At 33.8% G+C, this 54,876-nt stretch overlaps 2 protein-coding genes across 3 annotated transcripts; one reads left to right on the top strand and one right to left on the bottom strand.

Moving 5' to 3' along the window:
- Window positions 1–11,273: 11,273 nt before the first annotated feature.
- On the top strand, window positions 11,274–12,304 carry LOC129942815 (uncharacterized). Its single transcript, XM_056051896.1, has 2 exons — window positions 11,274–11,287; window positions 11,800–12,304. Exon 2 carries the CDS (start codon window positions 11,824–11,826, stop codon window positions 12,196–12,198), a length of 375 nt encoding a protein of 124 aa, XP_055907871.1. The 5' UTR covers window positions 11,274–11,287; window positions 11,800–11,823; the 3' UTR covers window positions 12,199–12,304.
- A 5,809-nt stretch (window positions 12,305–18,113) lies between these two features.
- On the bottom strand, window positions 18,114–34,405 carry LOC129938623 (E3 UFM1-protein ligase 1 homolog). 2 transcript variants are annotated; one of them, XM_056046289.1, is made up of 11 exons: window positions 34,232–34,405; window positions 33,978–34,176; window positions 33,439–33,903; window positions 33,047–33,374; window positions 32,805–32,989; window positions 29,424–29,609; window positions 23,477–23,583; window positions 23,278–23,422; window positions 18,811–18,979; window positions 18,408–18,755; window positions 18,114–18,349 (listed from the first exon to the last, which is right to left on the bottom strand). In XM_056046289.1, the coding sequence occupies exons 1-11, from the start codon at window positions 34,306–34,308 to the stop codon at window positions 18,210–18,212; spliced, it is 2,349 nt and encodes a 782-aa protein (XP_055902264.1). In that variant the 5' UTR covers window positions 34,309–34,405; the 3' UTR covers window positions 18,114–18,209. The 2 variants fall into 2 exon arrangements, with proteins under 2 accessions (XP_055902264.1, XP_055902265.1); XM_056046290.1 differs by having other exon boundaries at window positions 32,841–32,989; window positions 34,232–34,404.
- Window positions 34,406–54,876: the final 20,471 nt, after the last annotated feature.

Genomic DNA, 54,876 nt, shown 5'->3' with positions numbered 1-54,876 from the left:
CAAGCGTGCACTCTCAAAATACTCGTCGTTCGGATAGAACGCCCCGAAAATTAAATTATTGGTCGAAGACATAGCTCTTGCAATGTGACCTCGAACGAGTTTTATCACGAAATTGTCAATTCTGTTGATTCGAGCCCCGTTGTATAGGACCTCGTTTGAATAGTAATGCATATAAGAAGATTCGGCTGTTCGATATAAGCCGGTACAGCGTCGTAAACACTGCCGCTCGAACACCCGAAACTTCTCCATCTGGGAAGGGGCAACGTTGAACCACACAGGACACCCATAAACGATCATTGGCCGTATGAGGGCCATGTAGCAAATTACCTTCACTCTGGGGTCAAGCCGACTGCTAAAAAACAGTCGTTTCGTCAGAGCGAAGGCTCCTCTGGCCCTGGTCAGAGCAGCATTTATATGTCTGTCGAAATAAAAATACTGATCTAACCAGATACCGAGGTACTTCACTACACTTTTGCTCGCCAATGGCTGCCCGTGAAGATCAACGATGACCATCTTGCGCCAATTCTTGCACGTATCCCTCGTGGCCCCAGCCAACGGAGTACGGAACAGAATTGTCTCTGAATTTTGGATATTTATTTTCAGTTTCCAGTCGTCGCAATATCGCTGAATCTTGTCGAAATCACGCTGCAAGAGAATTCTTATAACCTCAACCTTTCGGGCCGTTCTGTACGCAATTAGATCGTCGGCGTACGCAATTGCCTTTGTAAGACTACCTACCAGATCGCTGGTGTAAATGATGAAGAGAATCGGCGAATTGACCGCTCCCTGTTGAAGACCATTTTTAATTGTGAATGATGTGGTAGAAGTTACATTGCCATTTTTGACAACAAACTTTCTACCGTTAAGCATATCATAAAGTATATACAACAATGGCTTGCTTATGCCAAGCCTGCTCAGTTTTGGGTAAAGACCCTCTAACCATACGGTGTCAAAGGCCTTTTCCAAATCAACCAGAACAGCACCTGTGCATTGTTGTTTTGATTTATTCCATTGGATATCAGAAACGAGTTTAGACGCAGCATTAATTGTGTCATGACCCGCCTTGAACCCGAACTGTGTATCCGGAATTATTTTGTTGTCCGCAGCCCACTTAGTCAGAGCCCTGTTAATGATTTTTTCGAAAACTTTGCTGATGCTGGGAAGAAGACTTATCGACCGAAGATTTGACGGGTTGGAGTTGTCCTTTCCCTTTTTCGGGAGAGGATGAACCACAGCAGTCTTCCAATGCACTGGATAATATGCATTATTCAGTGCATTGTTGAAGAGTGTGGTGTAAATGTCAATTGCTTCCGTCGGTAAATGTCTCAGTACAACGTTGGATATACCATCGACACCTGCTGACTTTTTGTTTTTTATTGAATTGAAGATGAGCTGAAGCTCAACCTTACCACAGCTAAAACTCCAACAATCCAAAGTACGAAAAGAAGAAAACGATCAATAAACTGGATAGGATCCGCTTTGAAATGGCTGGCTGGTAACCCAGATGCAAAATAAAAAATTAACTAATAAAAGCAATAGGCAGTACCACTTAAATCAATATATAAGTGCAGTAACTAATACTCTTATTATAAATATAATGACATAATTGACAAAATTAATGTGAATCATACCGAGAAATACGAACAAATTATCTATAACAAACTTGGCCTTTTAAAAGATGTTAGTTAAGATAGTTATGGCAGCTCACTTTGCAAAAAAAAAGGAATTGTAAATTCGAATTTATTGAACAAAGTCGAAATTGCAGATATTTATTTTGTAAATAGAGACACTTCCATTTAAAATGAGCTTCAGGCTATAGAACCAGATGCTGAATCTATGATGCTTGTTAAAAATTCTATCCTACTTTACGTTATTTACGGTGGGTCAAATAAGACTCGACCTTCAATATTTGCATAAGCTACATTTAGATTATGTGGAGAAACTTTCGTATATACATATCTTCAAACACTGGATAATTCTTAGGGTCAGATTTAACTATTCTTTTTATCAGTATAGTAATTAACTTAGTTTTGTTTATTTTTATAAGACGATAATCAAAACATAAGAAAAAAAACTCTTATTCCCCAATTTAATCCAGTAAAACTCAATTTAGACTCATCCAATTCAATTTCTACCCAAATTATAACAATAGAATCAGTTAAAAATTAAAACCTTACCTGCGAAACGCAGATACTTAAGAAAGGGGGAGTTAACACGACACGACACCTAATTTCCTTTTCCCGTAAAAAACCTCTTTTTATTTTCCAAAACCCAAATCCAAATAAATATTGACTTGTATTGAATTGTATATTTTATCTACATATATCATTCGTATTTCTAAGAATTATTTTGACACAACAAATTAAATAATTTATGTAGCGTAAGCATTATTTTGAAAAACAAACTTGTATTGAATTGTATATTTTATCTATGTATATCATTTGTATTTCTAAGAATCATTTTGAAACAACAAATAGAATAATTTCTTTAACATAAGCATTATTTTGAAACCACAAATTGTAGTGTAAGCAATTTTTAAGTGTATAAATATAGGTAAATAATCCCTGAATGTGTTTTTTTTTTAAATCGTGTGGCATTACACACGTTAACTTCCATTGACCATTTGTAGTAGTAGGTAGTACAGCAACTACCAGCTCTATTTTTTAAGAAATTGAAAAAATACTCGACTCTATTCTTAAAATTAAAATACAAGCCTAAAGTACTATTCATTTGTAAACGATATATAAATGTATTTAATTGAAAGCACCCCATAACCCACACCATAGAGGAAATATATTATATATATTATATATATTATTATATATATTATTATTATATATTTCCTCTATGACCCACACGTTGAATCATTCATTTCAAAATTTATTGACAGATGGCTCAACATCTCAAAATCATCACATCTCAAGATCAAGTTACGGATAAAATTTACATGTCAGAATTTTGGAAAAAAATCGGTTATCATTCAACGTTTCAAATAAATATTGTTTTCGAAATTTAGGTAAGTTCGTTTATAAACTGATGTTACTTCCTTACAGCTCAGCTGCTGCTAAGTGATTAAAACTAAAGGCAGACTTAATTTTGATACCATTAATAATAAAATGCTTGCCAAAGAGCTTCAAGATGAGAAAAATAACCAAAGCGTTTGGTCTGCAAAAACATTTTTTTAAATTTATTTTATATAAATTTTACTAAGCGATAGTATTCGATCTCCTGACATATTAGGATCTGTTAATATATTATGATCTTAAATAAAGAGGCTGGGATGCGACCCACACTGATAACTTCCCATCCCGTCTATCGATTTGCCTTGCTTAAATGGTTTGCAGGATTTATGTTTTCTTAATAAGTTGTCAGTTGAATAATTCTAACAAATTTAAAAATTACCAACAATATTTGGAATATGATGAAATAGTTTGATTTCAAAATCAATTTCTGTCAACGAAATTTTTTAGTCGAAAACCAATTTACATACTATTTTTTGTAGATTTAAGTTTTTTATGAAAAAACTGACTGTTATAAAAAAATTACGGAATGTCGGAAACAATATTCTTTTTTTTCAGATGTCAAGAACCTTATTCTTCGCTGCAAACAATTATTTCGGAGATATAACTATTTTTTGTTCGTCAAATATTCGAGGTGACAATTATTTTTTTGTCAGCTTTTTGATTTATAAAAAAACGTAAATTGAATTTTTTCCAAAAAAAAAATACTTGTTTATTATCACATTACAATATATTTTATAATAAAAAATTTAATTCAAGTCGCTAGCATTATTGGTTTGTGGGCTATTTTGGGTTGACCAATTTTTTTGAGAGTCCTTTTTGTATTTTTCTGTATTATTGTCTGTATAACAAAATTTATTTGAAGTCGATATCTCTACTGGTACGGACGTACGAATGTACGCACACACGTACGCACAGAAGTTTCATTAAAAATCGTTTATTTAGACTAGAAATCTTAAAACGTCCACAAATCGGATTGATTACAATAACTTTCAATTGGAAGTTACAAACCGAAGTTCTAGCCCATAGGATTCAATATTAATAAGTATTTTGCGTTGTCATACTCTATATGTTAATTTTGGGACTCAGTGTGCATGAAATAAATCCTGCACATATGAGGTGGCATGGAACTTTTTTTTGTTGAGATTTTTTTCTTTTTTTCTCTTGTACGAACAGGGTAAAATATTTTTAAATTAGGTATCTTGAGTTAAATTTTCATTGAATGCAAGAATGAAAGTAATGTAAGTTAGTGCGCAAGAGATAACTTAGGACAGTTATGATGCTTGTTTTTTTGAGATTATTTTAAGAATGTTTGTGGTTAAAAAGTGGCAAATAGTAGTACATATTTGGCTGCGGAAGATCAGGTTACATTTTTTTGCTCCTGGTAATGCGCCCCCAGAATTTTGCGGCCTGTGCATTTGCACATCTTGCACATATGCTTTGCCCGGCCCTGCATGGCAGCCAGTACCCCTAAGCTCCGAAAGCAGAAGGATAGAGTTGAATTATTAAATGCTCAAATGGAAAATGATTCAATGTTTTAGGACAAATTATGGAACATTTTAAGAGAGTGAAGTCAGCAGGATCCTTGTATATAAACTGAATAGTATTATCATGGAACAGAAAATTTTGGTACGAAAGGCGGACCATGAGGGCGCTGTGTGTACGGAAATTTGGCGTGGAAGCTAAGAGCGACTGGAAAATAAAATTTTGAAAGCAAGAGTGGGAATGAAAGGAGTATATTATTTTGTTCTCATAAGTATTAGGATGTGTAAGGGAGTGAGCTGAATCAGCTGTTTATTTCAAAACAAATGAGAAAATGTGAAAACAAAAACACAAAAACACAAAAACAGTTCGTTACCATAGTTACCTTGGATTTTTTTGTGCCTACCTATCAATGTAAAGGAGTTATGCGTATACATATCGTTATAGCTGTGAATTATATGCTTTTCGCAGTAGGTATTTTGCTTGACGCAAATTATATTCATTTGATTTTAGATTTTCAGTTTTTGAGAAATTTGAAAATTTAAATGCAACGTTTTCAAATTTCATTCTCTGTAGGATTCATTGTTGCCATATTTTGAATATGGGGTATAAGAAGTATGTACATATATGCATTTTTTAATATTTATATTTATACAATGTAGGTATATGTAGGTAGAGGGTGGGTATGTAAGTAATATCTAAGGAGATTGACATGTAGTGCTAGGCGGTGGAAAATCTTTTTTTAAATACTGTTACTAAACAATGAAGCCAAAAACATCTCACGAAACAATAACGCTAGAGACTTGAATTAAATTTTATATTATATATTGTAACGTGATACCAAACAAGTATATTTTTAGCAGCACGAACATTTGGTAAAAATTGATGTTCGGTTCTCCATATACATATCGTGAAAAATAGATGGTATTGTCTTCAAATTAATATCATTCATTTAATTTGTATTTGTATTTATCGAATCATTGGGTCGATAAGATTAGATTAGATAAGATCTGGAATAATTTTATGCAACAAAGAATAACGGTTTTGAGATACCTAATTATTTAAAAAAAAGGAAAAAATAAATTGATTAAAAATACTATAGTAATGGAAAAGCATTTCGTACTCTTTTCCACATCACCCAATGGGTCCAAGTATCAGCCAGCTTTTCCATAGCACTCATTGTTGAAAAATTGTGCAAAAATATGGTGTGCAGAATATTGACAGTTTCTTATTATCTTTAAAAAAGTTTATTAACTTCCCATAGGAAGTTATTGTAATGGGTCCGATTTGTCAAATTGAAAATTTTGACATTTCTCGACGTTTCAAGGTCCCTAGAGTCGAAATGAAAGATTTTTAGAAAGATGTCTGTGCGGGCGTGTGTACGTACGTTCGTACGTCTGTACGTCCGTACGTCGCGTCCGTACGTTCGCGACGTTTTTTTTCGTCGTCCATAGCTCAAGAACCAGAAGAGATATCGACTTCAAATAAATTTTGTTATACAGATAATAAGGCAGAAAGATGCAGGAAGGGCTCTCAAGAAAATTGCGTGGGTGGTTTTTTTACAATAGCAGTTTAAAAAAAAGGTGAAAATTTTGGTTAACCCTTAATATCTTACGAACTAAAAACGCTAGAGACTTGAATTAAACTTTATATAATAGACTGTAACGTGATCTCAAAGATGTATATTTTTTGAAAAAAAATCTATCTAACGGTTTTTTTCCAAATCAAAAAAACTGAAAGAAAAAATTTGTCACCTCCTAAATTTAACGACTAACATATGATTTCATCTCCAAAACAATTTTGAGCAACGGAGAATAATGTTTTAAAAATCTGATAAAATTTTGAGAAAAATCGAATTGACAGTTTTTTTATAAAAAATAAAAACCTACAAAAAAAATTAACAAAAGTTGGTAAAAATTGATTTTCGACTCAAATATCTTTTCAAAAATTGTAGATATTGGCATTTAACTACTTTGTTTTCAATATTCGATAGAATTTTGAAGAAAATCGAATTGACTTATTTTATCTTATAAGAAATATTGTTTTCAACATTCAATAAAATTTTGAGAAAAATCGAATTGACAGTTTTTTTTATAAAAAATAAAAACCTACAAAAAAAATTAATAAAAGTTGGTAAAAATTGATTTTCGACTCAAATATCTTTTCAAAAATTGTAGATATTGGCATTTAACTACTTTGTTTTTAACATTCGATAGAATTTTGAAGAAAATCGAATTGACGGTTTTTTTACAAAAAATACACAAAATCGCACAACCGCCAAAGTTGAAATTTTGAAAGTTTTGAATTTGAATTGATTGAAGGCAACGAACCAATTTTAAATATAAATAAAAAAACGCTGCAATTTACATTCGAAAGAAATAGGACAGGGCTGCCACTTTTGAACGTGAATATAATAGAATAATTTACTAGTAATATAAGATTTGTTTTTCATTTCACCTTATAAATGCGTACCTACCAATAGGTATACGAAAATGCATTTACGTGAACTAAAATTTTATTTTAATGTTTCCGTGAACTACAGTAGATTTCAAATTTTAACGTATGAAATTTAAAACCATTTTATATTACATAAAACATGTTTCACAATTAAAATTATAGGAATTGCTAATTTTTTTAAGTGAACAATCACTGAAATGTAATTTTAATCTTCACCTGAATTTTATTCTAAATTAACCTAGTTATGTTAACAACTTCATATAGGCATACATACTCTTAAATGGATTTTAAAAATAAAATAAATTAATACTGTGATTTGTAACTACCTATATGATTGCGTATTTACTATGCTTAAGGAATAGAAAACATTAATCTACATTTGTTCGTTATATTTCTAAAAATATCCAACATTGTGAAGGTGATATAATATCTACCTATATTTAACCTTATAAAAAACAAACAATAAATATCTGACCATTATGAGCATTATATTAATTTTCTTTCTCATTACCATTTTAGTCGAATTTGAAAAAGAAGTACCTACTTAAAGTTTCAAATTGGGAACCGGAAACAGTTTGTACTCATTCAATCCTTTTTTGCCTTGTTGATATTTTTCAATATTCCTCAATACCTACCAAGCAAAAATAACACATTATACATATTTGTATAGAATATGCATTGAAAAATAATAACAAAAATGCCTTTTCATTTCACTCCCTCCAACTATCGCTAAATTTGTATACATTCTTCTCTATCTTCATTTCTTCAATTATCTGGAAAATTATTATTTTATATTGGAATTCTCGCTCATTCTTCCCTCACCGCAATACATTCCACACGTTAAACATGTGGAACGAATTGTTTAGGAAGTCGTAGGAAGATGTCAGGTCGAGCGTTCCTCCTTCATGATAGTACTATTCAAATATATATACAAAGCTTATGAGAACAAAATAATATACTCCTTTCATTCCCACTCTTGCTTTCAAAATTTTATTTTCCAGTCGCTCTTAGCTTCCACGCCAAATTTCCGTACACACAGCGCCCTCATGGTCCGCCTTTCGTACCAAAATTTTCTGTTCCATGATAATACCTTTGTATATATAATTGAATAGTACTATCATGAAGAAGAAACGCTCGACCTGACATCTTCTTACGACTTCCTAAACAATTCGTTCCACATGTTTTGCATGTGGAATGTATTGGGGTGGGAGTAAAAATGAGCGAGAATTACAACATAAAATAATAAACTTCCAGATTATTAGAAAAAACAGAAGATAGAGAAGAATGTATACAAATTCAGCGAAAGTTCGAGGGAGTCAATGAAAATACATTTTTGTTATAATTTATTATTTATATTTTGTATAATTTGTTATTTTGATTGTTTGATTGGTTGATTGGCAATGAAATCATTTAAAAAAACACACAGGACAAAAAATTGAAGAAAAATTAGAATACAAACTTTTTGTGGTTGCCAATTAGAAAAATTAAGGTTTTCCCTATTTTTTTCTAATCATTTTCAAATGAGACAAATATTTTTAAACCATGCTAACAATAGTGCGAACATTTTTAACTTAACATAGGAAGTTAGTGTAATGAGTCCGATTTGTCAAATTCAAAATTTTGACATTTCTCGACGTTCAAGGTCCCTAGAGTCGAAATAAAAGATTTTTAGAGAGTTGTCTGTGCGTGTACGTATATACATATGTACGTTCGTGCATCCGTAAGTTTGGGAACTTTTTTCGTCATCCATTGCTCAAGAATCAGTGGAGATATCGACTTCAAATAAATATTTTTATACCGACAGATAATAATGCAGAAAGATGCAAAAGGGTTCTCCAGAAAATTGCATGGGTGGTTTTTTTGACATAGTAATTTGAAAAAAAGGGTAAGTATTTTGATTAACCCTAAATATCTCACGACGATACAAAAGAAATATATTTTTTGAAAAATTCCAATAAACGTTTTTTTTTGTAAATCAAAAAAACTGAAAAACAAAATATTGTTCGCCTAGAAAATTATACGAACAAAAAATGATTTTATCTCCAAAACAATTTTATGTAACAAAAAATAATGTTTTTGACATCTGGTAAAATTATGAGAAAAATTTAATTGACAGTTTTTGTACAAAATATAAAAAAAAACAATACTGATACTTGGTAAAAATGTACTTTTACCTCAAATTCCTTTTCAAAAATTAAAAACATTGGCTTCAAATTAGTTTTATCTCACAGAAAATATTATTTGCCACATTTACCTAATTTTTATTAAAATTCAACAGTTAAGTAGTTAATCGGAATGGGAAGTTATCAGTGCGGGTTGCGTCCGAGCCGCTACATTGAAAATATACTCATGTTAAAATAACAGCTTTAATCACTTATTTAAAAACTCTTTTTAGTTAATTTGATGTTAGCATCGTAGAAATAAATCAATAGTAATTGAGGTGAAGATTAAAATTGACAAGGATTTTGTTGGAAATAAAAAATGTATTTAATTTTGATTTGAAATTTGATGTGTATTTCTTCAATGTTAAGGTTTTTTATCTTTATTCCTTAATTAAATTCCTTAAAATTAGAATGTCATTTTTAAAACGTGATAATTTAAATAATTCATTACACCTGACAAACCAAAACCATTTGACAAACCAAATATTTGAAGATAGTGTAGTAATCTTTAGCCATTTGTCCGTTTTTTAAAACAACCAAAATTAGGGTGAGAAGAATAGTAGGTTTTGTTACCTTTTTGGTTTAATACATTAATTTAACAAAGTTATTCCCTAGAAACTTCCCTACATTTTGTTTAGAAAAAAGTCTGAAGCTACTATTAGAAGGTCAACGTAAACGGTCAATGCGTTGAATCTTTGACGTCAAATAGACGTCATTTGTAGATCTACAATAATTCAAAATCACACAATAATTATGTAATATGCTTACACTGTACCCATTTTAACATTCTTTCACACCATTATATGAAAAAAATAAAAATAACGTTGGCTTAAATAAAAATTATTTTGTCTAATCGTGTGATAGTCAACATCTTAAGCATTGACGCTTTGAACGTTGACACAGAATATTTATATGTTTTTATGACGTCACAGAGTCAATGCGTTAGCCCTTTAAGTTCATTGTTTAATTGTAGCTTGAGTCATGACTTGACTCCAATTACGAAACGACTTTAGTCCTTACAATTCAGCTTAATACACACCAACTTCCTTAATACTTACTTTTCTACATACCTACCCAACCCACCCACTACCCACATTACAATAAAAAAAAAACAAATTTAAAAAATACCTACATCGAATGTATTTGCTATGGAAAAATTCAAAATATGGCAACGTAGAATTGTATCAAAACTGAAATTTGAAAACGTTGCTTTTAAATTTTCAGATTTCACAAAAATAGAAAATCTAAAATCAAATGATACAATTTTCTGCTAAAAAATCTAAAACACGTACAACTAAATGTATTGTATATGCATACCTTCTATACATTGATAGGTATGAATAAAACAAATATCAAGTAACGTTGGCAACGACTAATTTTTGTTTACATTTGAGTAATTTAATTATTTATTTTGTGTTTCATGATAATACTATTCAAATTAATATACAAAGTGCCTGGTTACACAAGCGCAAAAAAGAATTAATTCAAGAAAGAGAACGGATGATTTTTAGAAAGAAGGAAAGGGATGGAAAAAATTCCAAGTTTCGTCTTTTTCCTCATTTTCAGTTATGAGTTTTGCGTTAAAAATCATGTTTCTTTCTCAAAACGATCTCCTTTTGACATACATTTTCATTTCTATTTGCTGTCGAAGTAAACAACAAATTTGCTTTTGTTTTGCTAGTGCTGTTTTCATTTCTTTTTTTAATTCAAAAAACAATTATTTTAAGGCAATGGCTAGTTGGACTTGAGTTCAAACGCTTAAATTATTAGAAGTGGTACAAGACTAAATTTATTTCAAATTTGTCACGCTGACTATAAAAACCGGGTTAAAAAGTCACAAAGTTTGTGAAAGATGTTATTCTTAAGCTTAGAACACTTCAAACGCAATATTTAAAAGAAAAAAATAGCATTATCCGTTCAAAAAGAAGTGGTGTGGGTGCAAATGAAGTGTATGTGCCTATATTGTGGTGCTACGACAGGCTCAATTTCTGGGATAACACCGGTGATGAGGTTGTTGGAGAGTCAAATATTTCATTTTTGTCGGTAAGTCAAATTAGAATTGAAAATTAAATAAATATTTTATGTTAATGAACATTTAAGTTTGTGGAGCATTTTGATCCCACATCATCGGAAAAGACATCCAGACCCTTACATACAACAGTTCCGGTAGGTAGGTTAAGAGTATATGTATTTATTTCCCGAATGAGTGTTTAAACTATTTTAAGGCTATTATATTGCCTTGCCTAGCGTGATGTCTTGTGAGGTCAGCCTTCTCTAGTAGTCAGCCATCTCTTCATTAAAATCGGCATAGTAGTAGTGATACCGTAGAAGGATTATCAATACAAAACCCACATCATACAGGTGGAAATAAATAGATTTTCAATTTGCAGATCAATACGCGATGTATGTATGTATGTAAGAGGATTGGTGTGTCCAGAAATGACAGAGCGTTGTTGTCTAGATTTTGAAGAGAGCATGAAAGGTGACATCGGAACAGTACTTAAAGTGGATACAGTCTGTCGCGCACATATTCGTACTCGGGGAGTCAAGAGCTTTCATTTTATATATACATATTTTAAGTGGTTTCATAAAATTTGGGAGAGTTTTAATACATACATACATCTACAATCATACTATCATATTCCAATTAACTACAAAAATGCTTTTTTTTTCAATAGAAACGGAAAGGTAGTGTATCAAACATGGAACTCAAAGCGCTACAGGCGCTTTCAGCGGCTGATAAAATAGCTAATGCGATAACAAACAAACCATCCTCAGTTCTTCGGCATTTCTTAGGCAATTTAGAAGAGGAAATGATAGTTGTAAAGGATGAAGATCTGATGCGGGAGATGAAGTGGAAGATATATGACATCGTTAAACAATTCCAAATCAAACAATGTAATGTAACCGTACCACCGTCAAGATCTTCAACTCCATCAAGATTTACCAATTATTCCAGAGTAAGGTTGTTGTCTGAAGTCACCGATGAAGAAAATTCCAATTCTACAAGTTCATCAAACAGAAACATAATTGAAAGTTCAATGGAAGATGTTTTTGATGACGAAGATTTTTTATAAATAATTAATAGTCTTTTTTGTGTTTCGTTTTTTTGTTTTGTTAATTTTTATTTTTGTTTAGTTTTAAAAAACTGTGGTAGGTATTGTTCATTGCTCATATTTTGTTTTTTTTTTTTAACCTTTATAGTTATAATATATAGCACCATCCGTCTTGGAAGCTCTAAAACCTATGTGCTTGCCGTCCATGGCACCTAAACATAATGGAAAACTCCATCGACGTGAATAACCTTCAGCCACATCCTCTCACTCCATAAAGCTCCTCGGAAACTAAAAGCAAAAATGCATAAATTCAAAGTAAAATCATCGTTATCGCATAACAAACTTTTAAATATCTTCCTTTTAAAGATGAATAAATGGCAGAGCAACATCTGGGTATAAATTTGCTAATGAATGAGTGCGATAGCCGGTTTTGAAAGTCCAAGCTCCTGTAAGATTCCCCAGTAGCAAGAAAACGTAGTAACATGGCCAAACTTTCTCGACGATCAATCGGATCTCTCATTTGAGTCGTCTCTTCGAGAATCAAGGGTTCCACAAGTTTTAAAATTTCATTGAAACATTCTTCGTCCATTCTTAAATAATGACGATAACTATCTTTGTCATTCAGACGAAGTTCATCATACAAGAACTTAAATGAGCTATTTTCAATCCTTTTCAGTCTCCATGTCTTAACCCATTCCCTTTATTTAGAATTTGATGTTTCTTGCTTTTCTTTTGCAGCCGCATATAATGACAAAGCAGCTGCAACACACGTCATATATCCTGCTGCTGCCAACAAATCTTCCTGCATTATGTATGTTTTACTAAAAAAATTATCACCACATCGTAATCCAAATAAGCTCTAGCAAACAAAAACAATAATAATAACTTATAATAGTTTATTCGAAAAGAAAGTACCTGACGCTGAGTATAGTTTTTGTGTTTTAATTTCCGACTGTTCCTGTATTGTCAAATTTTCTTGCATGCCCACTTAATTTGTTTTTCTGTGTGTATCCACAAAAGCAATTCTTTTTTGCGCTCGTGTAACCAGGCACAAAGATAATACTATTCAGTTTATATACAAGGGCAGGATACAATGTTCCAAACCAAAGTGATTGAACAACTCGAAAGACGCAACGAAATTGCAGAAAAACAAGTAAAAAAAGGATATTTTTAAGTTGTATGTGTATTGTGATAAATTTTGTAATTGAATTCTTTTCTTTTGCTTAGAGGCTGGTTATAATTATCAGTAAAATTTAAAACAGAAGGAATCTGATATGTTTTACTGATAATCGTTTATAGCAATCATCAAATTTACGTAATTAAATTGTTGTTTCCTTTCGATCATAACATAGAGCTTCGCGCCCCAGACAATTTTGTTACTGTTGCTTTCATCGGTAAAATTTTTTAAAGATGTGATCGGAACAGTACAAAATTGGAACATCAGCAGTAAAACGAAATGGAATTTTGTTTGGCTTTTGGCAGTCCGCTGTTCGGTAAAATGAAATTTTTTCATTAAAAATTTAAAATGGATTTATAATTTAAATAAAATTGTAAATGCACTGTTTCTTTTTGAAAAAAAATACTTGAATAAAGCATTCATCTTATTGCACCAATCTTTTGCTGGAAATAAATATATCAATAACTTCGCGTTTTCTTTCAACTTTGCACGAGAATTGATTGTAAACAATGCGGAGGAATATTCGTTTGTCAAAAACACTTTTGGAGATAGTGGCCTCTTTGTATATATATTTCATATATTTCAGTTTATATACAAGGGTGGCCTACGATTCTTTGACAGCTACAACAATAATAAAGAATCCTATGCGATAGCAGCGCCATTATACAGTCAACATCAACAGCCTGGATGCAGTGTTCAGCGGAGTCAACATCATCAATTGTACGATAGTGTTGCCGTCTGCCAAGTAATTTTGAATTTAAAAATTTTAAGTTATAATGTATCTGGCCTTAAAAACAAATTAACAATTCCAGATTTTTTTAGGTTTATATTAAATTTTGATATTATTATTCTGTTAGAGACTTTTCTCAAAGATGGTCCTGAAACACAATTCGCAAAATTTTTCAAAGATTTTTTTATTTATTCCTGCCACCCGCAGTAGTATTTTTGGTAGAGCTAGTGGAGGTTATTTGATAGCAGTACGATGTGGTCTAAAAAGCTGTGTTAGTATTAAATCTGTAGGGAGAAAGACGGTAATAATGTTAAATTACAGGCATGAACAATATTACATTCTTCCAACCTATTTAAATTATAGTAATTGGAATAACGATTTTATTGAACTGCAATCCTTTTTAAGTGAAATCGATTTTAGGAATATTTTAATATTAGGCGATTTAAATGCTAGAATCGGTGAATTTCAAAATCCAGCTTCTCTGATGAACAACACCGCGCACGCGTTTGATAGTTTGAGAAGGTCTTATATAATTGCAAGCAACTATATGAATTGCAAGCAACCCTTAAAAACATGAAAAACAACAAGGCAGCCGGGCTAGATGGAATTCCAGCTGAATTTTATAAAAACTCATCCCCGTCTTTCATAAATCTTCTTCTTGATTTTTTTAATAAGCTTCTTGAAAAAGAAGGAATACCTCAGTCATTTTTAATGTCACAAATTTGTCCAATTTTTAAAAAAGGAGATCCTAGCTCACCAGCAAACTATAGGGGCATTTCGATTCTTCCTTGTTTGAGAAAAATATTTACCCAATTTCCAAATATGGGTAAAAAAAAAAACAAATTGCTCAGCACTTTCCAAGCTGGTTTCGGTCTTTCAACTGTGGATCAAATCTTCGCACTCTCCAATATAGCAAAACGTTTCATCGATAGCAAACAAAAACTTCATGTCTTTTTCATTGATTTTAGGGCAGCATTTGATACTATCAACCGGAATTCACTAATTTATAAATTATCAAATTTTGGTATATCGACGAAATTTTTAAGACTCTATAAACTTCTCCTACCAAATACTTGCGCTACTGTGTCAAATGGGAGTTCCATATCCAGCTTCTTTAACACTGATTGCGGTGTGCCCCAAGGTTGCCCGATTATGTTCGCCCTTTTCATTGACGATGTCTCCCGTGATTTTCCTGGGGGTGTTAGGTTTGGAAATATACTTATTAAGGTACTACTTTATGCGGACGACCTTGTTGTTTTGTCGGACAACCCCACCACATTACAGTTACAAATTAATAAGACTTAAAAACTTTTGTGATAAATGGGACCTGAATATAAACACCTCAAAATAAAAAATTATAATTTTTGGAAGCACCCGTCGAAGGAAAAATCCGCTAGAAGCATGGTCATTGGATCGTGAACCTATAGAGGTGGTTAACCAATTTAAGTATTTAGGTGTTCTATTTTGTAGCAATCTAGATTTCAGGCCCCATGTTAAGGAAAAATGCTAATCGGCAAAAACTGCAATAAACCTTATATGGAACAAAATCTTCTGCAATAAGTACATAGACATCTCAGCTAAATTTAGAGTTTTTGAAGCTACTATAAACTCATGCTTATGCTATGCCAGTCAAGTTTTTGGTTACCAAGATCTTGATGAATTTGAAATAGTGCAACGTTTTTTTTTTAAACGAATATTTAAACTTCCAAACTATACACCAACTTACACTATACATGTGCAATCAGGGATCCCTCCGATTTTTCTAAAAAATCTTAAATTTAATGCCGATTACATAATAAAAGTAATGCAAAAGTCAAATGAAAATCTTCATAAGCAAATGATGGATTTCGCTTTCCGAAGGAATTTATCGACGTTTAAAGAATGGTATGAAATAGCAAATGCGCACGGATTTAATCTAAACCTTGGTACAACTTCTCTTGATAATTGGAAAGGTAGGTTTTATGAATGTATTGCGTTGGTTGATTATTCATTGTATCTCAAGTTCTTAAATAGGGCTCGAACCTCTCCAAGCAGATTGGTCTATAAGCAACTCAATCGCACTTTGTTTGTAAACAATTATTTCAATAGTAATCTTTCTGCAAATCAAGTAGGTACTTTGTTTAAAGCAAGAACTGAGATGCTAAATCTGAATTACAAACCTCACAGAAATGATAATCCCAGGTGCAACCTCTGCAATCGAAATGAAATCGAAGATGTCAACCACTTTTTAGCCGTTTGTCCAATTCTACAAGATCTCCGAAGACTTTATTTTTCAAAAAGCTTTCTAAATCACCAGGAAGCGAAACAAATTTTAAACGGATAGTGGGGTTGGAAGGACCTTTACAATTTTAGATTAAATTTTTAAAAATATGTATATTTATGTACTATTATATATATATTATAAACTTGGATATTATGCTTATTTAAATTCAATTTATTTATTCAATTGTTTACATAATCTATTTATAAACTTACTATAATCTTAAACTTTTTTTTTTTTTAATTCTCGATAAATGTCAATTTTCTGGCAGACGGCAAATATATTTTTTGCCATGCTAATATTCTTATTTAATTTTTCAAATGTATATCGAGTTTTGGTTAAATAAAGAATTTATAATAATAATATGCAACATGTTCAAAAACTAAAAAAACTGATGATGGATTTTACTGATAGCTATAACCGGCCCCTTAGTTAAAAAATGTTTATGTTTAGTTTCTAGTTATATTCATTTATCAAGTTCTTATTATATATTAATGAAGTTTTTTTCTGCACAAATGTACCGAATATCAATATATTCATAATTATAATAAATAATCATGCTAAAAATTAATTTTGTATATTATCTATTATATTAATTGCTATTTGCTTCATTGCATTGTTTTCACTTGATATTTACGATTCGCTCAATCTTTCTTTCTTCCAAGAGAATTCTCCATCGACCTGAGGATTCCAAAAATGTGTACTAAAGTCTTGAAATAAGTTAATTTGTAATTTCCAATATTGCTTACCTTTGAAAATACCATTACGACGTTCAATTACATTTCCAGCTTTAGCATGAATATTATTAAAATTACTTTTCGTTTCATCGGATGAGCTTCTATACGGTGTAAGCAAGCAAGTTTCTACTGGATACCCACTATCACCTAAAAAATGTTGGTTATACTGAATTATTTATAACGAAGTGTTTTTATTAGTAATAATGTTTTCGTACATTAAAAGTGTTTTCGAAAAATCGTCTTTCATTTGAATGTTTCCATAACAATGAGTCGTGTGATACCACCGTGTCTAGCATTAATTACCATTATTCTCATTTTATGATCACAAATAATAAAACAAAATCAATTAAAAGGTTTTCATATCGTTCTTTCAGTATTACTATTTTGTATAATGAGACTATCGTCAAACGATATCGTCTGAATATAATCGTTTTACGGAATGACCCTCCTAGGTCTTGAGATATGGACGGCGAAAAAAGTTTCCCGAACGTGCGGATGTACGGACATACGAACGTACGTTCACACGCACACCATCGATTATTTTAAGCTTGCACAATTCTTTTCGGAATCACGCCCATGTTAATTCATCATCATCATCAAAGCGTAATCATTAAGAACCAAAAGAGTTATTAAGGCAGAGAAGTGTTTTCCAAAGCAAACAAATTGTTAAATATTGCATATATCACAAGGTCTTAGGTTATTGTACGATGCTTGTCCAAATGAATCCAAAATCAAAGCAGGAAGATAAGAAAAGTTGTTGCCATTTTTAAAGATGACTGTGGAATGGGCTGGTTGGGGTTTGTATTGGAATGTATGTGAATATGTATCAGATCACCTTTAGACAAGAAGCAATTTGCATCCGTTTAAAATAAATATTTTGATTCCAAAAATCCATTGCATATGTAAATGTTTTAAATTCTTTTGCTTTGTTTTTAACTAATCCCACTCTAATTTAACTTCAAGGAATAAAGCAAAAACAATCTTCCAATGGCTGCATAGCTGGTGAACAAAAAATAAATTAAAACATAAAACTTTTCTCTAGCTTATTTTTTTTATTTTTCATTGCGAAAAGATTTGAACTTAAATTGTAATGAAGAATTGAAACAAAGATAAATCAAAAAAGATTTTTTAATAGACTTTAGTTACACCTGGTTTTTCATACGACTCAGCCAAAGATTTTATTTCCATCTGCATAGAGTTCAGTTCGCTGTTTACAGTTTTATATTCCTCACATTCAGTGTTTAACTGCAGAACTTTCAACACAAGATCTTAAAAGAAACTTTATTAAATAAAGGAATACCATAGCACAATACAAATTTAAGTTACCATGAAATCGTAATAACAAAATATTTTGTTCAGAACTCATACTTGGTCGTATAAATGCTAGTATTTGAGGTACAAATCGACCAGATGCATGTAAAATTAATCCTGTTATACTAGTAAATATTATCAATGATGTTAAATGCAGTGTTGCGGCATTGTCATCTGTTTCATATAACTGCTTAAACAATTTTTCCTTGTGCTGAATTATTAAAATCCGATCCCTCTTCTTATCAACTTTCTTAATAACCATTCCGCATGCTATAAGAACTTCTTCAGTAGCTAAAACAAACTCCTCGAATGTTTTGCTCAAGGCTTTGTTGACCTCAATTAGCTTCGTTTTATATTCTGGCTCTGTGGATAGTAATGTTAATTTATTACTGATAAGTGTTAATGATTTCAATTATACCGCATTCATTCGCTATCTTATTCCTTTGATCTATATTGAGAGTGATTCCCGAATTTATATTCAAATTACATTCATTAGCAATATAAATTGTAAGCTCTGTGCATATATCATTTCCCAAAGTTTTCATCAAATATTTAAGCATTTGAGATTGCACATCGATGGGGAACACCTGAAATAATTGAATGTACATGTACAATAGGTACAATAACCTTTTAAAATTTGCGTGGATTTAAGGAATTATATAACTTCTTTTATCATTATTATCACTTTTATTATTATTATTATCATTATTGTTATTATTATTTTTATTATTATTATTATTATTATTATTATTATTATTATTATTATTATTATTATTATTATTATTATTATTTTGATTAAGGATTAAAAAATATATATATGTTGTAGAGTTTATTTCAATTAAATTCTGTCATTTTTATAAGCGGCACACAAAAAGGCTAGAGCAAATAAGCTGAGAAAGAAAAAATCTTATCGGAGGGGTTTTATTTTCCACAGTGAATATTTAACTCTTCAAAAATTTACATAAAACATACAAAAATACGGAGTCATGCTTTAGCATTTTTAAGGGCAGAAGATCATTCTTTAGTTTAATTTTTAAATAAAGTAAATGGTTCTAATAATTCTTAAAAATTAAGTGTTAGCCTCGTGTTCATAACAAGATTTACTCTTGGAGTATCGCCAATTCCTCGTAAGACGCTGTAAATGTGAAAAAAAAAAATTATAAGTGTTACAGGCAGGGATTTAACCCAAGACCTTTTGCAAACAGTACTACGTGCCTTTTTTAAAATTCATTTTTATTAATTCATTCTTAAACCTATCCAATATCAATACACTTTTTTATTTTTACTTAAATACTACTTAAAAAAAGGTCCAACATAAAACTTGAAACTAATTTAAACTAACTGTCACTGAGTCGTTTTGGGGTACACTTGTGTAGAGAGCGTTAATTTAGCTTTTTTTATTAAGTCTTTTAAATAATTAAAAATAAAATGTCTTGCACAATATGTATGTAAATCTAAATTTACAAGATGTGAAGTAAAAGTTAAGTGCGGGGGCTGTTTAAGCATTTTTCACGGTAGTTGTGTGAAAATCACTGCTGACGACCTCCATTTCCTTAAAAAAAATAAATCTACTTGGAGATGAATTCAATGTGCTAACCAACGGAGAGAATATTTCTATAAACCATCAAACAGAACAATACCATCAATCCAACGAACGCCACCAACATCATCAGTGTCATCATCATTACCACCACCAACAACATCGCCCCCACCATCATCACATCGTCATCAAAATTGCCACCACCAACATCATCACCCCACCAACGTCAATGCCACCACCACCGCCGCAGCCACCTATTGCTGCTGCAGCCCAACCGAAACCCTTGATACCATCGGATTTTTTTCCATCAAATACCAGCCTACCTGTTGCTTCAATTACATTAAATAAAATCAAAAAAAAACACATTAATCAATCAATCTTGCCAAAAATGATGAGTGCGAAAAAAGATTACATTTTCTTGAAGCAAAGGTTAATAATATCGAACAACAACTGTTATCAAATAGTATTGAAATATTTACCGTTCCTTCTTTCAATTCCGAAATGGCCAATACTGATATAGCGTTTAAGGGTATGTCTCCCGCAGAAGCGAACTATCAGAGCTTATGTAAAGGTATTAGTGAAAGAACGTTACTCTCTTTATAATGGATTTTTAAAGGTGATCCAGTGTGATCGCATGTGTGTGTGTGGTTTTGCTGTGGTTTTCAATAATTGAATGTGACCAGCCTCTACTCTTCTTTTAATTATTGTGTCACTTTTTTATTTTATAAATTATACCTCTTATGTAATTTTTAAATAAATGTATGGTTCTGAAATATGAAAATTGCAAGTTCATCTTTGTTTTGTTATTCTAAAAACATAAAAAAGCTATGTTAAGCGCAGTATAAGAAACAGTATTTTTACTTTTATAGTACGTATTTAAAACAGCTGGTAACACTTAAATATAATTAGGGTTGGAATAGGAATTGTTTACATTTTTTCACCATGTATTTTTAAAGGCGATCTGGTTTGAATTGTATTCATTTGTGCGGAAGCGTTTTAGTGAGTTGAATAAAGGGAGTATCTTGTGTATCTTAAAAGTGATTGAAATAAAATTAAAATGGCCAAACATTATTTAAAGTGTTTGGCATGCGGGCGAGAAGAAATATGGTGTTAAATATTTTAAACTGCCAGAAAATATAGAAAATTTATAACTTATTTTAAAAAATTTATATTTTTGAAATGAAAATGTTTGATATTTTAAAAAATGAATTTGATTACAATTGCTGTAAGAACCAAAATAAGGACTTTATTATAAAGTTTTTTTATACGATTTCGTGTATACCATTTCTTTAAACATTTCAAAACAACTATGAAAAAATCTAGCAATAAGCATAAATATTTAAGCGTTACTCATATTTGTAAAACATTCAGCCCTATCATGAATTCCATCGTAATCGGAAATGTGCTCCGAATCCCGAAAAATCGATCACAAAATTCATTTGTAGTGGAAAATCTGATACGAATTTCGAAGTTCGTGAAATTTGGTATCACTCAATCCAAATGAAACCGAAATTTTGCCTCTTTTTCTAGGACAAGTAATTTGTGACGGAATCTTTGGGAAACAGTTGTGTTGTTTATAAATATGTAAGTAATAAGTATTAACCAATTTGTTTTTCTTTTAATAATATTTGTTGCTTTAAAAGGGCAAAAACAACAAATAAGGCACAATACGAAAGGCTTTATCAATTATTAAATGAGAAACCAAACATGGCTCAAGGAAATACTAAGGCTCCAAAAAAAGGTGTTACGCTGTTCTAGGAAAAAGTTAAATCCGAACTGAATGGTCTTGGGCCACCTTCAAAAGAAACTTATTGAGCTCATATTCCAGCTCTTCCAATACATATTTGAATGCTGGTTTGTTCAGTCGGAAATTTCTTTGAAATCTGTAAGATTTTGTTTTTAAAACATAAACACAATTAAATTCAATGTCACCATATGTACATACGTTATGTCATCTAAGTCGAGTGGAATACAAGCGTCTCGAAGTGTTTTCCTCTGAATTTTCAGGTTTCTCTTTCGTCTGAAGGACTCTATTGGACCAGCAATTATAGAAAAAGCCACTGAATCCATTTATAAAGACTTTATATTTATTTTGTGTACAAATTTATTTGGGTAATCTTCACATTGTTTGACACGAAACAGCTGATTTCGAAAATGAAAATTCCATTCGGATTTTGTGATGTAAATTTTTCGTAATTCGTAGGGTAGATTTTGTTCGGAGATTTTCTTCGAATGGATTTTGTGATAGGGCTGATTTATTATAAGACCTAAATAAAATTACTCTAAAAAATTATATAAGTATGCCTTTATTTTCCGAAACACCCTATGCTACAGTCAAAAGAAAAACTTTTTTCTTCATTCTCTTTTACACTGTAACACTTCTTACTACCATCTATTTGTGTGACATAGCGGTTATTTAAAATATGAACTCAGAACAAAAACGTGGAGAGTGTCCCTACTCATTATTAGATATACTCTGTATTTAACTAAAAATAAATATAAAAAAATCAACACTTCTTCTCTCCTTGGAAGTCAAAGAACTACTGATTTCCGGACGCCACCTCCACTGGGCTACCGATGTGACCATTTTTAAACTTTACTTTAACTAAAACAATTGCACTTATTTAACTTTGAAAATAAAAGATAACACTTCTTCACACGATGGAAGTCAAAGAACGACTCACAGTACTACGTGCTAACCATAACGCCACGGGTACTACATTTTCATGCTCTTATTAATTTTCAATAAACAAGCTGAAAAATTAATACTAAATGGGTGCTTCAATATATCATAGTTTTTAATAAACTGAAATAAAAAACATAAGTAGGTACTTAAAATGAAACTTTCAAGTCTGACCTGCTCAGGTCAATATCAATTCATGTTTTTTCTTTTTGAATGGAGGCATGAGTTCAAATTCAATATTCACCAGATGACATTATAATCTATTCATGTTTACAAAGACTGTTCTGAATTCTTGAACAAATTGAATAATGAAGAACTTTTTCAGTAGTTAGTTCCAATTTGTTTAATCGTTGGAGGTTTTTTTTTAATTAATTTTGTATGCTTAAAGTTTTTAGGATACAGTTATTCTGAACATATTGATATACATTTTATTTTTTATTTTCGTAAAACCCATTTTTTTAACCCAAACTACTCGCTCAAGCCTTTTTCTGCACCATATACCAATCACCCTGCATATGTTTGTATACTCACATCCAAATTGGATTTTTCAGATTCATATTGCCAAGTCTCGCGATTACTTGAGCGTAAATGATTGTAATCCACATATTTTAAATTTGTTATAAGCATGTACATATGTATGTATAAGATATTCAGTTACTCACTTTTAAACCTTGTCCATATAAACGAATATCAACGACTAATGTATTGATTTTGTCTTGTACCGATGCATGAATTTGTCTTGTATTAGTTTGAGCTGTTGTCTCAAAAAGAGTGTGAGCTTCTCGAATAGCCCGTTGATTTATTTCACTAAAATATCAGAGATAGTAAGATGTGATGATAAGCTAAATTTTTATTCATTACTTGTGATAAATATCACTCATAACTCCACTTAAGTGTTCGAGATCTTCTTCCTTCAGGAATTTCCAAATAATTTTTTCAATTTCTTCTTTTTTAATAAGTTCCATTACCTAGAAAAAGATTTAAAAAAAAACATATACTTTAATAAAATTATAGATAAGAGGTAGAAAACCGAAATGACCGAACACATAAAATCTTACGTGCACCAAAGATTACCTTACATAAATGATATAATAACAATAAGAGAAGTAATAATAAACATATTTATTACAATAATAGTAATCATCGTAGGAAAAAATATAATAGCAACGCTCAGCCCTATTGTGAGTTTGGCCGGGATGATGTTTTGCCTAACATATTGTGTTCGCCCGCAATTTAAAAAATTATAGCGAGTTTCGTACGAACACAAATTCAATAGAATCATATTTCAGAGTTCTATTAATTGGCATGTTTAGGAAAAAAAGCTCGCATTGAATCCTCTTATTTCTTATTAAAACAGGTTACTTAACCAATTTTTCTTGTTGAATATTAAAACCGAAATAAATGTATTTTGCTCCAATTTTTGCGGCCCTAGACTGCTGTAAAGCAGACATCACCGCCATCCAAGAAATACGATGGGATGGGCCGTGCAAAAAGAGGATGAAAAACTGAAATATTTACTATGTTGACTGCTATCGAGAAAACCAACATACAGCTTTGTCATTGGAGCCAGACTTAGGAATCAAGTCTTGAGCTACACTTGCATTCATGTAGAAATATGATTACGATGAACTACTTTATAATAAATTCATCATCATCATCAACTCCGCTAAGCGGCGCGATCAGGGAATGGGAACACGAGACAGGCTCCACCAACGGTTGCCCCAAAGGCCTCCGTGCCTAAGGCACCAGAGGTGCAGAATGACATTGTAGCCTTGTTGAGCATACAAGGTCAACTAACTGCAAAGTCAGATAAAGGACCAAGGCAAAAGGGTAGATCATCTGTACTCTTTGTTGCCTGGCCTGGCACAATTAAGACCATAATGCGCACGCTGCCGGAGACGCGCCTAAAAGTCCTAGCTGTGAATGCAAATTCACTGATTAGGATTGAACGAACAGCCAATATGTTCCAATTGTTGAAAGACTACAGTCCCAATGTGTTTATGGCTAGCGAAACTAAGCTAAACCACAAACACATATTGACTCATAAAAATTACAATATCGTAAGAAGAGACCGGCTCGACTCCATTCATGGGGGTGGTTTCGCTCTCTTTATACGGAAAGGCATTAATTATAAAGTCGTATACAACAATGAATTGCGAAAGCTCAAGGGATGTATATGATTGCGGCTTATGCGGCTGGAGCTCAGCAGGTTACTTTCTTTCTTCAGAACTCGAGATTCTATTAAGGAACTTAAACTGTGCTTGGAAGAAAACTATTTCATCTTGGCCGGTCATTTGAACACAAAACATGATGATTGGGGAGATCAACATAGTAATCCCAGACGTAACCGTGTTTTTAATTTGATGAATCTTTACACCGTTGAATGTAGTGTCGACCTGCTGGCTACTGAAAAGCCGTCGTATCCTAGAAGCGGCTCCTTTCTTGATCTTTTGCTGTACGACACCAGACTGACAGTTACAGACAAAGTAGGTAATACCCCCCGAAACTGCTTACATACAGTCGAGTACGACAGTGATCACTGCGGGCTGGCTGCTGTAATGAAGATTCCGAACGAACGCGTGGAGTTGGAGGAATACGTTGCAACGCACTCTTACAATTACAGTAAGATGCGCTGGCCTCGTTTCACCAACGCCCTAGCGAGAGAACTTCGTTGGAGTGACATAGCCCCACCAAACAACAGAAACCTGACAAATACAGAAATGGATCAACATTTACAATAGATGGACCAAACAATAAAACGAAATGGAACGGACAATACCAAAGTACAATGAACGGGACCAAATGGACGCTTACATAAACGCCACTATTGACGCACTACGTTAGCACAAGAGTGGCTTACTGACAAGGCTCAAAAACTTGTATAGACAACTTACAGACCCACACTACTTGGAGGTTAGTACACTGAAGTCATCAATAAAAAATGTCAATCTGTTGATTAGGGAGAAGAACAGGTTATCACTTAACAAGTACTGGGACAAGTTCAGTAGGACAATGTCCGTACGGGAATGAAATGATAGGGTGAAGCAGGAGAACCAGTTTTGGTGGCTTCAATAGTCGGGCACTTGATAGTCGGGATGGGGTTTAAAGCCTTGTCCGCATTACACACTTGTTATATAGTTTTAGAGTTTAATTTTAAGAAGATTCCAACGACGTCCTATACAACGGGGCTAGAATCAACAGAATTGACAATTTCGTGATAAAACTCGTTCGAGAACACATTGCAAGATCTGTTTCTTCGACAAACAATTTAATTTTCAAGGCGTTGTATCCGAACGACGAGTATTTTGAAAGTGCACACTTGAGCGGCTATTTTCCACCAGAGGCATTCCTCTTCTTAGATATAATATGCGGTCTGATACATGATAGATTCGCAGTTCCGCTAATCTACCACGTCAGACAATGAACCGTGGATAGGCGACTCCTGTACCTTCGATTTTGTAGGGCTGTGTTCGAACAGGACGGAAATGAAAGGGTAGAGCAGGAAAACCAGTTTTGGTGGCTTCTTGATAGTGGGTAGTCGGGATGGAGTTTTAAGCCTTGGCCGGCTTACATATTTGTTTTATAGTTTTAGGGTTAAGTTTTAAGTAGAATAGGCATGGTGGCAAAAAAAATACAAAAACATGGAATAAAAAATAAATACATAAAAAAATGTTAAAAAAGACAACACAATATGAAAAACAAAAAAATGTTAGATACTTGGATTTGGTGCTGTGGTTGGTCTAGTTTTAGTTTATAGGTAGAATAGGTACTTTAAGTTAGCTCTAAGTTTTATACTAAGGACCTTATTTTAAGTAGTTTTAAGTAAAACTAAAAAAGGATCTTGATAGTAGTTTTTTTTTGTAATTTTCTAATAAATAAAAAAAACAAAATAAATAAAATTAAAATTGAAGTAAAATAGATCTTAGGGCCGAAAGACATTAGCATTAAGTGTTATATGTAGTTTAACTTAGAATATCCGTATGATACCATTAATTTAGTTATATTTGTAAGGATAATTAGGCTAGTCTTATGCATTTTTGTCTAGCTTTAAGATAGTTTTAAGAAATAATGAATAAAAATGAATTAAAATATCAATCAATATCAATATCTATATCACAGTTACGCCCCATGAGCAGTGATTCAAAAAACAAGAGAACTGTTAGGGACAAATCACCTGAGCACGGATATCAATATACTTTGAAAAGAAACTGCAATACAAATTTATTATCAAATAAAAGTCTGTCGGGATTTATCTTCTAACTATCGTAGTATTTCCTTTTTTGGATACACTTTATCATAATGCTAATAAACCAACTAACCACATGAATCGAGAACAACATGCTTGTAATAATTATAGCACTATTCATCAAATTTATAATCTTTCGATCCTTATTCTTATCGTACTCCAAGATCTGTTTAATAAGTTCAGTACCAACTGCGAATAATGGAACCTGGAAGTGCACGTCGATGAGTCTGACATTGTTATCTTTAAGAATGGTGGTCGAAGAGCGGCAAGTTAAAATAGTATTTCAATAATGTAGAAATAAAAAATAAGTATCTTGGTGTTGTATCTTATTATAATATGTCATGACGATATGATATCTGACAAAAATGTCAGCAACGTAAAAAATGCTAAAAACACGGCTTGGTCTAAATTAGTAAAAAACAATCTAAATAATTCAGCTATGTTTAAAGTATATGATACAACGCCAGATAAATAATGCATTATTGTGCACAGGTTTGAGGATACAAAGACTATACACAGGTTAAAAAGCTCAAAAGGTTCTTTGTCAAAAGATGTTTCTACCTGCATGGAAATTGCCCAAACTGTGTAGTTCTTTTTTATATAGCCAAAAACTGCCTCCAGTATTTTAACAAACCACGACTATAAACTTGCTCATCACATAGTTACGAACAAATTTGAACACCAACGGTGGAAGTGTTTTACAGATCTTGTCCTTCGATCACAATTCCAGGATTACTGGATTTAAGCGCAAGATCTTTTTGAAACAATACTGTAAGCATATGCACCATATGTAATCTTGGTACAACAAAGAACAACTACCACTTCGTCAATATAATATTTTGAATGGCAAATGTTACTTCAACCTTTAACATTAAAAAAAGCTATACAGTGTAGAAACCTAATTTTAATTAAATTTAATTTACTTAAAAAACAAGCTAAGCAACTATTTAAATTTTGAAAAGTTAAAACAACATCAAATCGAAACCCACCATCTTTTTATCGTTTTCAAGGTCACATATGGCAGCATCTACAGGGACGGACTGATTAGAGCCACGACTGGTTTTGGCCGAACTCGTCTGTTTGTCCAGGATGAACATGGAGAATTCGCGCTTTGAGTTTTATTAAAACACAATCTCAATTTTACCATGCTCTGCTAAGAACAATAATTCAAAACTAGAGCTGAATATAAGGTGGCTAAGGTTTTTTTTTCAACGCTACAATAAATGTATGATATATGGACTTCGAGTTTTTGGATAGTTTTGCTTAATAGATATTTCTTTAAGCGCCTATTCCAGAATTGAAGTCTGCAAGCAACCTAATGCAAACATGTGCTTTATGTAACAGAGGGGAAATTTATTTTGGCGAGGAGAATTTTCTCTCCAAGACAAAATTTTAAATGGAGCAGCGGGATGGTTAACTTCTTACTAATTTTACCAACATGGGCCTAATTATAAAAACAGTTTCGTAAAATGTATATCAAGTGTTGTAAATTATTATGAAATTAAATAAAACAACTTGTTTAGCGTTCAAATCATGTACAAAATTTGTATTTACATTTTCTGCTGTCAGTAATCTTAAAATTTTACTTTTATGTGATATAAAATAGCTTATTTCACTTTTTCCGTTTCAGGTCGTTGTCAAAATAATAAAACCATCTAATTGTAAGCATTTTTGCAAATGAATAATATTATATAAGCTAAATATTAAATTATGTAACAGAGTGCTATTTTAATTTATTTTATACTTAAAGTTATATTAAATAGGTAGATGGCTTGATTACATTTCCCAATTCAGAAAACAAGTCCTTTTGTTTAAACTTGTTCATAAAATGAAGAATTGATTATGAAGAGGTACGCGCAGATGTAGCGAAGAAAGAGTTTGAGTTAGTTCCAATGTGGAAATAAAAGGGAATTGGGATGCAGATTCAATTTATGCTTCATAGGCTTATAATATACTAAAAACTTTCACTCACATGGAGAAAAGCTATTGGAGATAAAAACTAACGGCGGTCCATTAAAAATGGTGATTGTTAAGTTGATGTTGACTTGTCTCTAATATAAGAAATAGATTGAGTAAAAGACATGGAAATAGATGTTAAACCGCAAAATGTCTACAATTTTAAAAACAAATAGCTTTTTGGTTAAAGCTTAGTAAAATAATACACCTGTTGTTTAATTGTTGGTAATGAAATATAATTGTATTACGTGAAAATCTGTTTTTGCATAATATTAACATGTGATTTACATTTCCGTCTAAAAATTCATATTAAGAAGGGTGAATGGAGTGGGAACGTAAATTAATATAATAAAACTTGGCAAATCGAAACCTTGTGATTACAAGTTAACCGAAATAAAGTTAGTTTACCTTGAAGTTTGCCGCGTTGGATTGAATACTGGAGTAGAATACTTGCTTTGGAGTAGAATACCTGGATATTGGCCAGAATATTTTACATCCTTATTAACACAATTTAAAACAATTTAAGTATGAAATGGAGACAAAATTTAGTAATGTTCACACAACACGCTAAAGTCATACAATTTTAATTAATATTTCACTAGCTACCTTATTTGATTTTTTATTTGTGTGATTGTCTAGATCACTATCGCTGTCTGCACATCCAATTTTGTATTTATCACATCTCTTATTCTTTTTAGCAGCCTTAGATTTAGTTTCTGTCCCATTATTTCCTGCACCCGAAGACGATTTACCGCAGGTAAATTTTTTGCGACGTTCTTCACGTTTTTCTACCTAAAACAGAAAGAAAATATAATGTTGATACCATTGAACTGTAAACATCCAAGTACATTCATCATTTAATCAAAATTGAAACGATTTAAAAAAAATTAGTTAATGCATTAAAGGTTTTTTGTTGCAGTATTTGTTTGGTAAATGGGCTTTAGGTCAAAATGAAAATAAGTATTTTTAATTGTTCATGACGTTTCTTCCATGTCTATGGACATCATAAAATAAATTTTAATAGTGATCTATTTTGCATTGATATATATAAATAAATGGAAAATACAATTTCTTAACAAAACAAAAAGAACTATTCACAATAAAAAACACACTTGACGAGAAACAAGAGACAAAAGTATACGTCTCATCAACCAACAGATGTTTTCATTGCGAGGTTACTTCTTCCATGTCCATTCGGCGATTCATACCGTTGATAATTTGTTAATCGCGTTTATTATATGAAGCGTTCGATAATTATTTGTTTGCTCTGATTATGTTCTAATTGAAAAATGAACGTTGTCGAAGTTGGGCGACCGAAAGTTTTCAACTACGATTGGTGTCACATATTGACGGACACGTTCGATAATTACTCTTTTGCTCTGATTATGTTCTATTTGCAGAATATTAACGTTCTCAAAGTTGGGCGACTGAAAGCCCGAATGACAACGTTCTGACTATGCTGTCTCCTTCGTTTGTTTTCCATCTTGTTTTCAACTACGATTGATTTTATATCATTATCATTGTTGATTCTTTGTTAAAACTCCGACCGATGCATGTTCATTAATCAATCTCTGCTTATTAACCGCATTAATTCCGCTTTAAAGTCCAAAAAACACACATAAAGCTCCTGATTCTTCTCGATTTATTCTCTAACAACACTTGTTATAGCAAAAATTTGATTTGTGGTTGAAAATCCAGGGGGGAGGTAAAGCGCGCATTCAAGGCATAATAATATAATGATTAAACAGAGTACGGGCAATGTTGTTTGGAATCTAAGTTTAGTCTTTTGCTCTGATTATGTTCTATTTGCAGAATGTTAACGTTGTCAAAGTTGGGCGACTGAAAGTCCGAACGACAACGTGGTGACTATGCTGTCTCCTTCGTTTGTTTTCCATCTTGTTTTCAACTACGATTGGTTTTATATATCATTATCATTGTTGATTCTTTGTTAAAACTCCGACCGATGCATGTTCATAAATCAATCCCTCCTTATTAACCGCATTAATTCAGCTTTAAAGTCCAAAAAACACACATAAAGCTCCTGATTCTTCTCGATTTATTCTCTGACAACACTTGTTATAGCAAAAATTTGATTTGTAGTTGAAAATTCAGGGGGGAGGTAAAGCGCGCAGTCAAGGCATAATAATATATTGATTAAACACAGTACGAGCAATGTTGTTTGCAATCTAAGTTTAGTATATAAAATTGCGAATGGAAATTTTTTTAGAAAACCCCCACTCTCCGGAGCTTGTTTTTTTTTCATAAACCTAAAGTTATAGTTCAGACTCATGCACATTCTGAGAAGCATAGTTAAAGCATGAATGTTCTGCTGCGCTGTCAGTACAGTTTTTAAATGCGCCACGTTTGTGTCACCTTCCATGGTTATGCCCCCCAACATTAGACCAAATTTCTTAGTTTTTGGAATGTTTTAGTTTTGTCGCTTTTCGTGTTTAGTTGTTGTCTTCATGGAATTTGATGTCGCCAATCGAGAGTACTCTTTTTATAATATTATAAATAGTATATATTATACAGCTATGGACAGAGCAATACAACACACTTTGTTTATTTTCAAAAAAGTATGCAATTTTGTATTTATAAATAAAATAACTATATATTCATATATACAGTGAAAAAAGTCGAATTCAAACTTATTAAAGCAATAATTAAAATAATTGTTTCGTAGTTGTTTGGAAAATCAAAAAACTCTGTGATGACGTATTTTCTCCTGGACGTAGAAATTACTGTTGAAAAAAGTACATTGTAGGAAAAACACAAATTCTTTCGCTGGCGGATTTAAACCTTAACATCACTTCATAGATTTTTGATGTGGTAAAGAACTAGACTTTGCGCCGACCAAGTCAAAACCTTTATGGATTCATTGGCAAGCCACTCCTTCCCGATTTTTGGTGCATGTTTTGGGTCAATATCATGCATGAAAATCCAGTTAGCTAGCATTGATGCAAACGGTTTCAAACTGTTTCTCAATATGTTCAAATATAAACATTAACAGATCGAAACATTTATTTCTACCAATGGGCCCACACCAAACCAAGAAAAAGCTTCCCAACCACCAGGCTGCCTCCTTCGTGTTTGACCGTCTACAAAATATACTTTGTGCTGTAGGCTTGACCCCTAGGGCGACGTCCAAATGTTTTTGTTTAATGTCCGATGAGGTTTATCTTTTTTTTATCGGCCCATAAAATTCTTTTCCAAAAGTGTACATGCTTCGTTCGATAGGTTTACGTGAAAACCAATCGCGTCTTGATTTTCTTGTTAGATAGCAATGGTTTTTTTGATACAAGGTGATTTAAATGGGTCGATATTACTCTTTCTTACGATGGTCCAGCAACGCACGATGGTCCAACAACACACACATTTTATTTTTTACTTTTAACAGATGATGAGGTTAAACCGCATTTAATGCATTGTACACCATTTACATTGAACATTTTAGATTTATACCTTGATCACTAAGGTCGAAGATTAAACTCCGTTTTTCCTGGTAAACAATTCTTGTTTCGGCCCATATTTTGTATTAACCTTCTTAATATTCGTAGAAGAATCAGAGCGAACAAGTTTTTTGCGTAACTAATAAAATTGTAAGGCATTCAAAAAAAGCTGTACTATTTTTCTGTCCATATCTTACTAAGCAGTAAAAGACGAATTTCATAGGTGATAATGTCCTAAATTAAATTTTGAATTGTTCCTTTAATTGCTTCCTAAATAACACAACTAAAAATATTCAACAAACATTTACTATGATGGAAATTTTTGTTTAGGTGTTTTATTAGACGCGCTATTTCCCTGTCCATGGCTGTATGTATTATATTATAGTGCTGACTTATTGTATTACATATTAATATTGTATAACTTCCTTTTTAACCCAGAAGTAACATTTATTTACTTTCTTTAGCTTTAGTAGCTTTATGAAACAAAACTATAGGATATAGTATGTAGATTTAAGGTATTATAATTTAAAACAATTACCTGATTATTAAAATTACTCATCGTTCTAGTGTTTACCTTTGAATTGGTACTCGATCCTTGTATATAATTTTTTTTTGAAGACAGTTCTTTTTGGTACATTCCAGTTTTTATGGCTTCTTTTGCTTTCTCAATAGCCAAATCATGACAAGGTTTAAGAATTGCTTCAATAAATTGATTTGAAAACACTAGAATTCAAAAATAAGTCATAAGAACAAATAATTATGTCAAATACGATAATATACCAATATTATCTAAACAAACAAAGTTATCTGGAATATTGCGTAGGTTAATTATAGTTTGAAATAATTCTTGAATATTTTCCGTAGACATATTAGATGGTAAAATACTTGACAGGTCCACATAGCCTTTTGTTAAATGACATTCATTTAGAGCCGCAATGAAAGTCAGATCTATTATTTTAGATCCCACTACAGATTTGGTTAAGTATAACATCTCCTCATCAGGGAAACTCTTTTTGATGAAATTCTTACAGTCAGATATTCCTAATTTAGAAACTATATCATATTCTAAAAATCCATTTTGTTTATAAAATGACGTTATCCAATCTGACTAAAAAATTAAAAATATTAAAAAAAATATTATTAAAAATATTATATTGAAAAAGCAAGTATACCTGCATTTTATTGTAAATATGAGGAACATAGTCAGCATTTGATAGTTTCGATGTTAAACTTCCAGCTGGAGAAATTTCATCGATTAAGGAGAGAATTATATTTTCTGGAACCTTAGCTTGTTGGCGAATGGAAACGAAGGTTGTCGGTTTTGTGACTGCTGCTAGAAGGCCCCTTATTATTGATTTACACTGTTTGATATATGCTTGAGTAAAAAAAATTCTCGGATTTGACGTATCCTGACGACAACGAATTATTTTGCCAAGGTATTTTTCCATAAGACTTTGTAAGAAGTCAGAAGGTAAATCATACTGAACAGTTAGATTAGAAATGTTAATTTCTCCCTTCTGAATCAATTTTTCATTGATTTCCTGAGCAATTTGCATTAAATAGTTCTCTTCAATTAGTTGTCCCAGCATAACTCGAATTTTATTTTCACTCGTGATTTTAGATGCAATGTAATCGATCTAAACATTGGATTGTTTCAAAATTAAAATATATATATGTACGTAACGTATGTATATTCGAAAAGTGATTCTACCTTAGTTAAATCAACATTTAAAGATTTCGATAGTTGGACCATATTAACACGGCCTCCGTTCATGTAGACTTCATCTAACACTTGTTTTTCTAAATGCTCGGGGGTAACATACTCCTTGCCATCATTTGTAAACACAACAGAAACGAAATTTTTGCGTAGAAGGAAGGATACAACTTCGACGCAATTGCTTTCCGACAACCTAATAAAATGGAAAATCAAAACAAGTACTACTAATACTAAGCTAAGGTTCTTACTTTTGTAACCCACTCGTAAATTGGGCCTTATGAAAGTCGGCAGCCAGACGCTTAATTTCATTCCAATCATTTGACATGTTGCAGAATTTTATCAATCAAGACCAATTCTTCAGAAGAGAGTAAGTTGAAACGTCGACAATTTCGTTATTTACAATTTACAACCAAAAACTAGAAACCAAAAATATTTAAATATAGAATGTTTTTGCTAGAAACAATCAATTAAAACAATAGGAAACCTATGCTGTCAACACCTTGGTTCTGAGCAAAAAAACTCCATTCAACAGGTTGGACCAGACCAACGAATGAACGAATATTCGTCGATTTTGACATTTCTTTCACATGAGAGTTTTTAATTCGTTGCGAATAAAGTTTGACTTTGACCACGGGAACCAAAACAAGAATGATTTTTTTAGGTTAAGTACGCGAGATTATTTTATTCGTTGGGAGTGTGGATAATGTGGAACGCGAATAAAGTTTGACAGTTCGATCAACTTCAAATTTTTTCGCGACGAATAAATTTGTTTTCTTAAATTTATTAATATATGATATTGAAAATTAAAAGTATGCATCATAAATTAAGTAGAAACTATATTGCTATCGTTTTGTTAAGAATTTGTGCGGAAATATGTCTTCAAACGTATCCAAACTCACATTTTGTAAGTCATTCGTCGTTCGTTGGCTCGCTCAAGAGAATGCTGCTTTACACAGTGCATGTATTTTATGCGAATTAATCGGCTTTTTTGTTTTGAAGTGTCATTCGGTGATGCGCGAATTACATATGCAACCAAACCGCCCCACACCAAACCGATAATCTGATTCTGATTTATCAACACTATTTTACTTTTTCGCTAAATAAGCAATTCTTGCTTTCAAATATTTTTACTTCCAATGAATTTGTATTTTTAATTAAGAAAGCATTTCCCTCAAATTTGAATGCACTATTATTTCTAAGAATTCTAAAGACTTATGTATTATTGCCTTACTAAACAATTTGTATTTGTAATATTGTATTTAATTATTGATTTGAAATTTTAATTAAAGTTTGTCTGTCAAAGAAGAAAGTTGTTTTTTTTTTACGCTCCTGTTTCACGACAAACATAACTGGCGCAGTCGTTAGTCCGCGGTGAAAAGCTAAGACAATTTTGATGTGAAAATTATAATAAAGCAAAAAAATAAAAAAAATAAAAAGCAGTGTTATTGACTAATCCAATAAAAGGAAAGAAAAATATAAAAGAAAAAAGTTATAAACTCTCACGAACAGTGTGTTTTTAATTAAATCTAACTATTTGGAACTGTTAGCTGTTGGGTTTTGACCCTTTATCACCGAAAGAACCTCCCACATACCAAAAAAAATAAGTAGCTAAATTTGACGATATGTTATGTTATGTTACTTCTAATAACTTCAAGAGTGTATGTGCAAAGTTTCATGATGATCGGTTAAGTAGTTTTTGCGTCAAAGCGTAACAAACAAACTTACATTCGCATTTATAATATTAGTATGATTGAGAAAAGACACTAAATTTCATTGGAAAGACGCCACGAATTCTGCATATGAATTATTAAAAAAGGAGATATCCGGAGACCAAGTGTTAGTTCATTTTGATAGAGAAAAACCAGTTATTTTAACAACAGACGCTTGTGATACAGCAGTGGCTGTTATTTTATCACATGATTTTGAATATGGTGAGCTCAAACCAGTAGCATAAGTTTCACGTTCACTATCTCCAGCAGAACGAAGTAATAGTACAATCCAAAAAAAGCCCTTGCCATCGTTTTTAGCGTGACTAAATTAACGGCGACGATTTAAATGAAAAAGTTATTGAAAAAACTCGCAACGTTCCATCATCAAGTCGACCAATTCGAGAGACTGCAAGCATTGCAAAAGCGAGCATTGCTGATCAATATCGAAATAATTTAGTCTAAAATATGTATGTCATAATTTAGTTAATTTGAAACTATGTATATAAAAAACTTTAGTATGGAATTGTAATGTATTCATAAACGCACCACACATTAAATTGTATGTTATGATAAGTTGAATGCACCAAACCTTATCAAGTTAACAAAGAGCTGTCATTTATTAGTAAGTTAGAGAGAACAATGAATAAAGAATAGTATTATACCAGCAATCAAACAGCGCACATCTCTTTCAATACACTTCAATAACTTAATATGAACTTTATTAATAGCAATAAAGTTCAAACTGATCTTAGAAAACCTTTGTATGGGAAATAGAAAAGATCTGATTTTAGGGTTTTCCGGGCAATAATTCGCTTTTTTCTCGCCTTTTAAATTTTCCCTAGATCTCCACGAACATTTCAAGACTAAGATAAGATAAATCCTTTCAGCTGTTCGCGAGTTTTAGTAAAACTAACGAACAGCAATTCAATTTTATATATTTAGATTTATATGTATATATATATTTTTTAGTTTACTAAATTTAAATGTTGCAAAAATTTAATTTAATTTAACAAAAGTTTAACGGTTTTACGGCAATCAAGTCCAAATCTATTTGGTTTGATAAGAATTGTCTTCGATTTATTTAAAATTTTAGATCTGCAAGATCTCTTTTACTAGCTTATTCTATTTGAAATTATAACTCCTCTTTTGTTAAAATCGCACTTTTTTATTTGAAGCTATATCTTTTTTCTTATCTTCTTTATGAACACTTTCGTTTCCGCGCACTTTTAATCATTTACATGCATATTAAAAAAAATCAGTTAACCTGTTTCTTCTGCTGTAGTAGCCACCGCTGCTGGAAGACTGGTGGGTTAAAAGCTCGACAAAGTTATTCACTTAACCCGCCAATGGTGACCTACTGGTCTGTGAGACCGGGTGTGCCAAAAAATGCGAATAACTTTCTTTTCCCTTATTGTTTTTTGTTGAATTTCAATTTGTGTGTTGTGTTTAACACAAAAAGAATTAGCAAATGTAAACAAAAAATAAAATGCACGACTGGGTCGCACGAACTTGCTCCTGTATTCAAAAAGTCTGTTTAAAAAGGTAACAATATAAGATTTAAAAATATGCCTGTAAAATAAGTTTGTCTTCAAAGATATAAATGCCATTTGATTTTTCAAAAAAAAAACGCGCAATTCATCACAAGATACAACTCTTTCGTTCAAAGCTATTTCCTTTGGATAGCCTTATTTTAATTTCATATTAGAAGAACCAGGATGGAAAGTAGATTATCTGAAGATAAAAAGAGGAAGAATATGTATGTTTAAATTGTGAAGCGATCGCCTATTGGTTGTGTAGTTAGGTAGGTGTCTTTAACGAACATAGAAAAGTTCACTTGGCATGCTCAGCTTTTTGAAGATAGATAGATAATGACATGTTTATAATGATATTGAAAGAATGTTATTTATAGGTAGAAGGTACCTACTACAATCCAATCACATTCCTTCTTTCCTACAAGTTTTCAGCGCAAACATTGAGTTATTACATTCACTTTATTTGTTTCGTTACAGTACAAAAAATTCCTATTCATGTGTTGGTTACAGTCAGGCTCTTGTGTGTTTTGGATTTTAGTTATGAAGTGACACGTAAGCAGTTGTTGTAGAGGTTATACGTTTCGTTAACTAGAAATAAGTTTTTATTCTTTTATATAGGCGAAGGCAAGTAAAATATGTGTTAAACAACCTTATTCTTAAAGAATAATATTTTAAAATCATATATATAAAGGTACCAAGATAATACTTCTTGATAGACACTTTAAAATAGATTGTTGATCAAACATATTATATTCGTTAATCCGATGCAGTGGCGTTACACGGCCAAAGTTGGTATTTACAATAGTTATGGTTATAAAAATACATTAATATGTACCAAATGCATTAATTTGTATAAAAGACAGGAATGTAATTAAAATGTTGTCAAAATAATTTTAAGTTTCAAAATTTTACCTGAAAAATAAGTTTGTCTTCAAAAATTTAAATGCCATTTATACCTAAATCAAAAAACCTTTGATTTTTCAAATTTTTTTTGAAAATCTTTAGAGCGGTTTTTTTTTAAATTAAATTTTTATATAAAGTTTACCAATTTTGTTCTAAAAATGTTTTTGGTATGCAGTTGTTTAGAGATTAATAAACGCTATACATTTGAATTTCGTAAACAAATGCTGACCCGTTTTTGAGATATCGAATTTTGAAAAAAAAAATCAATAATTTTTTAAAAATCCAAACAATAAAAAATTGGGCTTTTGATAATCAAATATTGTTAAAGTAATATAAAACCTTATTCAGAAAACAAATTATTGAAATCAGTTTATGAGTTGCTGAGAAAATTAAAAAACAAAATAACGGTTCTATGAGCGGTACCATTCCGGAGCATACAAAAATATGATTTTCTTAGCCAAGTAAAAAAAATGAAATATTTTAGAAAAATTTTAAAAAAATGTATGGGTTTGTTTTTGGAGAAAATTCGAACTATCGTTTTTGACCAAAAAAAATGTATGGGGGCCACTGTTAGTTTTGATCTTAAAAAAAAATTTAAAAAAACGCCTAACGCGAATCTGCTCAAAACCTTAACTTCAAAGTTTGAACTCAATCGACAAAATGGCTTAGGCTGTAGGAGCGTGGACGGGCAGACAAAACAGACCGGACGGAATCGCGGGACCCACTTTTTTCGACTTCTCTACCATAGTAATATCATGTTTGATTTGAATCTCGAGTTCAAAATTTTGCAGAAATGCAAAACTTGCCTATATGTCGAAAGTAAAAAATAAATGCATTAATGAACTCGACGCTTGGCGATATTGAACTGATCATATTACACACTAAGCATGTTCATTTTTGTTTATGACTGCAATTAGCTATATGTGACACATTGACTGAGCATTTGGAATGCCTTCGAGAAAATACAACCAATGGTTTATTTTGTCATATGGACGTTTAATTCTTACGTTATGTGGGACAATGTATTGTAGGTCATAGGCAAAATCGATAAATAAAGAAATTTAATAAGAATACAATGTATACAAATGCAAAACTAGTTGTAAGTATAAATAGGAGAACATTTACTAAATAAAGGCAGTCTTAAGTTATATCATAACCTTGAGTCAACTAATTTTAAATCGTGCATTTATGCTCGGCAATATAAGTAACTTTTAATAAGCTAAGAATAATCATTTCGCTAAGACTGCGTCGTCAAACTCTACATGTGTAATGTAATAAAAGAGCTTATGTTGATTAAATATCATTGTCTTAATGTCAAGGAGCGTATATTAAAACAAACGCGAAATATTAGTAACATGTTTGGAAAAATCTTCACTTGAAAAAGACCGTCCATGAGAACGGCGGCCTAAATAAATTATATAAAAAAAGTTTAAAAAGAATACAAAAAGCCATAACAAAATCTATTTATCATTTTTTTTTCAGGAAATTATTTTTTTTTATAAATTAAATAAATGATATAAATATATAATATATAAATAAATTATATATTTAGGTGATAGTGTTAACTTTTATCTGATACAAATTTTATATTTATTTGACCTAAAATTTTTTGATATTGAGTTGAAAAAAGATGAAAAAAATAAAAGCATTTTTTGGGGAAAAAGCGGTCGGCCGTATTTTTGGCCCATGAAAAGTTTGTCCCACCAGTAGATTCTTAAAGTGGACAGTCCAAGCTTTCATTTGATACCCCATTTGTCCATTGACCCGATGAGGTAAGTCAACACCAAAAATACCGTTTTTTGAGATGGTCGGACAAAGGGTTGGGCCCGGATTTTGTCTGTCCGACCAAATGATTTTAAATCTACCACCATATCACTACCAACTACTATTTGAATTTTCCATTGACCTGATGGTATACCCCAACAAATAGGCCCGGAAAAAGTCTGCCCGACCAGCGGTTTCGTAATCTTCGTGTCATTTTCCATTCCTTAATGCCCAAATTTTCCATTGACTCGATGAGGTAGGTACTTTGACCACCGCCTCCCATACTAAGAGCACAACAGCATGCACATTGCAACAAGTATGTTGTAGACCATGTGCAAACTCCCCTTTTGAGTTTAAAGGATGGCGAATCATTAAAAATAATCTCTCGAGTAAATCAACTCTCAAGAAATAAAGGCGATAAAGAGGTTAGTGAATATGACATGCAAAGAGAATTTCCAAAACTCTTTAGAAGCCTAGGGTGTTTATCTGGTGATTACGCCATCGAGCTAAAGAAAGATTCTACACCATACGCAGTTCATTCGGCGCGAAGAGTACCAATTCCCCTGATGGACAAGTTAAAACAAAAAGTAGACGAGATGATACGAGAACAAGTTATAAAAGCAGTGGAAAAACCAACTGAGTGGTGCGCACCAGTTGTAATCGTGAGAAAGCCTAGCGGAGACATTCGTATATGTGTGGATCTAACCAAAACTCGATGCTAATTCTGGATTTTGGCAAATAAAATTAGCACCAAAAAGTCAATTACTTACCACATTTCTGACCCCTTTTGGTCATTTCTGTTTTCAGCGCTTTCCATTTGGAATCACATATGCACCAGAGCACTTCCAGCGAAAAATACAAAACATTCTACAAAATCTACCTGGAGTCATATGTCACATGGATGATATATTAGTCTATGCAGCAACAATGGAAGACCACGATGTCAGACTCAGAAACATTCTTAAGCGCCTGAAAGCAGCAGGTATCACGCTCAACAAAGACAAATGTTCAATCGGCCAAACAAGTGTGGTATTTGTCGGACACCAAATCGATCAGCAAGGCATAAAACCAGAAGCATGCAAGATTGAAGCCATCCAGCAATTCTAACGACCATCAAATGTGGCAGAACAAAAACGATTTCTTGGACTCGTTAACTATCTAGGTTTTCATTGGGATTCTGTTCAAAGTGCCACATTTGAAAAGTTCAAGCAGCTTTTGACATCTCATCCAACCCTCATACCGTTCAACCCGAAACATCGAACAATCGTTTCGGCTGATGCATCCTCGTTCGGCATAGGTGCAGTTTTGCAACAGGATGGAGGACAAGGCAAGTTGAAGCTAGTCGCATACGCTTCACGTACTCTCTCTGACAATGAACGAAGATATGCTCAGATTGAGAAAGAGGCGTTGGCTCACACACACGGAAGGTCATTATCGTTTTTTTTTCCTGAATATCTTGTTGATTTTGGGGAACATACTAGGGTCAGTCGAATTAACTAACAGGATCTTGCGATCCCAGTACTTGTTAATTGATAGATTGTAGTTTTCCTTAATCAACAGATTGACATTTTTTATTTACGACTTCAGTGTCCTAACCTCCAAGTCGTGTGGGTCTGTCAGTCGTCTGTACAAGTTTTTGAGTTTTGTCAGTAAGCCACTCTTGTGCCTGCGTAGTGCATCAATTGTCGCGTTTCTGTAAGCCTACATTTGGTCCCGTTCTTTGTTTTTTGGTATTGGCCGTTCCATCGTTCGTTTTATTGTTTTGTCCATGTGTTGTTAATGTGGGTCAATTTCTATATTTGTCAGGTTTCTGTTGTTTTGTGGGGCTATGTCACTCAAACGAAGTTCTCTCGCTAAGGCGTTGGTGAAACGAGGACAACGCATCTTACTGTGATTGTAAGAAAGCGTTGCAACGTATTCTTCCGATTCCACGCGTTCGTTCGGAATCTTACAGCAGCCAGTCCGCAGTGAACACTGTCGTACTCGACTGTCTGTAACTGTCAGTCTGGTGTCGTACAGCAAAAGATCCAGCAAGGAGCCACTTCTTGGATACGATGGCTTTTCAGTAGCCAGCAGGTCGACGCCATATTCAACGCTGTAAAATTCATCAAATTAAGAAGATGATTACCTATGGGATTACTATGTTGATTTCCCCAATCTTCATGTTTTGCGTTCAAATCACCGGCCAAGATGAAATAGTTTTCTTCCAAGCTCAGTTTCAGTTCCCTAAAAAGAATCTCGAGTTCTGAAGCAAAGTAAGTAACCTGTGGAGCTCCTGCCGCATAAGCCGCAATCATATACATCCGATTCCCTTGACTGAGAGAGATGTATACAACGCAAACCTCTAGCCTCTTGAGCTTTCGCAATTCATTGTTGTATATGACTTTATAATTAATGCCTTTTCGTATAAAGAGAGCGACACCGCCCCCTTGAGTGGAGTCGGGCTGGTCTCTTCTTACGATAATGTAATTTTTATGAGTCAATTTGTGTTTGTGGTTTAGCTTAGTTTCGCTAGCCATAAACACATCGGGACTGTAGTCTTTCAACATATTTGCTGTTCGTTCAATCCTAATCAGTGAATTAACATTCACAGCTAGGACTTTTACGCGTGTCTCCGACAGCGTGCCTATTATGGTCTTAATTGTGCCAGGCCAGGCAACAAAGAGTAGAGATGATCTGACTTTGCAGTCCTGTTAGTTGACCTTGAATGCTCAACAACAAGGCTACAATGTCAGGCTGCACCTCTGGTGCCTTAGGCACAGGGGCCTTTGGGGCAACCGTTGGTGGAGCCTGTCTCGTGTTCCCATTCGATGACACCATTTGGGCGTAGGAAAATGTATGGTCCACGAATTTTTGTGTTGGAGCCTGTCGAATATTTCGATTTCTTTCGGCTTTTTGGCTGTTCTGTTTTTTCTTAATTTCTTGGACCATAGGGCAACCCCTATAACAAGCGTACAGCTTGATTGTCGAGAGATAAGATTCTCTTCACACTATCAAAACTGCTTTGGGGCGATAATGTTACGAGGAACATTGGCAGCATATAACCCCCTCGTCTGGACTTCACCGTAGTGAAAGGCTTGACTTCGATAAAATCGAGATCGTCAATGGCTTTTTGGCGGAGCTGAGCTAAGAGCTCCTCTGGTTCCGTGCGAAATTTGCCCTTAGTGGCCGACTTACATACCTGTTTAATGTCCTGTATGTCGTTCCGGTAGGTCCTAATTGGTGGCACCTTTTCCTTCTTGGGCTGTGGTTGTTGCTGGTGTTGCTGTTGTTTCTGCTGCAGTTGTTTTTGCTGCAGTTGTTTTTGTTGCCGTTGAGCTGCCTCTTGTTGTCGGCGTGCCTCTTGTTTTAGCTTCAGCTGAGTTAGGAGGGGCTCCATTTCCTCCTTGAGCTTTCTGAGGTTTTCCTCAAATTGGCTGATGGTTGCTTGTTTGGCTTGCAGGGAATTTACAAGTCTTGTGTCATCTTGGAGGTCCGCCTCTACTTCCAAAGCCTTCGTTGTCGGCGGGACTGGCTCTGGCTCCGATATGATATTCGGAGACCTGAAGAGCCCCTCTACACCTTCGGAAACATACTCTATTTTCTCAGACTCGGCGTAGTCTGAGAACTCACTCTCGGTGGTAATTCCTCCTTTACCACATTTCATTTCTGTCCTCATATCCCGCCGCTTAGCAGAGTGGGCCCTCTCCACTTTATTTGGGCTATGTTTCTTGATTTTTCTTTTTTTGTTGGTTGTTGTTTTTATCCATTGGTCAGATGCCTGACCTGATGTTATTGCAGTTGCTTGCGGTACCGCTGCTGGAACCACCGCAACATCGAACGATGTGTTCTTCTCCTTAACCATTTGCTTCTCTTCCCAACTAATAAAGTCCACAATTTCTCGGTTGTGAAAAAAAGCTATTAATTTTTTGGTAGACTCCGATTGGGACTCGAACCCACGACCCTTCGATCTGCCTTAGGACCCCACCTCCACTGGGCTATCGATTGTTAATTTCTATGGTGGCAAACTGCCAACTTTGCTTTTTACTTATCAATTGCATTTTTTTAACTTTGAGATAAATCTGTAAACACTTCTTCACACTTTGGAAGTCAAAGAACGACTGAGTCCAACGCACTAACCATCATGCCACGGGTACTACGAAATCAAAATCGAAACGATATAGTAGCTTTTAATTGATTATAATACACTAGCTCGAAAGGTAAGTGCCTGGGGAACCTACGTCACCCCGACAAACCTTACCCGTAATTCTTTATTTAACACACAAAAATAACAACGCACTTTAGACACTTATACCGACAAAACTAGTAACAATATAAAGACCCGATAAGCATTATAAAATTATTTTTTTCTTATGATGCCACGTTACTAATTATTCTTTTCTTTGTTATCTGTTTAACAAATATGTATATGTATATGTCTATATTATATATATATCTTTATTTATATAAGCGAACCCTGAAATCGATTCGCCTGGCACCGAATTCTTTTCTCTTATCCCAGCGAATTGCACGTATACAATATATAAAAATATATATGTGTAGATAACATTTATACAAAAGAATAGAGGTGAGATTGATTTTTGGGCTAGTATTGTTACTTGTTGACCCGGGTGTATCGCCGGATCATTCCTGGGCTTAGCACAACCTTCACACACCTTGGGAAGGGGATTAACTTTTCTTAATATGGCACCGTCGCTCGTTCCTACGCCAACCACTGCGCCTGCCGCCAAATCTCAATCTCACTTCAATAACGTGTTTTTTTCTTTTTCTTATTTGTTCCTATCATAATAAGTCTTAACTAAAAATTTTACTTACTCTTACTTATCCTTTTAAAACCTTTTCTTTGTTTAGTACTAAAACTGCTTTCCGAAATTTGGTTCTTCCGGTAAGTACTCCTTAACCTGTTCACTTTTATCTAAGGCTTTTAAGTTTCCTAAACATTCCCATTTTGCCTTAACTTTTTATAAAGTATTAAATTTTGTATGTATTGTTATTCTTTTCATACCCAAAAAAATGTATCCATCGTACCTACAATTCCTTCGTCAGCCCTTTCTACCATATTCTTAATCCCTATATTCTTTTCTTCGGTCTCTTTTTCATGAATCTATATGTTTATTTCGTCCCTAATTGTGAATGTAACTAATTGTCATGTAAGTCGTTATAAATAAAAGTTGCAAGCGCCACAAAAATAAGTAAACAGAAAAACAACTCAAAACAATAAATAGAAAAACTAAATATAAAATAATAAAAGAACTTATAGCGCAGGATGTTAAGCAGAGTGCCCTAGGTAAGTTATTTCATTGCCTTTTCTGACCCGAACCTCCACCTGGGTCTTACCCAGTCCATGTTCCTGGTCAGCCTTCTTAATTTTCTTTCGGATTTGCTGCAGCGTCCATTCCCTTTTTTCAGGCTCCTCCAGGGACAAATCGGGCCTATTGAAAAAGCCGACGACTAATGGCGTTAGGTAAAAAGTAAACATGGTAGTTCCCGATACGAAGGTCATATCGTAGGTGGGGAAGAACCCACGAGACTTCAGCCAGGCGACCAAAGTGGATACGATTACTTCAAGTTTGTATTAGGTGGGGAAGAACTCTCGACTGTTTAGCCGGGCAATACGAAGCTACATCTATAATTTTGGAAAGGTTCAAAACATATGTTTAAGCTCTTGGTACAGTGTCCAACTTCATTTTTATATTGTTTTGGGCATGGATATATACCTATCAGCTAGTTTTTTTTTTTTTTTTTGTTTTTATAGGTGTGCCTACCTACTTCTACTCTGAACGTCGAACTTGTAGAAGCTGAGTAAAGTCAATGATTCTCGAGAATTTTCTCCAGATGAGTCCTGAAACTAAAGGACGTTCTTATCCCTTCCTTTCTCTACCTTCCCAAAGTCATCATCCATTCCCACATAAACAAGGCATACCAGCCTACGCTTATGTCACCAACTCACTTCCCACCTCCCACGTTTGTAATGGCGAAAAGGCTAGCAACGGTCGTATCTCCTATACTCCTTCTCACTCTAGGTAACCTAGCTGAATTGCTGTTACCGAATACCAATCTTTTCCTTACACGTCAGAATGATGAATTAACATCAACTGACTCCTCACCCTTTCTCTTCCTCCCCAACCACCTCTCATGATTATTGGGCTGGATCTAAGGTGTTAAACGACCCGTGCCGATCAGGCTGGGGGCCCAATTCAAAAAGAGCCCAGTCTCTAACGGAGTATCCGGATACCTGGCGACCTCCGAATTAACTAGCCTTATCTGTACATGCGAATCTCCGTGCAGATGGACCTTTTTTCTTCGCGTCTCGTGGGACCAACAAATGAACAAAACAAACAACTAAAACAAAAATAAAAATATATGTGAGACCGGTATCTCTTCAGCACCGGGTGGCAGCTTGGTGTTAAAGCCTGCTGTTGTATCTCTTGCGGCCAACACAGAGAAGGGAGTAGTGGCTAACCATGGACCAGGGTTGTTGCGGATGTACAAATTTTAACATCCGCGGAGGCGGATGCGGATTTTTTGAGACTCATATCCGCGGAAGCGGATTTTAGAATGTATTACATAAAAACAATTTTAAGTCCGTTAATAAAGGAAAATTGTATTGATTACCTTTTCGTTTAATAATTAAATTTAAAAATGGGTGAGTTATATTTAATAAAAAGCAAGATTGCAGCCTTCTCAGACTGTAATCTGTTTCTTAGTGGATCGTATATTAATCCAGCTCCGCTAAATAGTTGTTCGCTGGGAACACTGGCTGGTTCAAGTGATAAATACCTCTCCTCACTTTGGAGAGCCTTTTAAAGTCTGTTTGATGGACTTTCCACCAATTAAGTGGATTATTATCCAATTCTAGTCTTTTTTTATTTCGGTTACATTCTAACTCCCTTCGAAGAAGTGCTTCGTGAATCGTTATCAGATTCTCCTTTACCTTAGTCTTCAGTTGATGAATCTAGCATCATTTCATTTCCATATCGCTTCTGAAGCAAGTCTTCGTTTTATGTTTATAAAAAATTATCATACCTGCATCTTCTTTCTTTTTTTTTAAGATTTTCATTGTTGGCGCTCTCAAATAAAACAAACTCTTCTCGGTGCTTTGACTTCAATCGGTTTTTCAACGAAGAAGTCGTGCGTCCTATGTGAGCGTCGTGAGTATGTTTTGCGACATATTTTGGATTCGGACTTGTCAGAATCATTTTTATTTTAATTAAAATAGATCCAGATGCTGCTTTTTGTTGGTGGCGGCATTTATGTTCTGTATCTGTATCACTTTTTCACTTAATATATAAAAATAAACTGTGTCTTCTGGCCACTTAGCAAGAGCTTTTATATCCTCAAATCAGTGACCATTGCATATGATTTGTTGTTGCTTTTGTCGTCGCCTACTTGGGGCCGAGATTTTTTAATTTAAAATTTTTACTGAGGGTGAAAGTGTCGTTTTTATTGATCATGGTATAGTATGCCGGCCATGCTGTCGCTATTTTTCGAATTTGAAAAAAAGTGTTAAACAAACATCCGCATCAATTTATGCCTATGCGGATCCGGATGCTGATGTTGGAATTAATGCGAATAATCCGCAATTGCGAATGCGGATGCGAATATTCGCAACATCCCTACCATGGACCCTCCTCTGCTGCTGGTAGCAACGAGAATAAAAAGGTAGCGATACCTAATTTCAGTAGTGGCAGGGTTGTGAAAATGGCCCTACCACTACTACTGAGAATACTTCCAGAAATGGAAAACTCTCTAAAGGCCTTTATAGACAAAGGCGGCAAGCGGCGAAAATCTTGAAGGCCTCTGGTGCATCATCGGGGGCTGAAAAGACACCGCAGCAAACCGCTAGCGTCGAAAGGGCCAAAAGCATACTTGCTACAGCAAGATCCAATAGGGACTCTACGTCCAAAAGAGAAAGGTCTCTTGAGAGGGCCGCACCGACACCAAAACGGCCTCGGGTGCATAAAACGATCGGCTGATCGTTGGCAGCTGGTCAAGGTTAAGCTCTCGGGTGGCTTTTTGAGCATTTTGAGAGAGCTTCCAGGACCACTTCCTTCCATAAGCGATGGGGGTTGGCATCAAGGCCATGTCAAACTCATGGTTTGTGGTGACCAGAGATCTTATGACCTTTACAAGCTTGCTGTCAGCCGGTTAGGTAATGTTTGGCCAGGTGTGAAGCTCGAGGTTGTCGCTGTGGAAGACATTCCTAGCAGACCTAGAGCCCGCCTCTGGATACCGATCGAACCTACTGGTATCGAGGACATTCTCGAGATGGTCAAAGTTTGAAACCCGTTCCTTCCGACGCATAACTGGAAAATAGCCAAGCTAGAGGAAATGAAGGGTCTTTATAGGAGCGCCATTGTGGTACTCAATAAAGAATCCTTGGCTCCTCTAGCCCTAAACGAGGGCTTCGAATCCATTAAAATTCGAATTTATAAAAAAGATGAGGTTAACGCGGAAAGGGGGCCTCCAAAAACTACCGAAGGTGAACTAGCTGTTGGTGAACCTGGGATGTCGTCTTCTCTCCTAACAGAGGGTGACGATGCACCCTTGTCCTCTCCTATCGTGACTGCACCCTCTACAAAAGTCGTAGACAGTTCATCCTCAATTTAGATTAAGATTAATCTCCAACACTCCATAAAGGCCTCGGCCTCACTTCTTCTCCGTCTGGCGAGTAACGGGGAAGACATTGTCCTGATCCAACAGCCATGGATTTTGGGATCCGTTGTTCGAGGACTCAGGACTTTGTGTGACAGATAAAGGTGAACCTAGATCTTGCATACTAGTGAAACGTAGCATTAATGTATTTTTACTCCATCGTTTCAGTGACAAAGATACCACCGTAGCTAGGCTGGAAACAACCAAAGGAAGTTTCTGGCTGGTATCGGCGTATCTTGGGCATGACCACCTTGGCCCTCTCCCTGGAAAAACCTTGGAGAAAGTCGTCGCTGAAGCGGAAAGGCAAAGGATCCACCTTATTATTGGGAGCGATGCTAACGCTCATCATACTGTATGGGGCAGTACGAATATCAACGACAGAGGTGAGTCCCTTTTTGATTATATTCTTGGTACTAACCTCTTTGTAAGTAATGTTGGTAATGAACCAACCTTCATAACTAAAACTCGACAAGAAGTCTTAGACATAACTCTTGTCTCAGATAGTATACATCATATAATCTTGGACTGGAAAGTATCCATAGAACACTCGTTCTCTGATCATTGATATATTAAGTTCAATATAAATGTGGATGATAACCCGAGTCCATTGACTTTTCGAAACTATCGGAAAACTGACTGGGCTTCATACAGGAACTCATGACAGAGTTTATTAGAGCCTGGAATATCTAGTCCTTCCTCTAACGCTAATGTACTTGACAACAAAGTCAATGACCTTACCTCAGCTATGAACAGATCGCTAGAAATTACTTCTCCACTTATACACATAAGAGGAAAAGACAATGGTGGGCCTCAGAGCTTGACTCGCTCGTCTGGATGCGGAGGGTTTCAGAGTGATAGCCTATGCGGACGACGTTGCTATAGCAGTTTCAGGAAAGCATCTTAATATCCTAAAAGAACTCTTACAAAATGCCTTAGACAGACTAATACTTTGGGCTGATCGGTGTGGACTGGGTGTGAACCCACACAAAACCGATCTGGTCTTATTTTCGAGGTGATACAAAATTCCATTTGTCAGCCCTCCTTATATTAAAGGAATCCAATTAAAATTCTCAGACGAGGCTAAATACCTGGGTCTTGTCTTAGACAAAAAACTAAATTGGAAACACAACGTACAGGAAAGAGTCAAAAAAGCTACTGTAGCTCTCTTTTCTTGTACAAAAGCTATTGGTAATAAATTGGGTTAACAACCCAGAATCACGCATTGGCTATACACATCGGTAATCAGACCGATTTTAATGTACGGTGTGGCAGTATGGTGGACTGCTTTAGAGAAAGGTATAAACAGGGATAAGTTAAATAAAGTCCAACGTTAAGCCTGCCTATGTATAAGCGGATCGCTTCGCACGACCCCGTCTGCGGCACTGGACACCTTGCTCTACCTTACACCTCTTGATATATTTAACAAACAAATAGTTGCAAGCTCTGCTATTCGCCTCAATGCTTCGTCGCAGTGGACTAACAACAACATTGGCCACTCCGTAATTCTAAGGTACTTAGAATCAATTCCAAAGCACACAGACTACACTATCCCCCAACTATAATTCGACAGAAACTTTCAGATTTCTATACCTACTTACCAAAACTTATTGGAAGGATAGGACATTCTTGGAGGATGAGTCAATCCATTTTTACACAGATGGGTCAAAAACCAAAGAAGGGGTTGGTGGAGGTGTGTACTCTGAACGACTGAAATTAAGTCTCTCATTCCGCCTTCCTAATCATTGTAGCGTGTTCCAGGCGGAACTTTTGGCGATTAAAGAAGTCTTGTCTTGGCTCAAAGAAAACTAATATCAACATCTGATATCCGTATTTTCTCTGATAGCCAGGCCGCTATAAAATCTCTGGACTCTGTCTCTACAAACTCAATAACAGTCCATAACTGTCGATCATCTCTAATGAAGATGGCGCAACAGTTTAATATTCACCTTTGCTCGGTGCCCAGCCATAGAGACATTGCAGGTAACTGTAAGGCAGATGAACTCGCCAGGAACGGTACAGTACAGCCCATCTTACCACGTTTGGCAAGTACTGGCATACCAATCGCTACTTGCAAACTGCTGCTAATGCAAGACGCTGTGAGGAGGGCAGGCACCAGGTGGAACAACATCATCACGTGTCCAGTCACAAAAAACATCTGGCTTAAAAACACTGGATTTAAAACGTTCAAGGTGCTTGCTCTCTCTAAGCAGATCGCATATAAGCTCGATAATAGGTGTCATAACCGGACACTGTCAAATGGAAAAGCACGCCACAAGACTAGGCGTATTCTCAAATGACTTTTGCAGAAGCTGTATGGACGAGGAAGAGGAAGAAACGGTTCTTCATCTTCTCTGCACTTGCCCTGCTCTAGCTCGAAAACGCAAGAATTACCTCGGGGAATTCTTCTTTAACGATCTAAACGATCGAAATCATATCGGTTTAATCAGCTTCTCACGTTTCGTAAGGAACTCAAGATGGTTCCATTGAGCTTAGGAGGAAGCCTCAAGATTCATGTGGTATCACAATGGGCCATTAAACTGGCCTAAGTGTGTCCGTTTCCATCTTGGACAGCCACTGTAACCTAACCTATACATAGATTCTAAGCTTATAGAAGATTTGTAAACATTAACTAATCAAACCTATTGAAACAGAAAAACTCGAAAACCCATTTATCACTATCTCACACTACGAACGTTGAAAACTAAAATAAACGAAACTGTGACAGATTGATAATAACATAATTTGTATAAAATTCAAAACAGTAACGAAATTCGTTTCACTTACTGATATAACTTAACGTTCCCGGGGTATGTCTAATATACAACATTCACTTAATCACACCGCTCACTTAAATGAGCTATCCCATCCAAGACTTACGATTCGACCAACACCTTTACACAAAAACATCATCTTCAAAATGGATTTCGTATTGAATACCCAAAGAATAGAAGCCCCAAGGGATAATATCCCCAAACAAATTTAATCCATGTTGATAATATCCCCAGAGACGTAAGACAAATGGACAAAATCCCCAACTAAATAATTTATTTTGCCAAAATCCCACGAAAACTTCATGCGTTTGAATCGCGCGAAATTTATTTGCTTGTTTCACTACTTGAAAATATTTTTTTTGGATATAAATATTAGATTTTATTTATATTGCATAAAATGCAATTGAAAGATTAAATACACCAATGATTATAATATTTTTTAAAGCTTATTTTTTTATTGGAAATGAAAAAAATAGTCATAATCCATAATAACGTACTACAATAATGCGAACAAAGTAAAGTTTCTCGTATTGTTTTACATATAAAGAAAAGCAAACATGAGAAAAAGTATACGATGATTTTTAATGTTTTATGTACACAAAGGAAAGTATTTCTAACATATAGTTTTAGCTTAACAAAGAGATATGTTATGAGCTATTCCTTTCAAAAAATTTAGTTTTTTACATATTTTCTTTGTTCTACAAATCTTTTTATTTTATTATACCAATCATTGAATAATTACAAATACTTTGGTGTCATTGCTAAGACGACACAAGCGACACAAGCACCCAGTGTATACAATTAGTAGGTTGAATATCATTTTCATGATATTGGTCTTCGTATATTATGCTAATTTATATAATATCCCATTGCTCAAAGGGAATTAAAAAAAAAACCTTTTGGGATCTTTTTTGAAAACGAACTATATTTTTATATAGTGTATGAATGAAGACAATAATATCTACACCAGAGAGAAAAAAACTAAAACTAAAACTAGTTTTTTCTCTCTGATCTACACGTTAAATGGGACAAAGTGTTCCTGTCGCCATAAAAAAAAGAATAGGTATACCTATATCTAAAAATATTAGGTATTGGAAATGATACTATTCATATTAAATAAAAACGAATACATACATTTAATATATTTAATAGTACTTATTACTTATATATGCACATAACTAATGCATTACTATTTCTTAAAACTTTTTGTACAATTTACAATGCCTAACTTAAATCAATCCAAAGACGTTGAAAATAATTGGAATGAAATAAATAATAATTTAGATTCGATTGGTCATCAAGTTGTTGCAATCACAATGGACATGGGTGGTGATAACAGGGGTTTCTTAAGAGACTATGGAGTTAATGAAAACAAGCCGTACATTCAACACCCAACAAAGATAAACCAAAAAGTATTTATTTTTGCCGATGTTTCACATCTGATTAAATTGTTTCGGAACCATTTCCTTGATCAGGGAATCTTCATTGATAACAAGCATTTGACACAAGCTCCTTTGGCTCTGACTAAGTGGGCTGCGAACAACAAAATAATTCCGGATGAACACTTCGGGTTCAGGACGGGTCATGACACAACTCATGCTGCGTCTAAGCTCGTTTCTGATATCCGAAGGAATAAATCAAAACAACAATGCACAGGTGCTCTTCTGGTTGATTTGGCAAGGTATTTGACACCGTATGTTTAAGGGTCCTTACCTAAAACTAAGCAGGCTTGACATAAGCAAACCATTTTGTATTTACTTTATATGCTTAACGGTAGAAAAATTGTTGTCAAAAGTGGCATGTAACTTCTACCACAATATTCTTAATTAAAAATGGTCTTCAACAGGGAGTGGTGATTCTATTCAGCATTTACACCAGCGATCTGATAGGTAGCCTTACAAAGGCAATTGCGTACGCCGACGATCTAATTGCGTACAGAACGTTGAGGTTGAGGTTATTAGAATTGTCTAGCAGCGCGATTCCGACAAGATTCAGCGATATTGCGACGACTGGAAACTGAAAATAAATGTTCATAAGTCAGAGACAATTCTGCTCGGGACTCCGTTAACTAGGGCCACAAGTGATACGTGCAAGAATTGGCGCAAGATGGTTGATCTTCACGGGCAGCGGTTATCGAGTGTAGTGAAGTACAATGGGGCTAGAATCAACAGAACTGACAATTTCGTGATAAGATTCGTTCGAGGTCACATTGCAAGAGCTATGTCTTCGACTAATAATTTAATTTTCGGGGTGTTCTATCCGAACGACGAGTATTTTGAGAGGGCACGCTTGAGCGGCTTCATTCCACCAGCGGCATTCCTCTTTTTAGGGGGACATCATGGCACAAGGCGGAGCAGAGCTCCCTCGGTTCAGTAGGGCTGTGTCCGAACGAGACTTGATAGTGGGTAGTCGGGATGGGGTTTAAGCCTTGGCCGGCTTACATATTTGTTTTATAGTTTTTGGGTTTAGTTTTATAAATACTTGGCATGGGGCACACAAAATATAATAATCACAAAAAAAATATAACTAAAACAAAAAAATGAAATTAAAAAAAAAGGAAAACAAAAAATGATAGATAGTTAGATTTGCTGCTGTGGTTGTTCTAGTTTTAAGTAGTTTATGGGTAGAATAAGTAGTTAAGTTTTATATTAAGGACCGTCTTTTAATTAAAATTAAAAAAGATATTGATATTAGTTTTTTTTTAATAAATAAAAGAAAATTGAATCGAATTTAAATAGATCTTGGGGCCGAAAGCATTAGAATTAAGTATTATTGTTTATTTTGGACTGTCCGTATGGGACCAATAAGTTGGTCGTTAGTTATGGTTAATTAAGATTGTTTTATGAATTTTTGTATAACTAAACTTCTAAGTTGGTTTAAAGAATGAATTAATACAAATTAATTTAAAAAAGAAAAAAAAGTGCGTTGGACCGTAATGATAGAGGTCTTCGGTTCAAGCCCTAGCGAGGAATTGACAAATTTTGCAAGAGTAATTCTTGTCATAAAAAGTACTCTATCAAATTAGGTGTTCGGATTCGGCTTTACAATATAGGTACCCTCCATCCCTGAAAAAATTACTCGTAAACGGTTGAGAGTTGTGAGTCACTAGGCCCTAATTCTCAACGGACTGTTGCAACAGCAAATTTTAGTAAAAGTTTTGTAAATTTGTCTTATAAACTAACAAAATCAATAATTAGTTTGTTTTGAATAACCCAATTATTTTTATTTCTGTAAGAAAATGATTTTTTAAATCGTAATCTAATCAAACTCAATTTTAACATAGAATTTTAAAATTGTTTTATTTAAAAACATCATATCACACAATACTGGTGATATACTAACGAAAAAGATCGCCATTGCTGCTTGTAATGAACTAAAAACAATAAAGTTTGGGGGCACCCACATGGTGAGTCTAAATAATGAAATGGAAACAAAATATCTTTAAAAATGTAACAAGCAACACATTTTTTTATATTTTTTGTTTTTTAAACCACGCCTTATAAAAATCTAATCCTTAAAACTTTGGAACCAAGGCTGACTTTGTAATAGATTATACTTT

The sequence above is a fragment of the Eupeodes corollae genome, chromosome 1, assembly GCF_945859685.1.
Source record: "Eupeodes corollae chromosome 1, idEupCoro1.1, whole genome shotgun sequence".
Lineage (NCBI taxonomy): Eukaryota > Metazoa > Arthropoda > Insecta > Diptera > Syrphidae > Eupeodes > Eupeodes corollae.
This window is presented reverse-complemented; position numbering and strand designations above follow the sequence as displayed.

Bases quoted from the DNA above. Each gene is read 5' to 3' on its own strand.
- LOC129942815 (XM_056051896.1), top strand. From the start codon at position 11,824: ATGGAACTCAAAGCGCTACAGGCGCTTTCAGCGGCTGATAAAATAGCT.
- LOC129938623 (XM_056046289.1), bottom strand. From the start codon at position 34,308: ATGTCAAATGATTGGAATGAAATTAAGCGTCTGGCTGCCGACTTTCAT. The intron at 29,610-32,804 runs GTAATTGTTTTA...TTTCTGTTTTAG, and splicing joins TGAGTAATTTTAATAATCAG to GTAGAAAAACGTGAAGAACG. The intron at 23,584-29,423 runs GTAGCTAGTGAA...ATCTTTTTCTAG, and splicing joins CAAATAAAAAATCAAATAAG to GTAATGGAACTTATTAAAAA.